The sequence below is a fragment of the Cryptomeria japonica genome, chromosome 10 (assembly GCF_030272615.1).
Source record: "Cryptomeria japonica chromosome 10, Sugi_1.0, whole genome shotgun sequence".
In the NCBI taxonomy this organism is placed as follows: Eukaryota; Viridiplantae; Streptophyta; class Pinopsida; order Cupressales; family Cupressaceae; genus Cryptomeria; species Cryptomeria japonica.
The window spans coordinates 585,263,645-585,335,733 of NC_081414.1; the positions used below are offsets into that span (position 1 = coordinate 585,263,645).

Consider the following 72,089-nt stretch of genomic DNA (forward strand, 5'->3'; position numbering starts at 1 on the left):
ATGTAAATTGTTATCTTGCACCTTCTTATATGATTTCATCACATTGTGGGATCACGTGGATTCATTCTCTTGGTAGTAAGACCAATTGAGTATGCCTTGTATAAGATTGATATGTCGTTGTGTAAAGAGATAAATGACATAATTTTAGGATATGAAAAAGTGAACCATTGTATTATATTTTATTTTTATTCCTCTTTCTATTGAATGGGATGAGCCTAGGACTAGGTACTGAAGTAGGTTTAGGGAGTGGCTCCCAATCATGTCCCTATCCCATAAGTGGTATGCTTGGAAATTCAATTGGGGAGTTTTGTAATTCAGTGATAACATAATAATAAACTTGGGATTGGATAAAACATTAATTAAGATAATCAGTTCCCCAAGAATGCCTTGAATGATAGTATGAGGCTAAGAATAACTTGGGAAGGCATGCCCACACATGGAGTGATTGGGACCTGTCTGAAGAGACATGACCGCACATGGAGCAATAAGACTTGCATGATTATCATTCTCATTTGTATGAGAGAATGCTCGGTCCCGTGTGGTGCATCCCCACAAGCACACACAATGACACTCCCTTCACTAGCACTCTAGTATATAGATCTTATTAGTTGAGTAAGACCTTATAGATTTATTTTTTCTTGATCTTTGCTTATCTCCTTGTGATATATTCCATATAGAAAATTGGTGTTTCTCTTGTGGGTGCCTCTTTGTCCTTATTATTGCCAAATGAGGATGCTTCCTCATTCTTTGGTTATTTAATTACAATTTCTTACTTGATTGTTTCTCCTTGATGTGAGTGATTGAATGTTGGCATTATCATCTTGATGTGGCCTTATTTCTCTTGTTGGGTGATATGTTTATGTTGAGGATTTGCTCCATGTTTGGCTCTTGTATGACTATTTGGGCCGTGTGACTATCTTCACGAGCACAATAGGGTGGACTTGAGGGTACCACATGTTCAAGTGGCATTTCCAACCATTGTTAGGGATCATAGGAGTTTGATTTGTGATTGGCTCGATGAATTTTACCTCCTTCCTTTGCACTAGATTCTTCTCATCCTCTTCTATTTCTTGAATGATGTAGTCATTTGTATATTGAGGCATGTATTGTATCATTGATAATATATGTATTAAAATAATTTAATTGGAGGTGGATGTAATAATTGTTTTTAGATATGTTTTGGTATTTATTTATGTGCACTAGTGTTGAAATCATGCAAGAAGTATGATCTCTTATGCTTCTCTATTCTTGATGTAGTATGACGATATGATAGGAGCATTTCTATTGGTGTTTTAAAATGACATAGATATGTTTGTTTGCATATTGGATGATGATGTGTTGCTAAGTTAGAAACATTAGGGAACCCTTAGAGGCGACTTGAGTTATCTCGAATGGAGTTCCAAGTGTTAGACTTTTGCATGTGCATAGTTGGTTAACTATAGTTGACCTTATATTGAGGTTGAGCGTTATAATTGTATATGTAATGCAGATTGACACTTAATTACTTCAAAACAAATATTTCCATGCATTTCTTGTATAGTTTTCTCTTATCCTCTAGGGTTTCTTGGTAGTGCGTTGCAATGAGGAAGTTATATTCTTGGAAATTGAAATATTCTCCCCTCTTGGTCATGATTTTTTTATGCATGTTATTTAGAGGATTTTGGTATCAATTCCTTATTCATTGACTTGGTATATTCTCATTGTTTGGCCTTGTGTAGATTGGTATCAATTTCATTAGTTTTATTCAATAGTTTGTAAGGGTTTGATTGTGGGTTTGTGTGAGTTGTCTGAGTTTACATTTCTAGATTTTGATGCAGATTTAATAACAAAAATAGAGTCATTTTTTGTTGTTATTTGATGTTAAAATTAGACATTATATGCTCTAGATCTTGGGTTATGAGTTAGGTGGGGTTTTCCAAGCATTTTTATTGCTGGATAACTCTAGGATTGAGAGTATTCGTGTGTTTTGTATTTTTGAGTGTGAGCAGACCCCTGACATCCTTGAGTCTATGGGTTCTACTATTATTAGAGTGTTTTTTCATGATTTTTTCTGTCAAGAATATAAATGAAGAGTTTTGGGATTTTATCCATAAGTTGTTGTGGTTTCACTATGTGTTTGAGCTTCAGATTTTGGGTTCTATTTGATGGGTTTTGCATAAGAAGTATATTATTGATATATTATGTATTTAGCAGAACATATGTTATAAAATCAATATCCAAATCAGTAATATTAATTATACATTGGATGTATTAAGTTTCAGATCGATTTGGTTGTGCTTTGATGAACATTTTGGTATACTCAATTTCACTATTTTTTTTATTCTTTGTAAATCTGTAATAGAAGTTTCAAGAAAGTTCTCCAATCTGATGTAATATTTTAGCAAGGGTTATTGCACTAGGAGTCATAAGATTTTGGGGTTTTTAGGTTATTAAAGTTACCATGTGATAAGTGAGCGATTCAGATAAGCAACTTATCCATATCATGAAATTCTTGACCAATATAGAACAAGGCCCCATCATGTGTGCTAAAAATTTGACAAGATCCAATGTGTGTGTTGATTGATTCATGATTAATGATTAGGGTTGAAATGATTATACTTTAAATACATTCAATCATCTTTTGTTGTTCTGCTAAGGTACATAGGAGTAGGCACTTTAAATAATTCTACTTATGCTACCATTTTATCATTTTCTTTATTTTTTTTAAAATATTGATTGTCATTCTTCAATATTATTTAATTAGATGTTTTTTAGTAACTAATTAAAGTAAATTAACTTCCCGTAATTATTTAATTAAATAAAAATGAATCATTAAACACAAATACTTAAATTAGAATCCCAAAATTATGATCCATAACTACAATAATTAAAGCCTCAAATTCCACCTCATTTAGTTAACTAATCAATCAAAATTAGTTCACTCATTTATCTAATCATTCAAATAATCAATCAAATCACTTAATTCATTTATACACTCAACTCATTTATCAAATTAATTGAATCTGTAATGCCCCGCCAGGAAACCCCGAAGGGATAAGCCAAAAGGCACGAAAGGAGTGCAATAATTTTTTTTTAAAACTACACCACATAAGATACAACAAGATAACAAAGATTCAGATTACATAGCGGAAGACATCAACTAACACCTAAAGAGTTTCCCAACGAGATTACTTAAATTTCACAATCCACTCAACTCACACAATTAATCCAATAAGCTGATTACCTTAATAATGAGATAATTCTAATTAGGATAATTTCTTTCAAAAGATGGAAATATAAATCACAAGCAAAGATTCATCCATTAAGATCTATTCATAATCTTCATTCAAGCTTTTCATTTAAAATTACAAGCCATACATCTAATATTCTAACACACTAGAATTTCATCATAAACATATGAGATCTTTCAAGCATACTAAATTTCCTTAACAACAACTGATTATATATTCCATTACTCTAAGTTACCTTTTTTCATATTCCAATTTATTGCATTTAAAAGACGATTGCATACATGCATCTACGATAAATCTCATCTAAACCACTTAGGCATTCGATCAAAATGGCATTCAAGAAAGGACTACATAAAAGCATTTAAAGTTAATTCCATTTATCCACTTAACCATTCTAACATAATCTAATCATACATGATAAAGCTGAATAAGGGAAACATAAGAGAATACATCACATAACACCATAATGATCTCGGAGTTCACCCCTAAAGGGCTACATCTCCGGGTCTGCTCAACTGCAAGACCCCTCTAATAAATTAATAAAGTTAAGAATACAAGAGGTTACACTATTACAATCCAGCCATCAAGGCGAAGTACAAACAATATACAAGCGACCACACCGGTCAATAATACATAATCGATCCCTGAAAAGGAAGGGATCCAGCTGAACATAATCAAAGCTAATACAAAGGTCCAGGAGAGCATCCATAAAACTGAGCCATCGCCACCCAAGGTCTAACATGAAACCAAAACTCACCAGGGCATAAACAAAAGGACGACCCACAAAGGTACTCTTAACAGGACAAAACGATAACACACTAGCGAACGTAGGGACAAGTGTCATCACACATCCTGGTATGGTTACCATGGCAGGTCTTCATAGGTCCCGACCCCATACACTGGGTTACCCTGGCAACCTAATCCGAGCCTCCGGCCCATCCAAGCCTCATGTGGACCCACACATCCTCTCGTGAAGACAAGGATGATGGTTTGCCATTTCAGGCCTTCTCACAGCATGTCGAGTCTATGATAGCACTCGTCCCATGTGTGAGGCACAATTATCTTACTTAGAGATTACATTCTAATCTACTTAAAAGTTATCACTTATTAGACTCACTTTCGACGGGTTACCCAGCAGCCACTTTGGGTGCGGCCCCCAATCGAAAGCCACTTTCCCATACGACACTAGACTAAACTCAGACAAACTCAAAACCAAGGAATAGACATGGTCAGACGAACGAAGTTCAAGAAGGGAGAAACAACCATTTGGTCAAACATGACTCAAAGATGAACACTTATAGACGGTACTCTAACTAGAGTCCTGACAAACTAAGGTCAACCACGAATCATCATTCGACTCACACAAAGAGGATATGACCAACTATGAAAACATCACAAGCAACAGTCAACTCGGGACCGAGGACTGATACAGGTACCCCAAATCATTCCATACGACAGGGTCCTATCAAAACAAGCACGACTTGCCGATTCATAATTAAGAGCGAATACAGAAATTAAACTCGCAAAGGCAATAAACAGAAAGGACAATCTTTCCGAATTGATCTAAACATTAACAGTCGATCAGGTTTTCTACATGATCTATATCAGATTACAGTTATCTACCTCATCTAGGAATAGTTTGATTCTTGGTTTTCTAACTCTCTAGGGTTCACAGCATCGAACAGACATATAAGCCATAATGAGTTCTTAAACCAAATTCATATTAATAAAACTCAGATAACCATTAATCATTTAAATAAGATATTTAAATCTCCAATTAAAACATCACTGACATACTGGTTCGATATCAACCTCTACAGTTTCATATTTTTCAATCCCAGATGCACTATACGGATCACGAAAAATATAAATATAAAAAGGGCATCCAAATGAAGATAATCATTTCCAAAATCCAAATCTTACTTCCCTACGCACGTATAGCAGAATCCAAAATTAACTGTTAGTTAAAGAGTATATTTATCAATCCATGATAAAAATATACACAAGTAATAACTAAAAGAGCACAATCACCCAGCTGATTATTAGTTAATATATAATTATTAATCTTTATTAATAAAATATATATTACCAATAATTAATGCATTGCACCATTTTCCATTTAAATATCGATTAGTTTATATATATACATATTAATTTCCATTAATTAATATATATAAAATAATTAATAATTAATTGAAAACTTTATTTAAAAAAAAAATACTTTTAATTTAACAAACTTATTTATTTATTTATTTAAAAAAAAAAAAATAATAAAAAAAAAACAAACATGAAAAACTTTGTTTCAAAACTTCGAGGGCAAACCACGTGGGGGCCACGTGGGCTTCTCCCACGCGGGTTTCCCTTTCCCCGCAGAAGGGCTGGGGAGACCATGACGTGGTCTCCACCCAGCCTAGGCTGCGTGGAGAGCACGACATGGCCTCCCACAGGCCTCTCCCCAAGCTTAGGGAAGCCTTGGCTCTCCCCAAACATGGGTCGAGGGCCTTGGCAAAGCCGTCCCTTCCAAAACCGCCATAACCAATCTCCACGCAGGGTTTAGATTTCAATTAAAATAATATATATATATTTTTTGATTTGCTGTTAAAAAATTTCATACACAGCAAGGAAAAAACACAGTCTCACAGAGACTTAGATAAATAAATTTATTTTTTTTGGTTTTGATTCTTTCATAAGCAATTGTAAAAATACCCAGATCAGAAAAGGGGAAGATTTCTCCAAATCCAACAGCATATTGGCCAAATAAGATTGATCTTCACAAATTTAACATCTAATCTGCCAAACCCCCAAATAAATTCCAATTTTATTTATTTTAAATCATTCTTAGCAAACTAGAAATTGATTGAAAACAAAGAATGAGATCAAGGAGGGATAATTTAAGATCTTATTTCCATTCTACTCTATTAATCAATCAAACTGATTTTTCAATAACAAATTCATTTCTTTCAACCAGAACAGTAAATTCTTTTGGCAACAAGAAAACAATTCAGAATCCTACCTTCATACGCAATCTTGGAATAGCTGAAGGAGAGCCCACCTGTCAGATCCAGCTGAACTTTCTTCCTCCCCAAAACCCCCAATTTTATCCAAAATTATTTTCCAACCAAAAATTCTCCAAAAAAAATGTCCATCCCCCAAAATTTTTCCAAAAATTAGGTTATATGGAAGAGTTGACCAAAATTTCCATTTTTGGGAATTAAAAATTTTATTTAAAAATAATTCTCAAATTTAATTCTTTTCTAGCTATAGCAACAAATTAACTTGCTTTTCAATCAAAAATCGATTTCCTCATTTACTACAATTTAACCTTTCTAATTTCAGAAGCCAACAGAATACAATTAAATCTATCGCAATTAAATACAGAACTTTCTTTTCAACAGCATATTCAAAATGCATTTAATATTCAAAATCAGTCATTTAATCGAACTTACTCCCAATTTAAAACGAGCAATCCAATATCAACGAAAATCGCATAACGAAATCCCGATTAATTTAGTCCATTAATCTCTAATGCACAAATACATATTTAATCAAGACAATTACTAAGGACTAATCAATCAATTTAACCAAACACACCAAGCACGCAAATCGAGAAAGTCAACCAAACAGACGACTCGCAAACCCAAACAAAAAGGATTACCGACGACGACTGACGATGCTCACCTGAGCACGACTAAGGTCAACTAGGGTCTTACGACCACCTAATCCAACTCTAAGGATTAAAAAGGTACACTCAAACCTATACATCCAGGTGAAGACGAACCTCGCACTCATGCGGCGTAGTACCTGAAATCTCCTGCAACCAAGAGTCATACATGCATACATATATAAAATTTAATGAAAGCGTTAGCTCGATATTAATACCACGAAATAGGTACACTAAACAACTTGCATACAACTAGTGTGAAAACCACATCAATAGCTATGCGTTAATTCAAACATCTGACTATAATCACAATATTAAGATAAACTGAACAAGATTAAACTGAGATTAGAGATTGGTTAGGGCAGGGGTATTACAGAATCATTCATGCAAATAGTTGACTCTTCCATGCACTTAGTTAACTATTTTAGGCAAATAATCAACTTATCCTTAGTCACCAATCAATCAAATTAAACAAACCAATCAACTCAATCAATTCAAAATTCTAAAATTAAATAAATTAGAAACTCTCCTATGACTACCACCTCTCCTTATCACATCTATAAATCATGGATCAAACTCATGATCTAAGATTATATTTTCACCATCCATTCTTCTTTCTAAAATTCTATAAATTCATCATCAAATTCATTATTTATCAACATTCTTTGATGTAAAATCATTTTGTCAAATCCATAATCCAAAGAAAGCTAATATTCACTCAAACAAAGGTTTATGTTTATTGAAAAGATGTGTTTTAAATGTTATTTTTATTCTATCTTTTATTCTAATTTTCATGCTTAAAATATGATTCAAAAATATTGTATGCGGGAAAAGTGGTTCGATGAAATGAATATTACGAATTTAAGACTAGCCCACACACCAATGGGACTCTTGGTGCAAGTTATGGAGCTGTATGGAATAGCTCAACTTCCCAAGGGATGTTCCATTGTTCTCTATCTCACAAGACCCCTTAAGTCAATGCCTTTGCTCTCAGATCACTGAGCAAAGTGACTTAGGGATGACAATCATGAGAATGAGGGATGTTTGATTGGTCTAACATGAATACAATCCTAAGGTGCATGATATTAACAAAAAGATGAACTAAAATAGCATGTATATGATAATAAGATGAAAGGATTAGTAACAAAACTATCCTAGCATGATATACTAGTTTGAGATGATTATTATGTGATAATACAAATGCCTATTTAAGATGCTATGAAGATTATCAAAGAGAGGCTAAATGCCCGATTAAAATGATTTAGATTAGATACTTAGTAAAATGTCTATAAGTTTGATGCTAAAGACTTGGATGATAAATGGAGGAATGAGAGATCTATTTATAGGAAAAATAGGGCAATGAAGGGTCAAGATTGGATGATCCTATCAAGGGTCAGGATTGAAAGTTATTAATCCATGTTTATAATTCTCACCAATGAAATGGTGGCAATTGTCAACATAAGACTGCTTGAGAGGAGATGCAAGAAGCATTAAATGCTTGAGAAGACCTCATGGTTACCTTAGAAGGTAAGGGTTAAGGTTAGGTTAAGATTACCCATTGGATAAAGCTTTTACCCAAAGGATAAACTCTTGTGCAAGGGTTAAAGGGATAACCATGGTCAAAGCAATGAATGCTTGATGAGACCCTAGGGTTAGATGAGGGTTGAGTTAGGCAAAAAGTATCCAACCATGTAAGAAGGTTGAGTTAACCATTAATGGTTATGTAAGAGCCTTAAATGGTTAAGTTGTTGAGAACATAAAGCCTTTAATGATTATTGAAAACTTTAAGGGTTTGAGAAGTGACTTCCCTTTGTTTAGGATTGTGACAGTATTTAGTAGATGGGTTAGGCTAATTTAGAAGGGATTAGAAGAATTTAGAAGGGGTTTAGAGAGGCAAGTGGGAGATGTAGGAGAATGCAAGTGGATGGAGAGTAATTTTAATTAAAATAAATTGCTTTATTTCAACAAAATAGATGCAAGTGGGGGATTTAAATAAATTAGATTTATTTATTTGAAGTGAACAATTTAATTAAATGTAAATTTAATTAAAAAGAGTAGAAGGGGGATTTCATTAAATAAAGTGATTTATTCAATTAAATGATATGAAAGGCCTAGGTGAATTTAATTAAATAAATTGAATAACTTATTTAATCAAATAGATGAATGTGGATGATTTAATTAAATTGAGGAATGAGAATAAAATGAACATTATATTCATTTAGGAAAGTGGTCATTTTTATACATCTACATTTTGCCCCTCTTTGAAGTGACGTGTGTGCACATGTTAATTCAAAGAAAATTGATGGTTCGCCAAAATTTGATTGATGTGATGTCGTGCCCAAGATTTGATAAATGGTATTGATAATGCCCCCTCAAGAGATGAATCAAAAAAATTGAAAATTTGATTGATTTGATAATTGTTGTAGATTTGATCGCATTTTAAAAATTTCGTCTATGTTTAATGCGCGTCAATTGATTCATCTCCCAAAAAATGATGTTTTCTAGGGTTAAAAGCGGGAGAATGAGCAAAATACATGCCCCACCTACAAACCCTAATTTACTTGTACGCTATAAAATGGTGAAAAGTGATTTCATTTGTATCATTTGTGCCTTTTGACTGTTGGTGAGAGTGACATTTGGAGAGTGACAAAATGTCGGTTCCCTATGCTTCGCATCGATTCGAGCGTGTTTGTCGATACCAGAGGCCCGCCACATATGGTCCACCTGTAAGTCATCTAAATTTTGCCCCTTTTACTTTTTGTTTTGTTGATTTTGATCACGTTTTTGATTTTGTGTCGGATTCTCACGATTTAGCGCATCGGGTCGTTTGCGTATCGCATACGATAAAATAGTTAGCGTGTAGGGTTAGTGAACTAGGGTAGCGTCTAGGTGTTGTCAGATAACGTGTCACAGGTGTAGGGTAGCGCATAGGGTAGGATAACACATAGGGCTAACATGGTAGCACATAGGGTAACCTAGCGCATAGGGTAAAGGTTTTAGCACGTAGCTGAGTTTAGCTAGTGCATAGGTGGAAGCTTAACGCGTGGGGGAGATTTCTTAGCGTGTGGCCAGAAAATGTAGCTAGAAAAGAAAGGAAAGGTGATGCTGCGGGGGAAAAATAGATGAAGGAAGATGGGTTGGGGTGGGAGGTGTCTGCCAAGTGTTCCTGGATGGGTGTTTTAGCCAATTTTGTGCCTGCTGTGCTGATTTGTGATTTATTTGATAGATTTTTGAAATTGATTTTGCTGTTGAATTTCCAAGATGATTGATTGAATGATGATCCTGATATTCTATTGATTTGGATCTTTGATGTTTGCTATTAACGTGATGTCCGATATAGGTTCCGTTTATTGATTTCCGATATGGTTCCTGATATGAGTTGTGTGATATGGATTTTTGAGTTGTTTATCGGTATGGATTTGATATTCAATATGAAACTTGATTTGATATGGATTTGTTTCAAGTTGATATTGAATTTTGATTTCAATATGGGTTTGATTTTTGATATGAAACTTGATTTGATATGGATTTGTTTCAAGTTGATATGGAATTGTGATTTTGATATGGATTTGATTTTTGATATGAAACTTGATTTGATTTTCGTTGTTTCAAGTTGATATGGAATTGTGATTTTGATATGGATTTGATTGTCGATATGAAACTTTATTTGATATGGATTTGTTTCAAGTTGATATGGAATTGTGATTTTGATATGGATTTGTTTCAAGTTGATATGGAATTGTGATTTTGATATGGGTTTGATTGTCAATATGAAACTTGATTTGATATGGATTTGTTTCAAGTTGATATTGATGTTCTGATTTTGATATGTGATGTGATTTTTGATATGAAACTTGATTTGATATGGATTTGTTTCAAGTTGATATGGAATTTTGATTGGATATATCGGATAGATGTGGGAATTGATATTTGGACATGTTTTGCTTGTTACATGAACGACTTGGTGTTCTTCAGTTGCAAGAGCGATTTTCAAGGCCATGGTCTCTGATTCTGCGATTGACACAGGCAGATAGAGATATCATTGAGAGATGTGGGTTGTCCTCTTTGTTGGACATGCCTCAGTATATCATTAATTGGGGTTTACTGACAACATTGGCAAAGAGGTGGCACAGTGACACCAACACCTTTCACTTGGCTACGGGCAAGATTACAGTCACTCCAGAGGATAGTTATTGGATTCTACGGGTCCCTGTGGTAGGGGTACTATTTCCTTATGAGTAGATCGAGGAGGATGGGACAAAGGCGCTTCGCTGAATTTTTCATGATGAGCATATTTGCGGATATGAGATCCCTTGGCAGGAGTTCATATATTTCGATTATGCCCCACTACCATCGATACTGGTAGGTTTTGTAGGTGGCTTTCCGTGTCCCGACCGTAGGTCGAAGGGACTGGCAGTGGGATGTGGATTGGTTCTTGAGGCTATGGTGACACAGGGTCGCAAGTTTGCTTGGGGGTCTTGCATGTTGGCCCATCTGTACAGAGATTTGCATAAGGTGGTGTACTTAGGATACAATAGTTTATTAGTTGGGGTCACATTATTACAGGTGTGGGCTTGGGAGCACATTCTCGCAGCGAGGCCACTTGTAGACAGGGATAGGCCAGTTGGTCGGGCTTATGTATATGGATACACAGGGATAGTTGTCCAACGTAAGCTGGGCAAGCTAGAGCATTGGAGGAGGGTGCTGGATGACATTGATATGGTTATCTGGAGACCGTATATGGAGTGTGGGGTGTGGGCTGAGGATGGGCTAGAGATTCCCTATGTATATATGTCATGATACTTGATAGGGGGAACATATTTTGTCATTGAGAGGTTCTTGCACAGCTAAGTTCAGCGATAGTATGGTCGACAACAAGGTATACGACAAGGAGCATGCTTATATGCTCATCAAAGGAAGGATGTTCTAGAGTGGGGTCCGACTATTGATAGTGCAATGATGGTGGAGGAGTACATGCATTTGGCCAGACAAATATGGGACTACGGGTTCGGGGTGGTAGATGCAGGGATGACAGAGGAGTTTGCAGCGCTCTTCATGGCCCATGCTGTAGCATGGATATCAGATCCAGCGGAGATGATTCCCACTTTTGATGATGATGAGGAAGAGCAACCCAAGAGGCTAGGGAGACAGAGAGATGAGGGAGAAGAGCTAGAGGAGGGATATGGGGATGGTGGAGGAGATGATGGGGGAGATGGGAGGGGAGGTGGTAGAGGGATACAAGGAGATAGAGGAGGGGATGGAGGAGATATAGGGAGGAGAGGAGGTGGAGATGGAGGGAGGATTGGAGTAGTCAAGCGAACAGTTGGTGAGGGAGGGAGGGGAGATTTGGTGGTCAGAGTTGGTGGAGCTGGTCGGGCGGGCGAGGTTATAGCAGCTGTGGGTGGGATGGATGAGTTTAGGCAATCGACATAGAGGAGGAGATTAGATGTATTACCTCCACCGACGCCTAGGACAGGGACAGGGATAGGGGGTACCACGACACAGGTACCCATTTAGATGCGGGTACCCACCCACCCACCCACCGAGAGGATGCGCAGATTAGGTCCCTATAGTTGTTAGTGCAGTAGCTACAGGCACATGTACTGGCTCAACAATGTCAGATTACGCAGATTACCGCAGAGCGGGATACAGTGAGAGAGCATCGGGGTCGAGCAGATGAGCTTGCAGAGAGACTGTAGTGAGCGATAGCAGGTGCCCCGATGTAGGACACATTGAGGGAGATACGATACACTACCATGGCGGTCGAGTACTATAGGTGGTTGTATGAGGACCTAGTCCCCAGAGAGCAGAGGGCTCCAAGTTTTAATGCTAGTCAGTCAGCTCGGAGTCAGTCAGGGATAGAGAGCAGAGGTGTTACAGGGCCTTCTTGACGTGATCCACCTGGAGATCCAGGAGCTGAGACATCTACTGGGAGACCACCAGCTTCAGGAGATAGTCATACTTGAGAGACTTGTCTCCATTGCATTTTGATCATTTTGTTGTATTTGGACAGACATGACATCTTTTGCATATTTTGACCATTTTTGAGATATATATATATATATATATATATATATATATATATATATATATATATATATATATATATATATATATATATATATGACACCGATTTTTCCAATTCACATGTGATGTGTTTTTATGGATGATGATTTATGCATTGATGTGATGGTTCTATGATGATGATGCAATGCTTAGATAAATGCGTTTGATTTGATATTGATTGATATGATTGTATGATTCAGGATGCAATGATGTGATTTGTGAGATTTATCTTGAAAATGAGATGTATGATAATGATATGCTGTGAGTTGTATCTTGAAAATGAGATGTATGATAATGATATGCTGGGAGATGTATCTTGAAAATGAGATGTATGATAATTATATACTGTGAGATGTATCTTGAAAATGAGATGTATGATAATGATATGCTGTGACTAAATACACATTTATATGATATGCAACTAATTTGTAAAATGATATGCAACTAATTGTAAAATGATATGCAACTAATTGTAAAATGATATGCAACTAATTGGTCATCCTCATTTTGTCGTTTGTCATTCCTGTATAGTCACATGTTTTTGCTTTCTTTGGGTTGATCATCATTGAGTGGTTGATATGTTGAAAATTTATACAAGCATAATGGTATAATTGAACCATAATGACCTGAGAAAAATTTACATGAATTTTGATATTGCAAGATGGCACAAGCGTCGAGGTATAATTGACCAAGATGACCTGAGTGTTGCTTGCATATAAACAGACAAGATTAAATCATTTGTATGCGCAAAGTGGAACAATGTCTTTAGTGATATGTTTTGAATCACTTCTCGAGACAAGTCTTTGCCTAGTACAAGTGATCGCCTCACAGACAGAAAACTAAAAAAATATTGGAGTCTCCAACCACTTTCTCTAGCTCGATGCATTGTTGAGAAAATTTAGGGGATCCAATAATTCAAAAAAAGTTCAAGCGCAAAAAAAAAGTCAAAACTTCATGCAAGATGTAAACAAATTATACTTCAGAAAATCATCCATCATGTGTTTGGAAGTTGTTAATTGGATCAGTGTTTTGTTTTCTTGGCTGCTAGAGTTTTGCTTGACATGATTCTCTTGGCATGCTGGATTCTTGTTTGTTTGTTTGCTGTAATGCTTGAAGTCAGAGGAATGCTGCCCCTAGTTATAGATACTGATCGATGTGGATATGTACAATGATTACCAAGCCATGGTGGGATAATGCTATTTTGATAAAGTGCTGGGCGAGGGCCAGTGGTTTTTGAGTTTGGATATATGAGAAAAGATAGATAGAGGAGTTGCTCCCTCACAAGTAGCACTTGTTGCCAGGTTTTCACCATTTGTTTTATTGCATTTTTTTTGTTGTTTTGATTTTTTTTTTTTTGATTTTTTGATTTTTATTTTGTATTTTTCACTTTTTCCGTGCATTAGACCACTCAAGTATAGTATTTCTTTAGATGGATGTTGTTGGTTGGTTCATTGAGCACATCTCCTTCTGAAGTTGTTAACTGATAGGCGTCTGATCCATAGGCTGAGATGATGACATAGGGGCCCAACCAGTTAGGTTCAAACTTCCCCTTCTTTTCTCGATCCTATTGATTTATGGGATTTTCTTTGAGTACGAGATCATCAAATTTAAAATGTCGAGGGATGACTTTGTGGTTGTAGCTTCTGCACATGCACTACTGGTATGCTATGAGGTGATTATAGGCATGTTGTCATTTTTCATCCAGAAGCTCTAGTTCTTGCAATCTATTTACTCGATACTCCTCATCTGGAATGAGGCCTTTCAAAGATACTCTGAGTGATGGGATTTATACATCAAGAGGTAAAATTGCTTCTGATCCATATACCAATGAATATGGCATAGCTCCTGTAGGTGTCTGGATGCTAGTCCTGTATGCCCAAAGTGCCAGATTGAGTTGCACATGCTAATCCTTTCCTGCATCATTTACTGTTTTCTTTAGGATTTTCAATATTGTTTTATTTGATGCCTCTGCTTGACCATTCCCCTGTGGGTAGTAAGGTGTAGAGAAACGATGTTGGATTTTGAATCATTCACATAGTTCTCACACATCCTAGTTTTTGAAGGGACATCCATTATCTGTGATGATAGAACTGGGAATGCCGTATCTGCAGATCAGATAATTGACAATAAAAGAGGCAATTTGTTTTCCAGTTACTGTGGTCATTGGGACTGCTTCAATCCATTTTGTAAAATACTCTATTGCAGTGATAATGAACTTGTGTCCATTTAAAGATGAAGGGTGTATTTTGCCTACCAAGTCAAGTCCCCACTAACAGAAAGGACAAGATGTTGTAAATGGCTGCAATTCCTGTGTTGGTGCATGTATAAGATTGCCATGGATTTGGCACTTAGGACATTTCTTTGCAAATTGATAAGTCTTTTTCCATCGTCGACTAGTAATATCCCATTCTCAGAAGTTTTTTAGCAAGAGTAGGACCACTTGAATGTGTGCCATAGATACCTTCGTGAAGCTCGTGTAAAGCAGAGTTAGATTCATTACGATCAAGGCAACAAAGAAGAGTACCATCTAGACCTCGATGGTAAAGAGTATCAATAGCTAGGGTATAACGGGCGACTTGCCGGATAAAGTTGTGTTTTTGGTTCTGAGATAGGTCAATGGGTAGGGTATTGGTTTTAAGATACTCATATATTGTTCCATATAAAGGAGAGTCTGAACTGGTTAAGGCATAGATAACATGGGATGCAGAATTGTCATAGGCTGGGGAAAATAGTTGCTCTACCAGAAACTCATAATGACTTTGTTGCTCTGGAATTTGTAGTAGTGAAGCTATAGTAGCCATTGCATCGGCTACTCTGTTGTCCAACCTTGGTATTTGATCGAAGGTGATGTGTACAAAATATTGTTTGAAGTCATCCACCATTCGTTTGTATGGCAACAACTTGTCATCTTTTGTTTGATAGTCATTGTTGATCTGATTTATGACTAGTTGGGAATCTCCATAGACTTTTAGTTCCGTGATTCTCCATTCCACGACCATTTTGATTCTTGTGACTAGTGCCTCATACTCAACAATGTTATTTGTGCATGGAAACATGAGTCTATATGATCTTGGTATGGTGTGTCCTTCAAGAGTGATGAATAAGATGCCGACACTTGAGCCATGTTGAGTGTAGCAACCATCAAAGTAAAAGGTGCATTTCTTGGTGGTAACAGTAAGGACATCCCTATCTAGAAATTCGACCTCCATTGGTTTCTTATCCGGTAGTGGTGCTTCAGCTAATTGATATGCAATTACTTGTCCTTTGATAGCCCGATGCTCTGTGTAGTGGATATCAAATTCGCTGAGAATCATGACCCATTTAGCTAGTCTTCCTATGAGAGCCGCTTTGCTGAGTAAATACTTGAGAGGATCAATTTTGCTACTAGCTTGATTGTGTGAGCTAGCATGTAATGTCAAAACTTTTGAGAGGCGAATACCACCGCTAAACAAGCCTTCTCAATGAATGTATAATTCAACTCATATCCATTTAAAGTTCTGCTGATGTAATAGATAACTCGTTCCTTGCCTTGTTGATCTTCTTGAGATAATAGTGCCCCCAATGATATGTTTGTTGTTGATATGTAGAGAATAAGCGACTTTCCTGTTATTGGTGGTACCAGAACTGGTGGTTCCTGAGATATTGCTTGATTTGATAGAACGATTCTGCACATTTGGCTTCCCATATGAATGGTACATTCTTATGTAGCAAATGATTGGATGGTAGACTTTTATCTACTAATTGGGCGATGAATCGCTTGATTGACTGGAGCCATCCTTGTAGAGATCCAAGTTGGCTAATGTTCTTGGGAGGTGGCATCTCGATGATGGCCTATACCTTTGCTGGATCTACTTCAATGCCTTTTGCTGACACGATGTAGCCTAATAATTTGCCCGATGTTACCCTGAAGACACACTTCTTAGGGTTGAGCTTGACTTAGAATTTCTCCAATCTTTCAAATATTTTATCTAATATGCCCAGATGTTCTGCCTGGGTAAATGTCTTAGCTAGTAAATCATCCACATAGTCCTCCATGAAGGTATGCATCATATCATGAAATATCGTCATTTCTCTTTGATAAGTTGCCCCAACATTCTTTAAGCCAAAAGGCATGACATTCCAATAATACGTTCCCCAAGGACAAGTGAACACTATTTTATCTTGATCCTCTGGAGCTATCTTGATTTGATTATAGCTAGAAAAACCATCCATTAATGATAGCATTGCATGGCCTGCTGTGAGGTCTACAATTATGTCAATGCTGGGCAAAGAAAAGTCATCCTTTGGATAGACTTTGTTATCATCCCTAAAATCTCTGTATATCTTGATGCTGCCATCTGGTTTGGAAACTGGCACAATGTTTGAAATCCATTCAGCATAGTCTATAGGTAGAATAAATCCGACATCTAATAGTTTTTTTAGTTCATCTTTGACCATTAGTGCTACATGCAGATTCATCTTTCTCAATTTTTGCTTGACTGGCTTAGCTCCTGGAGCAATAGATAAGTGATGCATGATTAAGTGTGAATCAATCCCGAGCATATCTGCATAGGACCAAGCAAAATTGATTTGCGTTTCTTTGAAGAATTTGATAAACTCTGGTTTTTCTTCATCTGTCAGAGATTCTGTGAGTTGTATGTTTTTGGCTGCTTCTTTTGTACCGATGTTGATTGATTGAGTGGGCTCACTCAATATGGGTGATCGCTCCTGATAGAGTTTAGGAACAGTGTCAAGTCTCCCATCCTTAGGTGCCTTAAAAAAGGTTTTCACCCTCAGATGCGTCCTTTATTTTTACTTTTTTATGATCTAGTGTTGCCATTGACTGGTTTTCAGTAGTAGATCCTTTATTTCTTTCATTTTTGTGATTGAGAGACTTGGCACTCTCCTGATTGTAGATGTCGTTACTTTGTTCGCTGGTAGAGTTTGTTTCTGGGTTGACAGTACATAGGTAATAGATAATGGAGTCATCATCTGGGAAAATAGGTATGTCATGGTTTTTAGGTTCATCCCAGTCTATGAGATCAGGAAAAACGAGCGGTAAAGAGTCATTTGGGTCGAGTTCGGCTGCGGTAAGTGTCATGATAGAGGTATCATTAAGGTTGGCCGGGATATTGAAAAATTTAATGATATTGTCAAGGTCTTCGATGGTATCATCTTCTGTGTAGACTTGCTCATAATGTTGCTGCTCATTTTCTTTGGCTTCATAGATATGTTGTGGACCAAATTCAAATAGTCTAGACTCTCTGCCTTGTTCTTCTTGAGAAAGGGGTGTATGAATAGTACTCTTAGGAATATCTTGAGTAACATTTGAACAACAACCCCATTCATATTCATTAGAATCAGTCTTAGAAGTGTTGTCCCAGAGTCTTTCAATGCTATTGATAGGTATGTTGTAAGGTGAAAAGAGGTCCCTGATGATTGATACCAGTCTGATAGTTATCTCTGATTCTGTATTAGATCCCTCTTGTACTCTTTGCATCTGTTCATATACTGTCTCTCCTTGGGGAGTAGTGATTTCCTCAGGGGGTGATTCTACCTTGTTTGGAATAGGTTCCTGAATGAGATGTACTTCTGCATAAGATGATTCTTCTCTTTGAATGACCAACTCCTCTTATTGTTTCTCTTTTTCCTGGTGTTCTCGTTCCTTCCTTATTGTTTCTGCTGATTCATGTAGTGCCTCCTGCCATGAGTCCTCCTTATATTTCTTCTTTGCTTTCCACTGAGGTTTTTGATATTTATTTGGTTTCTTCTTTGGGGGTAGAGTGTGTCCATAGCCCAATCTTGTTTTGTCTCTAGAAAACTATTGAGTATCCAATGGCTCTGTGATGCCTTCTTGACACGTGGCTATAGGTCCTTTGCCATTGTACCCCATCCATTGCATGATCAGGTATCCCTTCCCATACTATTGTGTTGGTATAGCTACTTCCATAGTAGCAACTCTGACTTCTTCTTCATCCTTGTATAGCCAACCAAGGATGTCCTTTCTTCTGATTCATGTCCTAGTGTGCCCAATTGGATAAATTTGCCATCAAACTTGGTGATGGGCTGTGTTGCTTGATGTCTTGATGTAGAAGGTTGCCCATGAGATTTTGGCAATGCTGGTAAGTTGGTTAGACACATGGGTTCAAAAGAGTATTCTCCCATGCCTTGCTCTTTGATTTTCATTTTTTTGTTTGAAATCCATGGATAAAGATTTGAGCTTTTCTTGATGATGATCTGGCATTGAGGAAGTTTGTTTTTCCTTGTTATGTGGAACCAAGTTGTCTTGGGCTGCCCCCATAGCATTGCAATGTTGAAAGGGGTTATTATCTGCTGATATAGAAATCTCTTGCCCATTATATGGGAATTTAACACACTGGTGGTAAGTTGAGGGCACCACTTGCATTTCATGTATCCAAGGACGACCCAATAAAATATTATATGTGAGGTCTATGTCTAAGACCTAGCACATAGTGCCTCTTCGTATCGGTCCTACCTGAATAGGTAATATAACTATTCCCTTGGATGATCTTTCTTCATCATCATATGCTTTGATGGTGATCTTTTTGTGATCTTTTTGTGTGGCTTCGAGACTGCTCAGAGAAGCCTAATTTACAGATAAGTTTTAAGGTACATATATTGAGCCCAACTCCTCCATCTATTAATACTCTTTTAATTCGATGTTTGTAGACCAAGACTTCAATGTGAAGGGGAGTATTATGTGGATGGCTCAACGAGATTTTATTATGCTCAGAAAAGGTAAGATTATGAGGCCCTATCATGTGAGCCACCATGGCTTGAAATTTATCAATATACAGATCTTGAGGTACATTTGTTTCGAATAGTGCTTGTTCTAGGATGTCTTTATGCTTTGGTGAAAGTTTTAATAACTCAAGTATGGATATTTGAGCAGGAGTTCTTCGCAGTTGACTTACCAAATCATATTGAGTCTCTGGGATAGCTGTTGTTGTTGATGTATCCCCTTTCAAGACATATTTTTGAGCTCTGGTGGTTACATTGATCGATTTATGTTCGCGTTTATCTTTGATTTTAATGACATTTACTTGATTGTCATCTGTCGATATATGATTGATGGTGTTATTGTATATGTGATTGATGTGAGCTCCTCATGTATTGTTTGATGATGAAGCTCCATCTTTGTTGTAATTTGGAAGAGGATTTTTAAAGGTGCCATGATCACCATTTGTCTTGAGACCATCGACCGTTAAATCACCTCTATCAATCATGTCTTGAACAATGCTTTTAAGCCTCATGCAATCATTTGTTTGATGTCCTTTGTTTCGATGAAAATCACATAAGTGTGAGTCATTCCACCAAGGTGGTTTGACCTGGGTTTCAAAGTTGTTTATAGAGGGTAATGTGATAATCTTGTTTGCCAGGAGTTCTCAGAATGCTGATTCTAATGATTTCCCCAATGGTGTGTAAATGTGTTTATTTGGAAAGTTGTTGGTGTTACCCCTTGAATTCAGATTAGGTCCTCGATTTGTGTTGTTGTTTTGGGTATTGTTGGTGTTGTTTGTATTTGAAGGTTCTGGATTGGTATTCGGTGCATAAGTGTTAGTGCCTTGGTTAGCACCCTTTTGATTCTTGGTAGCCTGAGGATTACCTAATAAAGCCAATACTGGTTGTTTGGACTTTACATCATTAGCATCGTTTCCTCCCTCATTTCCAGTATTTTTGTTTCTGGTCCAGAACCTGGATTTGTCTAAGTTGTTGTTTTTGTTCTGGTTATTGAAATGAGAGTTGGATGAATTAGTTCCTTCTTTGAAGAACTTCAATGTTCCTTTCTTGATACATGCCTCCTCTACTTGGATTCCATTTTCGATCAAATTGGCAAAAGATGGTATGCATTGGAGCTTGAGTATGTAACTCATCTCACTATTCAGATTGTCGATGAAAATTTCCATCTTTTCCTTTTCAGGCATATCTCAAGGATATCTCGAAGCCATCCGTTTCCAACATTGAAGAAACACCATGAATGTTTCATTGTTTTTCTGTTTGGTATTGCAGAAATCTAGCATGGTGATTGCATGTTGAATATTGTAGGAGTATTGAGTGATAAATTTGTTGACTAAATCATCAAAGGATCTGGCAGGAGGTGTGAGTTTGGATAACCACTCCATTGTTTTCCCTCCCAAGATTCTTGGGAATAGCCTCATCAAATAGGTGTCTTCATGGGCAAATTCAAGGCTCATGGTACAAAACTCCTAAAAATGATCGCGAGGATCGCTCTTACCATCATATTTGTCAAATTTGGGAATATCTGAATTTGGGGGAAAAGGTATGTTGGTGTTGGAAATAAGCCACACCCAGACCGACAATGGACTAGTCCAAGAGGGGCCAGTAGCTCAGTGGTAGAGCACTCCAACAGCGCATGGAAGGTCCTAGGTTCAAGTCGTAGCTGGTCCATGTCTCAACATGGTATCAGAGCAAGGTCTAGGATAGGAGCCCCAAGAACACGAGAAGTGTGGCTTAAGGGGGGTGTTGGTGTTGGAAATAAGCCACACCTGGACCAACGATGGACTGGTCCAAGAGGGGCCAGTAGCTCAGTGGTAGAGCACTCCAGCAGTGTATGGAAGGTCCTAGGTTCGAGTCCTAGCTGGTCCATGTCTCAACAAGGTATCATGTTTAACCTTCTGTCAAAAGGGTAAGGACAAATTTCATTTAAGGAATACCGTACTGTTGTCCCCTGTTTCATGTCTTGCATTTATCTTTGCACCATTTGCATTTGTTGTGTGAGAGCAACCAAGGGTGCATTTGTTTGCTGAGGGAAGAGTTCTTCCCTTTCGTTATCCCTAGTTCGGGTATGTTTGGCTCAGGTATGTTTTGTTCAAGGTCACGTGCTTCCTCTTCTCTTTGTTGTTCTTGATAAGTATAATTTTGAGACTTTGTCCTAACTATTCAGTATCAAAGCCTTCAGGGATCCTAACTCCTTTACTTGTTAGCATGAGCAAGTATTTTTCTTTGTTGGCCTCTATGAGTTTTTCCACAAGTTTTTGAAATGAGGCGCTTTCTTGACATTCTTGGAGGAGCTCCTTAGAAATATCTATGTCTTCTAGATTTGGATACTTGAAAGGATTTGATAATCTTCGACCCATACTAGACTCTGGTTGTGGTTCGCTTTGCTTGTTTCATTGAGAGCGAGTGACAATGGGCATCTAGTAGAAACTTTATGTGACAAAGGGGATGAATTCCTCTTTTGCGTGTTGTTCGGGAGTTGGTGGTTCAAATCGAGGTATGTTATAAGTGATGCAAATTTCTAGGAAGAAAGTTAGATTGATCTTTCCTCCACGATTTAAGCATTGGCTGAATGCTGATTTTTGACAAAAAACTCTACTTCTCAATGGCTCTTCATCAAATTCGTTTGACTTGTCTTGAAGATATAAGCGCATATGACGGAGAAATGTGCGATGAGATTTGAAGAGTTGGCGATTGATGTAGAGAAATCTATTCCATTTAACAAGTTTCTGGGAACTAGGTTGTCGTTTCTTCAACTTAGTGTTGTGATGAAGACTTTTTCTTCTCAAAATATGAGGAGTGGTCATACATAGGTGATCAATGGTTTCCTTTGATTTGTTTGGATTACGATACTTTGTTTGAAAACTTAAGCCTACTTTTATCAAATGAAGGTTTAGATTCCCCCTCACGACAAAGTGCATCAAATGATATGGAATAAGAGCCTTCCCGATATGGAAACTCGATTTGACAACTTAGGTTTAAACTAGGTATGTTTTGATGATGGAATCTATTTTAATTGGCGGACCTTTTGATCAGTGTGATGATGTTACCCGATTTTCATAGGAGAAAGTGTTATCCTTAGCTAGTTTTGGATTTTGACAACTGTTGTTCTAAGAATGACTTGTTTGATTGTTTGATCGTTTGGAATAGTTATGATGTTCTGACTCAAGTTTTACCTGATGAAGTTGACTGAAGATCCACAAGGGTATTTGAAACTGATGTTTAAAATTTTTCAAGAAGGTTCAGTTTTGTTCTCTGTTTTCATAGTTTTATCTATGCACTAAGACAGAGACTGGATGCACTAAAGTTTGACTCAAACGCGCTGTTTAAAACTACTAATGCGCTAAGCTGTCTGTGTTATGTGCTAAACCAATGTTTTGACTTCTGCTATTTCAGGAATGGTTATTTGCTAATCTATCCTAAGTATGTGCTAAAGTTTAGACTCAAAGCACTACAATTTGCCCCAACGCACTAGGCTGATGCTTCAACGCGCTAATATGTCCTTAAGAAGCACTAATGTTTAGTTGCCAAATGTTCAGACTGTTATGCACTATTTTTGAGAATGAATGTGCTAAGTTTCAACTTCTACGCGTTAAAGTTTTCTCCAGATGCGCTAGTATGTTGTTCCTACACGCTAAACTGTCTTGTTTCATTTTGCTTGTGGGTTTTTCTGGAAATTTTAACGCTTTCTTAACTTTGATAGATGATTTTCTGAAGTATAAAATGCAAACACAACACAAAAAAGACAACCATTTTTGCTTATTCTAAACAAAGAGTGTATGTTCTGCGAGGATGTGTTCAAATCCCCAATGTTTTCATAGGTTTGGATACAAATAATACAATTCAGGCATACTCTTTATTCAAGGGTCATCAACAATATCATAGCCCACTAGTCTCGATACTCTGTCAGCTCAAACAACCGTGTCACCCCCTAGGGGGCGCCCGTTGTTTTGCCTTTTACCAGAAATTAACCCAAAGTGAATTGCTTCACAATTGAGTAGCTATCTTGGGAGATATATGGTGAGTAATCTTGGGGGTAGATTCTTCCCCACCCTTGCACTATGATATTGAAGATGTATGGATACTGACTCAGCTCAAGGTTTCTATTTCTAAGGTTCGCAATCAAGCTTCTTATTCGGCCGTAAGTGATAAACTCCATTGGGAGGCTTCCCAACCTTTAGAACAAAGGCTTTACGTATCGTAAAAATACTGGGGGAAGGCTAATCGCTGCACGAAACCGTTGAAAGGGACTTTCATCACCCTCCAGTTTTGATTATAGTGGGATGGAACACTTGGCGATAAAGCCTTTTCCCACTTAGGTCGTTCCCCTCTCACTGACCATTTAAATGGCGCTCTAAGAGCAACTCGGGAGGGTAGGCCTGCTAAAGGTTGTAAATGCTTGAAATATTGAAAGTGTAAGAGTGGTTTGGCTTTTTGGTCACCTAGTTAAGGGGAGAGCATATACCTTCCACTTTTGAGACAAGACACAAAATGATTCATTTTAATCCCACAATTCAGTTATTTGCTAATTCTAGTGGGAGATGTTGCTCCAAAAAGGCATGGTGTTCTTTTTAACTCCCAAATCAATGATTTTTTAAGCTAAGTAATAAATCCGGGTCAACAAAGCAAATTTTTGAGATGGTCAACAAAAAATGAATTCGATAGGGGAAAGATTTCCCTCTTTTGCTTTATCTAGAACTTGAAAATGAGGTTCTTTAACTTTATGCAAGAAATAAAATGGATCCTTTTAAACACCAAAGGATGGTGAGGTTCATTTTTAAACTTTGCACAAATAAAAGTTGTTTTGTTCTTTTTAAAACCCAAAAACGAAGTGTTTTCTCTTCCTATGAAAGCAAAGTAAGGTTTTGTTTGTTGTTCTTTTTAAGTACTCCAAAAGAAAATGAGTTTAATTTTACTAATGAGGAAATGAAGAAAACTTTTAAATAACTAACTTAACCAAGTTAGAAATAAAAAATTTTAATCACAAGCCTAACTTAGTACAAGGAAAATCTCCCGATCCTACAAACAAACGTTAGTTACCTGCAACAAAAACCAGTTAGAAAACAACAATTTTAAGTTGGACTTTTACAAGTCTAACTTTTCTGTCTTTGTTACAATTCCGTTTTTCTTTCTGTGTATGTCACGCGCTAATCTACAGACCAGATGCGCTACATGATGGAACTTATGCACTAACAAAGGGTCTAGATGCGCTACACTATTGTCTAAATGTGCCACACTGATGGTTTAAAGTGTCGAGACCTACATGAAATAGAAAAAATGATATGTGCTAAGGTATGGTATCAATGCGCTAAACAGTCAACAATATGCGCCAAAGTAAAGACCAGATGCGCTACTAAATGGTATCCATGCGCCGATTCAAGTTTTTCGCGTACCTGCAAAGTTAGTCCTGCATCAAAAACGATTTGATAAATGGGGTTATGCCCCACGGTGGGCACCAAAAATGTATGCGGGAAAAGTGGTTCGATGAAATGAATATTACAAATTCAAGACTAGTCCACACACCAATGGGACTCTTGGTGCAAGTTATGGAGCTGTATGGAATAGCTCAACTTCCCAAGGGATGTTCCATTGTTCTCTATCTCACAAGACCCCTTAAGCCAATGCCTTTTCTCTTAGATCGCTAAGCAAAGTGACTTAGGGATGACAATCATGAGAATGAGGGATGTTCGATCAATCTAACATGAATGCAATCCTGAGGTGCATGATATTAACAAAAGATGAACTAAACTAGCATGCATATGATGATAATGTTAGGTCCCGGAGACAACTGAGAGGGGGGGGGGGGTGAATCAGTTGTCCAATAAATTCAACCAAAATTAACTTAACCAAAGCTTAATGCTTAATACCGATAAACCAAACTTTATGCCGGTAGACAGTTTTATCAGTTAATTGTAGTACCGGTAAATATTAATGCATGAAACAAAAAGACAACATCCACAACACATAACACAAATATTTGTACGTGGAAATCCTGTAAGGGGAAAAACCACGGTGGGAAGCCTTACCCACAATCAAATGATACTACTACAGATAGTATGTGTGTACAATATGGATTCTGTACATGCAGAAAGGCCAGCTGCCTAGAGCTCACTGCTCAATCACAAAATGAGAGTCACACTGACTACAATGGTTAAATCCAATGATAATGTACTGCATAAAATAGCATCTTCATATGCCGGATTCAGTACTGGTTTAGTTTTGATTGCCTTCACAAAACCTTCCTTCAACCTTCAAATGATGTCTGCATGTATAGCTTTGCTTATTTTCGCATATACTTTATTACAATTCTTTTCCGCAATCACATATCAATCTCACAAATGAGATCTTACATTTATACCATAACCTAAGACCAATTGAATAGGTCGGCTCACTAAAAGATATTACAATAAAATCAATTACAAATAAATCAATATCCGATGCATGATGTCGGCTCAATGCATTTACAATAATAATAAATCATCTCCATAATGTGTCGTGCTGATCTAGAATAAATATGCTTGTTGGTGCTTATCCTGGACCTATTTGCCGGTAACAACAAATATGCAAACCCAAATAAACAAATAACCAAATCGCCAAAACCAAGTGATCGAATAATGTCTTCGACATAACCAAGTAGTCTCCAAGTCATTCCAAGTGCCGGTGAACAATATAATCTATCGGTGAACCAAATACCGGTGCCTGTGCATAAGTCTCTGACTTTCTAGTGAACATAACCAAAGATCTCCAAGTGCTGATAAGTGTTGACAAGTGATGACAGGTGTTGACATCAATGACAAAACCATATCAACATATCCAAAATGCCAACAGATGAGATGAAAGGATTAGTAACAAAACTATCCTAGCATGCTTTACTAGTTTGAGATGATTATTATGTGATAATACAAATACCTATTTAAGATGCTATGAAGACTATCAAAGAGAGGCTAAATGCTTGATTAAAATGATTTAGATTAGATGCTTAGCAAAATGTCTATAAGTTTGATGCTAAAGACTTGGATGATAAATGGAGGAATGAGAGCTCTATTTATAGGAAAAACAGGGCAATGAAGGGTCAAGATTGGATGATCCTATCAAGGGTCAGGATTGAAAGTTATCAATCCATGTTTACAATTCTCACCAATGAAATGGTGACAATTGTCAACATAAGACTGCTTGAGAGGAGATGCAAGAAGCATTAAATGCTTGAGAAGACCTCATGGCTACCTTAGAAGGTAAGGGTTAAGGTTAGGTTAAGATTACCCATTGGATAAAGCTTTTACCCAAAGGATAAACTCTTGTGCAAGGGTTAAAGGGATAACCATGGTCAAAGCAATGAATGCTTGATGAGACCCTAGGGTTAGATGAGGGTTGAGCTAGGCAAAAAGTCTCCAACCATGTAAGAAGGTTGAGTTAACCATTAATGGTTATGTAAGAGCCTTAAATGGTTAAGTTGTTGAGAACATAAAGCCTTTAATGGTTATTGAAGACTTTAAGGGTTTGAGAAGTGACTTCCCTTTGTTTAGGATTGTGGCAATATTTAGTAGATGGGTTAGGCTAATTTAGAAGGGATTAGAAGAATTTAGAAGGGGTTTAGAGAGGCAAGTGGGAGATGTAGGAGAATGCAAGTGGATGGAGAGTAATTTTAATTAAAATAAATTGCTTTATTTCAACAAAATAGATGGAAGTGGGGAATTTAAATAAATTAGATTTATTTATTTGAAGTGAACAATTTAATTAAATGTAAATTTAATTAAAAAGAGTAGAAGGGGGATTTAATTAAATAAAGTGATTTATTCAATTAAATGATATAAAAGGCCTAGGTGAATTTAATTAAATAAATTGAATAACTTATTTAATCAAATAGATGAATGTGGATGATTTAATCAAATTAGATTTAATTAAATAGAGGAATGCGAATAAAATGAACATTAAATATTCATTTAGGAAAGTGGTCATTTTTATACTTCTACACATATAATTGGAGATCAATAGTTCTCAAGCTTTTAGGTTAATTTTTCATTTGCTTAGTTTGAACTAGTAAGCTTGAGACATGTGACATCATATTGATCCATAATCACCTCCACAATCTTCCACTTGCTTTAATAGAACAAATTAGAGACTACCGTGTAATAAAATTGAGAGCATGCAAGAAAAAGCTAAAATGATATTAACCTATTATACCCAAAATATAAATAACACTTAGATTAAGCATAAGAGTTGATATTTTGATTAAAAAGAAAAGTCCAAGTTACCAAAACCAACCATTTTTGCATCATGGTGAGGTGATTATGCTCATGGATGGTTGGATGTGAGTGCTCTTGCTAGTAGCATAAGATTGCATTTGAAGATGTTCTTAAATGGCAAGAGGTGGTCTCCAATTTACATATTTTTGGAGAGGCCAATGAATGACTAGGATTAAAAGACAAGATCAATGGCTCATAATGGTTGAGAGCCATGTGAAGATGAGAAGAGGACAAGCATCCTCATTTAGTTAGAGGAGATGGAGGGAGAGGGACCGAGGAGAAAATCAAGGGTGAATATTGTCCGTGGGAAGATTAGATGGATAATATGGAAGGGATACTTTGCGGTACTCGTGAGGAATGGGCAAGTCTTTGGGATCATGTGACAAGGTACCAAGACCATGTCACATGTACACAAGTCCATGCCCTATTTATAGAGGTCATACCTATATACACTTTAGAGGAATGCACATGATTTGAGGAGGATTGAGTAATATTTTCCACGTTTAAATAAAGGATTAAAGGGCTAATTTATTTTAGCCCACTTAATAAAAAATGTAGAAAATAGGCAATCGAACATAAGACATTTATTTAGTTTTGCGGGTGAGGATGGGATAGATTATTGGATTTATTTATCTACTATAAGAGAGGAATGGTATAAATTGTTTTGGCTAGAAATATGTGTGACTGAATAGTGATTTTATTAATTAAATAATAAAGGGATGAAAATTAAATAATTAATTGAATAATTAGAGTATGCTAAGTCAATTATAGAGAAAATAGTTAAGTGATGATGATGGTCAATTTTAGGTATCTACAACTACCACCTATCTTATCTTTAAAATAACTCTACACAAGATACCAATTATATTGATGACTTAGAATGTTCACAAGAAAAGTGAACATACATGCAACTTTACATGACCAATGTAAAAAAAACATTTGACAATATGTCAATTTTTTATAAAGGTATCCCCACTCAATTGATACATTGCAATTGATAACAAGTCACCTTCAAAAGATAATAAAATTTAGGGTTGGAGGCAAAAACATTTGTCATTCACAAAGAACCTTTGAACTAGATTACCATGGATGTTCATTATGGAACTTGACCAAGACAACACATAAGAGGCTAAAACAATGAAGAAAACAATAAATTGTAGGAATATAAAGGCTCATTTAAAATATATTGGATCAATTATCCATAAGAATGAGAATGAGAAATATAGATAACTTAAAAAAGAGGCATTCTCAAATTGGGTGTCAACACTACAAAGAAAGTTTTATAATGTTAATGGGTTTGAATGATTAAGTTGATTCAAATGAATGCATTGAATGTATTTAAATACAAGCACATAACGACATATCATACAAAGTTTTGTACATTCAATTGGTCCTAGTGGGGAGTTGACCAAAATCGAATTTAAATATTTAAATTTGGGAAGGACATGTCCACAACTACAAGGATGTACCCATGACTATGAACTTGTCCTAGAACATTGAAGGGACTAAATCTTAGTGTAATGTGTGTATGGAAATTTGTGCACAAATAGGTGTAATAAATAAAAAGATAAGGAAAGTGTAAACATATAGATGGGGTAAATGATAAGTGTAGAAATATGTGAGATGGATACAATATATCATACAATATTATACACTATATCCATGTATGAAGACACAATATCATATGGGTCCAGTTTTGCACATTATCATACAATATACCAATGTATGAAAATATTCTACTCAAAATACACCCACAACTAAACCAAAAATGACATGATTATATAAGTTGCACTATTACAATAGTAATGATCTAATAAAGGTTCAAATTAAATTTCAATAGTCTCTTTTTAAATAGAGAAAAAAAACACCTCAAACACATAAAAACACTATAAATTATAACTTGCAATATAGAAGTTCAACAATGATTTATTTAAAATCTATTAAATTAAAACATAAGATAAAGAAACAATGATCATACAAGTTATTTTATAAATTAAAAATCTTTGAAAATTAACTTTTGTATTCATGTTCATCATCTATAATAAATTTTATTTTATTTTATTAAATTGTTGATGATAGTAATTTAAAATATAAATTCGAATATATTTGAAAAATCTTTGAAAAGTATCATTTCTATTCATATCTTTCATCCATAATAAATTTAATTTAATTTTATTAAATTGTTGATGGTAGTAATTTAAAAAGAAAAAATATTAACATGAGAATGTTTTTATTTGTCTGTAAAAATTTTCATTAATATTTGAGATCAAATTCCATGATCTATTATTAGATAATAGAAAAAGTAATCTTTTACCCGTTAAGATTACATTCGCTTAAACAATATTGAATTTTTTTGAAAGAAACCATGAAAATCAAATTATGAACATAATATTTTCAGTACACAGAAATGAAACAAAACAAACAACACAGTTGTCATTACTACATGGTATTGCACTCATACACTAGATTAGCATGGTATGAAAGAGCTATAATCTTTCATTAGTCTACAAAGTTTTTAAGCAAGAAAAAAAAATTGCATACATAAATAAGTCTTCTATATCAAACCTTGTGCTTCATTCCCCTTACTGCCAAAAACATCAGAGTCTAGAATGTTCATGATGCTTTACATTCACAAATTAGCCAAGGAAGGCCAGAACTCAGCATTTTTCACCTTTGAAATGCTTTCCAACACTCCCATGGGTGAAACATTGCCAACCACTGTTACCTTCCTCTCCTCCAACTCTATGGCAAATGATGTCACACCTGTATATTTTAAATTGGTATCAGATAACTCTAACTTTCTGCTACTTAAATATAATATTTTGATGATGTAGGAAGCCTTATAACTGTTAATGCAAATCAATAAAAAAATATTGCTTTTCATAATTAATTACTAATGACAGAACAAACAGTAGTGAAAATCCCTTACCTTCCATCTTAGAAATATGTTTCTTCAATTTCCCTGCACATCCCTTACAGTGCAGAGATACCCTCATTACCACCACCTGTTAAAACAAATGCATTGTAGTTCTCAGTAAATTGTTTTTGGAATCAATTGTGTATGTTTTTGTATTATCATTTCAGATTACATTCAATGATCTATCACCAGAAGAAAATGAGGGTCGACACAGAAACATAGACAGTTGATTTCAAAAACCATCTTTTGAATACTACATAAATTGTGAAAAATTCATATCAACTAACAGTAGAGACCTCTCTTACAAAGCTATAAGAGAGCTATGATTTTCAACCTTTCATAAACTGTAAAAACAGTCAATGAAAATGGAAAATATAATCAATTAATAAAATGAAAAATATACTTAGATACAGTAAAATATAGAGATAAGTAGTTGTAAAAACCTACAATACCAAAAAACTGTATACATATATGACTCATGTGAAAAAGGTTTGACAATGTTCAATAAAGATTTTATCAGTTGGGTATTAAATCTTTGTAACTAATTGGCCTAAACTAACAGTATAGTTTTCCGTACCTCTGTTGATGCAGATGCTTTTGGATGATTCTCTTGATGATGAGATAGAATAGATAAGTTCTGAGGTGTAGACAGGTTCTTTTCAACTTTACCAACTGTAGACATGTTCTTGGTAGCTGACAAACTGTGAGTGCTGTGGCGCCTAGCTCTTTGATACCTCCCATCACTACTCTGTTCTCCATTTCTGCTGTAGTGAAATTCATCAGTTCTAGCATGATGGATCTCTGAAACCCTGCTTCTTTGCCTCTCCAAGAGCTGTGTTTGCTCCAAAGCTCTACTGCCTGGCCTCACCACAGATCTCTGCTCTATGCTCATGCACACAGCAGTTGAAGCAGGGGATGCACAGATGAATTTGGTGTCCTTCATCTTCATAATGCTAAGATCAAAACACAAGCCAGAACCTGTGCTCAGATCAGGATTCGGGATGAATAAGTATATGCATTATATTCATTCAGTCCTGATCATAGGGTGGGCAATCAATCTACTGCTTCTTCGTAGCAATGTTTTCATTATCTGCAAGAAGTGAAGTTGGGGTCAGTAAAAGGAAGCCAAATACCTTCTGAAACCCATGAAAAGCAATGATATTTCAATCAAATGCCTATCTAGCACTCATTATAGTGAGCTTCCACACAAAATCTCACATGTTGACTAAGACAAATTCCACATCATTGGCCTCAGACCAACATGGTCTAAAACTAGCTAGGATTCCTACAAATTGGCATATGATAGGATTCCAACAGAATATAAAAATATAGACTCGACCAAGAGCTTCAGTAAAAGGAAGCCAAGAACCTTCTGAAACCCATGAAAACAGTGATATTTCAATCAAATGCCTATCTAGCACACTCATTATAGTGAACCTCCAGATAAATTCCACATCATTGGCCCACATGGTCTAAAACTAGCTAGGATTCCTACAAATTGGCATATGATGGGATTCCAACTGAATATCATAATATAGACTAAGAACCTGTGCTTAGATCAGGATTCAGGATGAATAAGCATATGCATTATAATCATTCAGTACTGATCATAGGGTGGCAATCAATGTACTGCTTCTTCTTAGCTATGTTATCATTATCTGCAAGAAGTGAAGTTGGCGTCAGTAAAAGGAACCCAAGCACCTTCTGAACCCATGAAAAACAATGATATTTCAATCAAATGCCTATCTAGCACTGTCATCATAGTGAGACTCCACACAAAACCTCACATGTTGACTAAGACAAATTCCACATCATTGGCCAACATGGTCTAAAACTAGCTAGGATTCCTACAAATTGGCATATGATAGGATTCCAACAGAATATCAAAATATAGACTCAACCAAGAGCTTCAGTAAAAGGAAGCCAGGCACCTCCTGAAACCCATGAAAAACAATGACATTTCAAAATGCCTATCTAGCACATTCATTATAGTGAACTTCTTCACAAAATCTCACATGTTGACTAAGAAAAATTCAACATCATTGGCCAACATGGTTTAAAACTAGCTAGGAATCCTACAAATTGGCATATGAGACTCAACCAAGAGCTTCAGGAAGCTAAGCATCTTCTGAAACCCATAAAAAACAATGATATTTCAATCAAATGCCTATCTAGCACACTCATTATAGTGAGCCTCTTCACAAAATCTTACATGTTGACCAAGACAAATTCCACATCATTAGCCAACATGGTCTAAAACCTAGTTAGGATTCAGGATGAATAAGCATATGCATTATATTCATTCAGTACAGATCAATCTACTGCTTCTTAGCAATGTTGTCATTATCTGCAAGAATTGAAGTTGGGGTCAGTAAAAGGAAGTCAAATACCTTCTGAGAATCTGAAACCCATGAAAAACAATGATATTTGAATCAAAATGCCTATCTAGCACACTCATTATAGTGAGCTTCTTCACAAAATCTCACATGTTGACTAAGACAAATTCTACATCATTGCCCAACATGGTCTAAAACCTAGCTAAGATTCCTACAAATCGGCATATGATAAGATTCTGACTGAATATCAGAATGTAGAACTCAACCAAGCCACCCCCAAACTAGTTCTTAGCCAACCTTTTGAATTCCACAAGTTTGGCACCCAACGAGCTTTTATCATGCATGAATTCTACCAGTGCCCTTAAAAGACTCAGGACTTTTGGCTTAGTTTTTCTTTCATTTAATATCTGTACAATCTGTTAAGTTAGCGGATTCAATCATTCTCAACATTTTATGTTAAGATGACCCAAACTTTTGAATTGGGTCCGACTTAAAACTCAAGAAAAGTTAAAACAAATCTTGTGACCTACTCAACGGTCCGTGACTAGTCCTACTCACCATTCAACCAAGGATAAATCAACCTTATCCTTCTGTATATAAGAAAACTATAAGCCTGTCAGCATAATAATAACTTTACTCTTTTGAATGGCAATCAATGAACTTTTTTACCAGTTTTCATCTAAGAGTTGAATTTTTGCATTAAAGGGAGTGTAAATGTTATGAACAGAATGTTGGTGGCAATTAAGTGATTGAAACTTTGCAACCAATGTGGGACTAAAGTAGCCAAGAATCCCAAGGTTCAAAAGCTGCTCTGAGGAATTTGTTTTGGAGGTTGTGTGAGATGAAATGTCACGACAAGGTTGCATGTTTTTCAACTACCCCACACACCAGTCCTGAAATCATCACCTCCTTTCACATGCCTCTCATACCATCCTGGACAAGAGCTTTTGTCCTTAAAAAAACAAAATACTCTTCTGTTTTATTTTCCTATGTTTGTGATACGTCCTAAAAACTATTAAGAGAAATCAGTTCACTTTGAGTGAAACAATATTACCCAATTCTGTACACTTTTTAATTTTTGTCTATTCCCAAAGGACAAGGCACATGTAAGGACATTATGCCATGGGATCTCAATATATGAAGGTTATTTTTTAATCTAATGGTAGTCACATCTAAGATCAAAAAAGATATTTGAGGTTGCTAATGGTAGATATCAATTAGTATCATAATCTACTATCCATTAGGTAGTTAATGGTGGACATCTTTTTTAATTCAATGGTGAAAAGTTGAATAATGATAGTCATATCTAAGAAATGACAAATTAGGTGGCTAATGATGGGTATCTATTATATACGTAGTTTTAAAAATTAGTATTGTAATTCATTAGTGAAAATTGAATACTATCTACTTTTCCCATCATTTAATGTAATGATAGTCATACCTAAGATCAGAAAGGACACATTAGGTGGCTAATGGTGGATATCTCTTTCATACGTAGTTTTGAAAATTGTTTTTGTAATTCAATGGTGAAATTTGAATACTATCCACTTTTCCACTCGTACTCAATCTAATGATAGTCATATCTAAGATCAAAAAGGACACATTAGGTGCCTAATGGTGGATATTTGTTGCATACACAATTTTAAAAAATGAGTACAATTTCGCAACGGTAAAAAATGAGCATCTTCCAATTTTACCCTTGTATTTAATCTAAAGATAGTCATAGCTAAGATAAAAAAGGACATGTTAGGTGGCTAATGAAGAAGCCTCTTGCATACATGATTTTGAAAATTAGTATGATAGCGCAATGATGAAAATTCAGTACCTTCCACATTTTTCCTAGTTTTGTCTTTGTTTTTAGTTAAGCATCTTAGGTACGTGCAAGTGTTTTGGACCAAGGGATGTGTGTGTGAGGATATGCTTGCACAAATCTTGTGTGATACTTGCATCATATCCATTTAATGTAATTATTTTGCTAATTTGTGTTTAGTGTAGGTAATGATTGCGATGTGCTATTGGTCTTTATTTGGTAGCAAGATCTTCAAATAAATTGATGTTAATTGGGTTTTATTGTGCTTTTTTTTTGGAAAGAATACAATCTCTCCAATTAGCTTAAAGAAAGCCTATGCTTGATGGGAAACTTCCTTCATGCAAGATGGAAATGATTTTCTCTACAAAGATTATTGACCTTTGAATGGTGAATGTTTTTAATAATGCAAGGAAAGAGATTTGAAAGACTGGTCATTTTGGCAATGATTTTGTGGTTGGGTTGTCAGGTTTTGATCATGTAAATTCGGATAGGCAATACCGTTTATTTATTTTTGGCTACAATTGTTTATTAAAGATGCATCTATGGTTCGAAAATTGGCAGTTATCCACTTGGGAGCAAAAATATATTTGGGGGCTTTGATGAATCTTCTAGACTACGGAGTTTAGGGTACAAAATTTTTACATGATGGTTATATGATTGCTTAGGTAGATTTCATTCTTTTTCATCATTTGTTTTGCCTTGGCTAAGGAGATGTAGTGTATTAAAAAAAAATAATGGAAAGTGGTAAGGAAAAGTTTGAAGAGAAGTTGAGTTTTATAATTTTGAGAGTGTCTTCATTGAGGTTGTCAAATAACTATTTGAAATGTTGATATGGTATTAGTGTGCCTATAAAAATTAAGGTTGGGGTTACTAGGATGGAGTCTATTTTTGTTCTATTGATTCATAAAATGGACGCAAATATCTTGAACGTGGTTCCCGAGGCTTCATTTTTTGAGGTGGATGTTAAAGGTCCTTCATCTAGTAGACTAGGGATTGATGTGGTGATTGTGGAGACATCTTCCCTTGCGATGACAAGAGTTTGGTGGTTTGATGAATGCTTGTAAAGTCATGCTCACTTTGAGTTTGGTCTTTGATACATAAATATTTAAGTTTTTAACTAGTTTTAATTTTGGTTGTTTGTGTTGATTATGTAGTTTTAATCATTATAGTAATATTCAAAATTTTTTCTTGTGGATCTTCTTGTTGATATTTTGAGGTCTATAGTTTTTAAATTATTTATTGGTGAGTTATTTTATTTGAAGAAATTTTTAATCAAAAAATTAATTTTAGGCATCTTTGCTTTTGTAAATATTCTATTTCATTAATATAATGGGCATGACTTCCTATTGATCACATTCATCAATTTAAAAATGATTTATATGTAGTCAACTTGTAGCTAGCATAACCCTTAACCCACATTAAATTAATTATCACCTACACTAAATAAAGATGAGCAAAATATTTCCATCACTCATGTTATGTTTGCTAAACTTGTGTGATACTTGCATCATCTTCATTTAATGTAATTATAACCTAATTAAGGGTTATGATACCTACAATTTGAATTAGGAAGATAATATAGTTCCATTACCAACAAGCTCATGTTTTGTTTGCAATCGGGTGAGAGGGAGACAAAGGTAGAGATAGAATAGAAAGAGAGAGAGATGGAGGGGTAGAACAAGATAGAGGGGTGAAGGGATATAGATAGAGAAGAAGATAGAGATGGAGATGGAGATGAAGATGGAGAAAGAGGAGAGGAAGATGGAGAAAAGGGAAGTGATATGGAGAGATAAATAGAGAGAGAGAGAGAGAGGAGATAGAATTAGATATATGTGGAAGCTCAAAAAATATATAGAAAGAGAGAGAGGGAGAGGGAGAGATAGAAAGATAAAGATAGAGATAGGAAGTTAAATATAGAGAAATGGAGAGATATAGTGGTAGATAGAGATAGAGAGATAAACAAATAGAGGTAGATATAGAAAGGAAAAGAGATATGAATATAGAGGTCTAATAGGAGGGATAGGGGGAGAGAGAGAGAGATAGAGAGAGAGGGAGAAAGGTGGATAGATATAGGGAGACATATATAGAGATAGAGGTAGAAAGGAAGATAGAGTGAGAGAGGAAGAGGGGGAAAATAGATAGAGAGATAGAGATGTAGAGGGAGAGATAAAGATATAAAGACAGGGGGATAGAGAGTGAGAAAAATATGGAGAGATAGAGGAAGAGATATAGGCATATATTGGAAGAGGAGAGGGAGATAGAGATATACAAGGAGAGAAAGGGGGAGAAATGTAGAAATAAAGAGATATTTATGGGATAGAGAGGGAATGGGGGAGGGAAATAGAGAGAAAAGGATAGATATAGATAAAGGGAAATATAGAGAGATGGAGAGTGATAGGGAGAGAGATAGAAAGTTAAGGAGATAAAGGTAGATAAAGATATGAATAGAAAGGGATAGAGAGAGGAGATGGAAATCAATAGATAGAGAGATGAAGAGGGATTGATATAAATAAAGTAAAATATAGATAGACAAAGATGACCAGGGAGAGGGAGAGGGAGAGGGAGAGAGAGAGAGAGAGAGAGAGAGAGAGAGAGAGAGAGAGAGAGAGAGAGAGAGAGAGAGAGAGAGAGAGAGAGAGAGAGAGAGAGAGAGAGAGAGAGAGAGAGAGAGGGAGAGATATAGAGAAATAGGGATAGAAAGAGGTAGAGATAGGAATATAAAGGAGATACACATAGGGAGAAACAAGGAATGTGTGTGTGTGTGTGTGTGTGTGAGAGAGAGAGAGAGAGAGAGAGAGAGAGAGAGAGAGAGAGAGAGAGAGAGAGAGAGAGAGAGAGAGAGAGAGAGAGAGAGAGAGAGAGAGAGAGAGAGAGAGAGAGAGAGGGTTATTAGGAGAGACATAGAGATGAGGATACAAAGGAGAGATACAGAGAAATAAGGATAGAAAGAGGTAGAGATAGGAATACAAAGGAGAGAAAAAGGATATAACTTATGAAATATAGAGGGGGTGAGAGAGAGGGAGATATGGAAGGAGAGAGAAATAGGGAGAGGGAGAAATATAGATAGAAAGAGGGAGACAATGAGCAAGAGGAAGATGAAGCTAAAGATATAGGTAGTGATATATAGAGAGGGTAGGGGAGATGAATGGAGAGAAGTGTATAAGAGAGATAGAGATAGAGATAGAGATAGAGATAGAGATAGAGATAGGGAGGGAGAAACAGGGAGCCTATGTTTTTGTGAGTGAGAGAGAAATAGAGATAGAGATAGAGATATAGAAATAGAGATAGGGATAAATAGGGAGCCTATTTTTTTTGTGAGTGAGAGAGAAATAGAGATAGAGACAGGGAGAGAGAAACACATAATGTGTGTGATAGTAAGAGATATATGGAGATAGACATAGATAGGAATAAATATATATAAATAGATAGATAGGGCGAGAGAGGTGGAGAAATAAAGAGAGTCTAGAGGAGAAGTAGATATATATATAAATATGGATCCATAGGAGAGAGGGACATTGAGAGAGAGAAAGAGGTAGATATAGAAATAGATATAGTGGGAATGATAGAGGGGGGAGAGAGAGATGCAAGGAGAGGTAAGGAGATATAAATAGGGGAGAGAAATAGAGGTGGAGATAATATTCAAATGACAGGTTACCCTAAGCATAACTCCCCAAGGACACATGATATCCTTAAATTATTGGCATGAAATGAGTAATCAAAAGTTAGTTTCTCTCTCTTGATCTCTCGCTCTGAACTTTTAATTTTGGTTTTAAGATGAAATATATTTTATTATATAAATTTAAATAATTCTTTTTTTATATTAAATATCATGGAAGCACAGTACAAAAAGGAATACCAAGAGTTCAAATAATCATGTACATAATATATCCACCTGCCTACCCTAGTTGTAACTAATAGTTAACTGATCTCCTAATCCCCAACTCAAAAATAGTGCTACAGTATATATTTCTTACATATAGTCTACTGAAAATAGCAGAACATATAAGCAAAATACAAAAATTCTTCCATCCCAAATACAATAGATGGCTCAAGTAAACTGGAAAACCCCTTCAATGGGGGTTAGTGCACCACTGATCTCTACCCAAGAAGTCCAACCTGTCGGCCCTTCCACCCAAATCATCTCTTCTCCATTTTGGATATGCTCGAGGTATGGGTGTTCAAAGCATTTTGCCATTGGGATAAACTCTACCTATCGCACTGTATCTTTCTTCTTGATATCATTCAACTCCTTCATGAAATTATGTAGGGAAGATTCAAATGGGGCTTTGTCTTCCTCTTTTTTGGCCCAAGAAAATCCATGGGAGACTTCCCATTTGAAGACTCTGTTTACCCCATCAGTCATGAGGTTTTCAAATTTCTTCTTGGACATCTTCATAACCACTATGACCTACAAACAAACATCATGCCATATGAATCTCCTCAAAGACTCTGTAAGAGTTCTTGAACAACCATTAAAAACACTGTTATTTCTAACTTTCCAAATGACCCAAATAATGTTAACAAAAAGGATAGACCAGAAAACATTAAGATCTTTCTTAAGCTTGACAACATGACTACAAAGAATATCAATAATCTCAATATTACTCTTAACCACAAGTCAAAACATGTACCAAATCTCTCTGGCAATCAAAAATTAAAAGAAAATGTGACTGGAAGAATCGAGGAACTCTATTGAAATTGCACACATTCATCATTCAGTTTAGAATCTTAATAGGGAGCCAACTCAAAATCAGTCTCCACCCAAAAAAAATCATTTTAGGCTCAATAGGAGAATGCCAGATCCGAGAACATGTTTTTTGCCAGACTGATGGTGGAAGGTTGGGGATCCAGTAGCAACTCAATAAGTAAAAGATTTCCTCATTATCAACTAAAGCAGAGTAAATAGGCTTAGCTTTGACAACATGTAAGGTTGAGCCATCAAACCAAGAAAAGGAGACAAGGGGATTGCAACCATTGCAACACAAAAGGCGCTGGGCAAGGGAGGAACATGCAATATGAAGCACATAATAGGTTTTAAACTAGGATTGCGGGATGCCAAATTTATCCATGATTTCTTTCCAAGACAACAACTTCCCTTTGTGCAGAATATCATCAAAGATCCTGATTTCTTTCTTGGCCCAAGCTTTCGCCAAGCAACCTTGAAGAAGAGCCAATGGTTTGTCCTTGTGCAAAAGATTCCTCGAGATAGACCTTTGTCCCTATATCCTTTTCTCCTTATTAACAATTCCATTCCCTTTAATAAATTGTCTGACCTACTCCCAAGCTTTCCACAGAGATTTAAACACAACTGAACCTGCTGGGGATATTGGAAAATGCCCCGCAACTAGATCACAAAAAGGTAAGCCTTTCTAAGCAAAGGCTTTCTTAGGATCAAATCAGGTTATATTATTCCTTACTAGGACCTTCCATGGTTCTTCCCCTTGTAAGGCTTTGAAAATCCACTTGGCTGCTAAAGCAATACCCTGCATCCTCAAGTCCTTGAGTCCTAATCCTCCCTTCTGCTTGCTCAAAGTGCACCATTTCTACTTAATAGCTTGTCTCTTCCTTCCCCCTTTCCCATCTGACCATAAAAACTCTTTGACAAGCTTTTGGATAAATGAGAACTGATAGTTGTGAAACAACCAAGCCGAATAATAGTATATATTATAGGAGGAAAGAATTTTCTTGCAAACTTGAAACCTCCCAGCCAAAGAAAGATACTGGTGATTCCACTTTCTATGCTTCTTATCAATCTTGAGTTTAACCCATTCTCACATATCTTTCAATTTGGGATTTACTGCAAATGGTACACCCAAGTATTTGACTTGATACTCTGGACCTCCCCACTAGATAGAGTATTTATAGAACCATCCAGGTGGATGCTGATTCCACCCCAACATTATAGATTTCAAGAGAGACAGTTTACTCCCAGATGCTCTGCAAAACATATTAATCTTAGTCATTAAAGCCCCCATATTGTCCTTCTCTAAGGCCATAAGGATAACAGTATCATCTGCAAATTGGATAATTAGGATTTCATCCCCATTGGGTAGATCAATTCCTTTAACTTTATCATAAAGAGAACTATCTCTAAGTAAGTAGTATAATGCATCAACAACAAGTACAAATAGGGCTGGAGCAAATAGACAACCTTGTCTGATGGATTTGGTGATATTGAAATACTCTGATCTTTCTTTGTACCTCCACATAGGCCCTGACATCCTCCATGAGGGTCTTAATCATCTGACAAAAGAGTCTAGGAAATCCCATACTATCCAGTACCATAAACACAAAATTCCATTCAATCCTATCATATGCCTTCTCAAAATCTAGAAGCATCATAGGCCCATTTTGATTAGTTTCATTAGCCTAGTGCATAGATTCTCAACAAGTAAGCAAATTCTTCAAAATATCTCCCTTTGACAAAACCGGTCTGAGTACTATTAATCACTTTGGGTAACACCTTCTCAAGCCTTTTGGCAAGAATCTTTGCCAGGATTTAATAAGAAACGTTTAAGGGAGTGATGGGCCTCCAGTTCTTGATTAGAGTTTTGTCTCCATCCTTCAGGATGAGCTTAATCACACCACAAATGATATTACTACCCAACGAAACCTTCTCAAAAGCCTCTCTGTATAGTTGGAGCAGATCCTCATAGATCCAATCAATATTTCTTTTGTAGAACTTGATTGGAATCCCATCAGGACCAGGGGCCTTATCATTCTTAAGAGCCTAAATAGCCACCCGAATATCATCTACAATCAATGGTCTCTCAAGAGCCAAGACATCCTCCTTATAAACATTTTTGGAATGATAGTGCTAATTTTGTGCCTATCTGCATCTACATTAGGGCCAAGATCTTCTGAAGAAAACAAGTTCTGGTAAAAATGAGCAAAGGCTCTTAGGATACCTTCCTAGTATGAGATGTTAACACCCTCCTCATAGATTCCATCAATTCTTTCCCTGGCTTCCTTGCACTTGAGAATCTCAAAAAATAACTTTGAACCCTTGTCACCGTGATGTATCCAGTTGACTCTAGCTCTTACCTTACCACCTTGGATTTTGTGGTTTTGGAGTTTCCTCAATTTATCTTTAGCTACTTTAAGATTAATAGTAGCTTCAACACTACCAGGCTGCACTTGAAGTATGTCCTCTGCAACAATCAAGGCCTCATGTAATTCTGCTTCAGGCCTTCTATTGTCTAAAGCCTTCTTTTTTCCTACAGTCTGAAAAAAGAATTTTCTAGCTCTCTACACTATGATTCCATCTGTCAATGGCACTGGTGAGATTGGGTTGCCAACAACTGTATTGTCTAATAATATATGAGGCAAAGACCACATCTTCATCTTTCAGTAGACTACTGTTCAAGGAGAATGCATCCCTCATCTTCTGGGAGGGACAAGGGGAAGACTTAAAGCAAAAAGTGGCAGAAATGGGGTGGTGATCCGACAATGTATAAGGTATCACCTTGACACAACTCCTGTTCTCATTATGGACAATACTGAAATTATCTTTGTTAAAGTAAAATCTATCTATCCTGCAAAAGATTCTTTTCTTGCCCTGTTGAAAATTGCACCATGTGTACCAAATCTCACTATTATCCTTCTTCTTCCCAGCCAAAGGATCCCCAACTCTCAGCTTATTGACCATTCTCATCCAAAATAATCTCTCATTGGGTTTCCATTCAAATTTGTTCCCTCCAACCTTATCCTACGAATTCTCTATCATATTGAAATCCCCACCTAGGATCCAGGGGATTTCCTCAAGCCTACCAATCCATTTCCAAATATCAATTCACTCCATGTGATCATTAGGAGCATAAATAGAGGCAAACCCAAAATTTTGACCCTTATATTCCAAGATGATCCATACAATCCTATTGCAAGGGGAACAACCTTAGTCCTTTACAAATATGAACCATCTTTTTCTGACGAAAAGTGTAGCACCTCCTTTCCCTTTATAGTGATAAGTAACATAATACAAGGCATCTCTCTAAATGCATTTCATATTAATGTCTAGGGAAAACTAAACTACTTTTATCTCTTGCAATAGTAGGAAATCTACATTTTTTTTCATTTTCAAAAATCTTTTTATGACATATTTCCTATTTGAGGACTCTAACCCTCTAACATTCCATGAGACACAGTTGAATTCCATCAATAATATTAAGGTGTGGTATCTATGGGGGCCCTAAATGACTTGTAGCATTTAGGAAAATTCGGTTTAGGGCCTAGAATGTCATGTTTCTTATTAGTGGAACCATTAGATCTTCCCCTTCTCTTTTTGAATGCATGGTCTTGTTCAGCCCCCAAGGAAGGAGTAAGGGCATGCTTTCCATCTTTAGAATGTTTCTTTCTAATAGTGTTGGTGTAATTATTTATTCATGTTGGATATAATTACACTTTACTTAAGTTTACTTAGGTACATGCACCATATTATAGTTTGTATATGAGACACTTAGGGAGATGTGCATACATTGGGAGTGTGTATGTGAGAGAATTTCCACCTTTTATGGTGTGACATTGTTATTACTTTATCATATCCACTTATTGTGGAGTGATAATTCCACCTTCAGTGGGTGATCTCCCTCATGTAGAATATTTTACTATTTCTCCTACCTACCCTTGCATCTCATTGAGCCACATGTCATGATTGTGTGCTCACTTGTCTCTTAGCCTTGCCTTTATAAGTAGGCTCATCTACATTGCATGTAATTTCTTGATGATCCATTTGATCAATATTTTGCTCTTGATTAGAAAACAGTTTATTCTTATCAAACTATTTTGTCTCTCTATTGTGCTATTCAATGTGCTCTAGATCTTGGCTATTTTCAACAAATTCTCACAAATAGATATAGCCTTTCTATATCCAATATACTTCATAACTTCATCCACCATTTCTTTAGAAGTAGGACATTTGTATGGCACAATGGCCCATTTTTCCCATGCCTCATATTCTTCCATCTTCAAGGTCTTTGGTCTAATGGAAATAGTATCATCTCCCATCAAGTCATTATTATCACTACTAGGGGTGTGAGAAATTTATTGATTATCAAGAATTATAGCACTAATAGTTTTCAGGGGGAACCTAAAAGGGGGGTGTTGGAAGGTTCAGAAGCAATGATCAAATCAATAAGTGGCACCTCTGGGCTATAAGATCTCTTAGTACCAAACATATTCTCATCCAAGTCACTACAAGAAGGAGTAGTGCAGGGAGCTTCTGAGTCCTTTCCCAGGGAAACTCCCTTTATAGGCTCCCTCTCAACACTCTTAGTGGTGGACTCCTTGAACCTCAAAGCACCACTCACATCCTTGGTAGAGGAACAAACATGAGATTCATCACTGAGTTTATTAATATCCTTGTCATTATAGATAATTTTATCAATTATTTTCCTTACTGCCTCAATGTTCCTGAGCTTCATCAAAGCAAGTTGTTAGGCATTAGGGGGCTAGGCCACATAACCAACTGGAGCATCAGGACAGGCTGAAGGAGGAGGAGAGTCAAGCAACAAAGGGGAGAGAGGTGACCTAGGGGGTAGCCTGAGCAACACAAGGCAAACTAGGAGAACTAGCAACCTCAACTGAATCAGATCGAGGGGAAGAAATGGATACAACATCGATCGGAGCAGAAGAAGAGCTCGATAAAGGCAAAGTAGAAGGGTTAGGTTTAGTAGAGGAAGGGGGAGATTTCTTCTTACCCAGTAAGGGACAATTCTTTCTAACATGGCCTTCCATACAACACAGGAAACAAGCATTTATGCCACCTAAATATTTCATGAGGGACAAAACGGAGTCGTCACCCATGTCCACAACAAGTTCATTAGGGAGGTATTTACCAGGAGAAATATCAACAAGAACCCTAGCATCAAGATTTGGGAGAAGAGCAGGGGAGTTGTCCATTCTGAGAACATCTCCCAAATTTTTCAAAGCCTTAGGCATAAAGTGCCAAAAATAAGGAGGGACATTATGCACAAAGATCCATCTAGGGTAAGAAATAGCCAAAACCTCATCCTTATTTGCCTCTGAAGACCAAATCATCACCTAAAAGAAACATCTCCCAACATTCCAAAATTGTTTTCTAATAACTTCATCTCGATGTTTAGAGTTTTTAAAGAAAATTATGAATAATCCCTTCTGCACCATTCTACAGAATGAAACCAAAAACCCTAACTTTTTAACCTATATGTTTTGAATCCAGTTATAGATATAGTTTCGAGATGGTAGCATATTAATATCAAGAGCAACAAGAAAAATGGCATATTTTTTAAGCCTATCCTTCTTACTAACAATCACTTGAGTCATGGGTTCATTATGAAGAATAGTAAGTTTAATGGGTTCAAACCCTTACCTCCTCCATCTCCATCTCTACTGCTCGGGTCGACCACCTTCAGAATGAATGTTGCTCCTCCCAGCAGAATGGTCCGATTGACAAGCGCTTCCTTGAATGATTTTTCTCCCAAGGCCGATTGCTCTAGACCTAGCGAAACATGGGCCATACAGGTGACGTGGGTACTAGCGAACGAGGAGGCCAGAAGGCCAGATCGAGGCCTGAGCCAAGCAGACGCTCACTCAAACGAGGCTAGCCTTCACACGCGCGAAGGATGGAATTCATAAAAACAAATTTAAAGATAATTATTCTACAATAAATTAAAATTTAATAAGACAAGAAAAATAAAATTAAATAAATTCTATTATCTTTTAATTATTATTGTATCTTCATAAAAAGACAAATATAATTAAAATAAAATTTTAACTTAATGAAAATTAAACCTTAAAAGAAGAAGAAGATGATTAAAATAAATTAATATAAAACAAGATAAAATATCCTATTAAAAAAGATAAAATTAAAAAATATTATTATCAAAAAAAGATAGAAATAAAAGATAAATTTTTAATTTGAAATATTATACAATAATTAAAATATTAATAAGAAAATAACTAATAAATTAAATTAATTCTAAGAAATCTTATTTACTAATACTAATTTCATAAAAAATATAAATAATTAAAATAAATTTTAAACATAATGAAAAAATAATCCTTAGAAAAGAAGAAAGTCGCTAATTCTTTCTTTTTTAATATTTTTTATTTTTTAAATTAATATAAATGTAAACATGTGGTTGAAAACAATTTAATCATCTTACATCGTTGTCATCAACTTAGAACCATTGACTTCAAAAAGTAAGTTGCACATTTCATATAGGAATGCCTTTGGCATAATAATTTTTATTATTTAATTAATCTTTTTTTGCGCAAGTAATTAAATAGTTCTAATTATTTAATTAAACCTATCTCTATTTCTATCTCATAATTAATTAATTATTTTAATTATTTAATTAGCTAACTAAGTCTTCTATTATTAAATAAATTTTTTAATTTATTTAATTATTCATTTTTTGAAAATTAAATTCCTATAAAATAAATAAATAGATTATTTTATTTATTTAATTCTATCATGCACATGTTCAAATATTTTTATTATTTAAATAGTTAATTAATTCCTCTTCTTAACTGCCACTCACTTTGAGTTCCACTCACAATCAATTCTCTTAACAAATTCATCAATTCTCTGAACAACCCAATCAATTTAATCAACTCCAATCACAAAGTTTGTTAACTCCTAATCAATTCTCTCAACAAATCTCAACCCTTGATCTTCCAACTTTCTCATTAGATTTGAACCATTGATCAAAATACCATAAAATTATAGATGCAACCTTGATTTTCATTTGAAAACAACTACAATCTTTGAGCTTTTGTGCAAACACACTGTCAAATGAAGTGATACAATTATAAGAGCCAATCCATAAAACACAAAAATGAGAAGGACAATAGAGGCCTCATGCAAGGATGCATCTATGGTTTGCTTTTTATGTTAATTTTGTTTAATGCACTCATTTGTATTCCTTCATGGACGTGATTAAGATTGTTTGTGATTGATTTGAGTTTTTGTGGTTGCTCTTATAATCCTTTATAAATTGGTAATCTATGGTTGTACATTTTGGTGAACCTAAATTGAATTTACGAGTTTGTGGACTATAAGCTACAAATTTTCCATGACGCAATCATGAGATCTCTACCGCAATCACCTATATTCCCATTGCAATTTCCTCTATTCATAACACATTCCTAAAATCTGTGACACATTAACTAATTTCTAGCACATTTGTTTTGGACATTTAAATCATTGTGCAAATTTTATAGGTTAATCATGACACAATTCTAGAAACTGTGACACAATCGTCAGTATTCATGTTGTAGTCGTCACTATTTGTAACACATCCATCAAATTTATATCGCAATCATATGGTAAGAAATGGAAGGTAAAATTAAGGGTTTTTACAAATTCAAAGTTTATGTTTTCTATTTTATGATTCATTGGAGCAAAGATTTTTGTGTTACTAATCATTTGTGTAGCATAATGGCAGATAAGTGAAAATAATTTCTAGAAAAACTTCCTAACATATTTGTTGCAAGGAAAAACCAAAGATAAATTATCATAATTTGCGTGTTTGTTATTTTTAGCTTAAGAAATATTTATATTTCTTAAGAGAATGAACATTTTCTTGACTGTCTGGTGCACTTGCACATCTATTTTTTGTTACCCAGGGGTGTTGTGATGTATCCTCTCCCCTCACCTTCGTGGAACTTGGGTGTAAGAGAAATCACAACATTCTTTTTATTTTTCAATAGGAGGTCTACCTACGGATTTCATCACCTCAAGGTTTGACCTCAAGCAAATTTCTCCAGCAAGCTATATAAAGGAGTGAGAGCGAAAGCTATAGCTGAATCCAAGCATGGCGTGCCAGACATTTCCTTTGTTCCTTAGTGATGCAAGACACAAAGGAGAGATGAACCGAGCTTGATCACATTTCCTTGATCACCTTAGGTCTCATATTATATGTACATGTTAGTGTTCCTAGGAGTACCTCCACTAGACACCTTTTGTTAATTAACAAGTTATCCTTCAACATTATTTGACAGGTGCAAGAGATGCAAATCATACCCTGAAGATAATCAAAATTTAACCCCCTCAGTAAGATAGAAATCCCTTGACTAATAAGGTTTTTGGACCTTTGGGGTAAGAGGAAAGGTGAGCCAATTGTCATTATTCCTGTACCACTAGACCTCTATCCATCTACTTTGGAAGGGCGTTTTATTGCTTGGGCTTGGTCAAATAACAACTCACTTGAGTATTAGGTTGTACATGCTTATGATTGTCTTTGAATGTGATATACCAGTGCAATATTCAAAACTTTGGGCTAATTTAGGCCCCTGGACATACTCTAAATTTCAAAGTCAAACAACCATACTATCTATTGTGGTTTTTGATTGTCTGCAAATTCAAAATTGAAACAAAACTCTAGGTTCTAAAAAATCAGACAAACCATACAATCAAACATAACCCTGATGCAATTGACATTATATGTCATGCCATCGACTGCAACATGACACACTTGAAATAATCTATAATGCAATCAACTGTAACCATGATGTAATTGAGATTATCTATAATGCCTTCATTGGTAGTCATAATGCATTTAATTGATAAAATTAGATTTTTTAAGATTTCAAACAAATCCCTTCTATTGAGATCCAAATCAAATTACTAAGACAATCAAGAATATCAAGATCATTGATACCTATCTTTGCATTTCATTTACACTTTGCCTTAGGAACTTGGATTTGCACCTTTTAGCATTATCTTAGTCAAAATTAGCCTTCAAAATTTAGTCTTAAAACTACATTTAATTCAAATTGCATTCTCAATACTCAATCCTTAGCATAGATTATTGTTTTCCATAGCTTAGATCTCATCACTTAGCTTACATTATTCAAATCGACATTTTAGTTCTTAGTTCAAAGCTTTCATTTTGATTTTTCCATCTTATTCTTTGCATCTTAGAGTAAGTCTTAGTATCACATCCATTTAGTCATCTTGCAAACTAGTCTTAAACAATTTTGGTATCCTAGAAAACAAATCTTGGATCATACCTTAGTTATTGCTAGGGTATCTTGACCTTATCACTCTCTTTCGTCTTTTAAATCAACAAGTCAAGCCTATAGCTTATAAGTATAGTGAAAGGTAAGAATTTTTCAAATCCATCTTTATCATTTTGATCTTTGAGGTCTAGATTCTCCTTTCAATAACCTAGGTTGGCATTCATTGGTTTGCATTCAAACCTTTCAAAACCAAAAATCCCAAAAAGACAGAGTCCATTGTCATTGCATTTTTCATCCTAAACTCCAAAAATCCCAAAAAATTATAGTTTCATTATCATTGCATTTTTCATCCTTAAACTACAAAAATCCCAAAAGTAGAGAATTACATTGTCATTTTCATTAGTTACAACTTTCATCCTTAAACTCTAAAAATCCAAAAAAAAATAGAGTTGTTATTTCATACCCAAAAATCTAAAATATAAAAAATATAGCATAGCTTACTTATTATAGGTTCATAGTATTCTAGAATAGTTCAATATTCACGTCATCTTTTGCATCCATTAGCATAATACTAGGCTGATCTCTAAGTATTGTATGGTTGACACACATTTGAAAACCAAAAAAAGAAAAAGAAATGGACCCTACATTTGATCCCAATTACAATCCTACCATCACTTTGAATTTTGGGTCAACTTTAAAATAATGTGAAACAACACGAAGGGGAGCCTTATTGTCACCCTCTACTGATGAGTTTTCTTTGCCAAATATTGAGAAAGGTATAACTTAGGAATAAATTGATGATGTATTCCAAGATCCCCATGTTCTTATAATCATGAATGCACTTTTGTCAATTGATTTAATTAGATATTTCTTACAACTCGCACAAAATGGAGGAAAACTTCCTATCAACTTTGATGTGTCCATGGTGAAAGGACCTAAAGTTAACACCATGTCACAAAACCTAAGATATTCACATGTACAACCCTTGTCTGAAAATTTTGTTTCACAACAGTTGACTATAAGTGTGTCATTGGTTGACACTTCTCATGATATAACTCATGTTAACATACATCTGCCACCCATGTATTACTTACAATTCAACAACACACTCTTTAATGCACCACCCTTAGATCAAATTAACACCATCCCAACTCAAAACAACATGGTCCTAAACAACAAAAACAACCAAAACCTAGTTTATAACCAGCCAAACCAAAATCCACAAACTAACAATCCAACTCCCACATCATAGGTAAACAACACCAACACCTACCAATCCACAAAAATTACCATGCCCTAAACAAACACGTCACTCCCATTAGGTACTTCAATGAACAATCAACATCTTGCCTCCCATAATGCACTACTAAATCAAAACCTTAACTTGCAAAACATTCCCCCACCATGACAACAAAATACAAATCCTTCAAACACACACAACCAATCCCAAAACCAACATCATACTTAATTCTCTCAACAAAATGCATCCACATATGTATTGCCACCTAACCCAACATCTTCATCAAATTTCATCCATACCACCCAACCTATGACATGCTACAATACATTCCACCATAACCTACAAAACCAACACACATTCAACCAACCACCATAGTATCAAAATACGAACCCTTTTGTGGATCCAAATAAAAAATTTATTTCCAATATTACACACAACACTCATACCCCATTGTTTAGTATAGAGATCCGAGCACAACAAGTCAAAAGTATACAATAACAAATGATGGACATACAAGCTAGTGGATTTAAGAAAATGTATACAATGGAGGACTTGTGTCCTTACCCATTCAAAAAAATGCTACACAAGCCACCCTTTCCAACCAACTTTGAGGTGAATAAATTTGATAAGTACAAGGGAAGGGGAGATCCTAGAGAACACATTAGGGATTTTTTTCACTACTTTCCTTGAGGTTGCATACAACAAAAAATATCTTATCTGCCTCTTTCTCCAAACTCTTGGAGGTCAGTCATGGAATGGTTCTCACATTTTCAAGACAGTATACAAACTTGGAGCAAGTTAGATAAATATTTTGTTTCACATTTGTATATTTGAGAGATAAGTTAGGGGTGATTGCCCCTCCTACTGTGAACTAGATGCATTGAGTTGCATCGATCCTATGGACTTCATAGTCTTATTCTATTATCTGGATCGATGAGTATGTGTTGTTGCTCTGAGGGAGTAGTCAGTGTGTGATTTAGTTGATCAGATTGGTGAGTTTATCCAAGGGAGAGAGATTGTATTTTTGTAGGGGGAGAGATGCATGTGAAAATAATGATTTGTATGTGTCTTTGGCATTGCTGTCAAAGGGGAATAGATGCATGTGAAAAACCCTGAAATATTTTTAGAAGTTGCTTGCCAAAGGGGGAGCTGATCTTTGTGATTTTGAGGGAGATTGTTGGTTGTTGATTTCTTTCTTTGCATTGATTTTTTTTCACATTCATATATTGCCATCAATGCCAAAGGGGGAGATTGTTGAATGTTAGAGTTGTTAGAATGTGTTGTTGTCATTGATGTCAACAGATTCTTGTATTGCAGAGAATTGGTTTGTTGTAGAGAGTCATTTTGGGTGATCTATTATAGATGTGATGATGCGGATTAATGGGTTTTGAGATACCTATCTCTAGTTGATTCAATATGAGTTTCATGATGCTATGCAGTGATTTGATCGAGTTATGTGATCCGGTGTGATGGTTGGTTTTTCTGTTGATTCTGTGTTGCAGAGTTGTGGTATTTGATCCATATTGCTCTAGAATGATTATATATTAAGTTGAATATTTTGGAGAGTGTTTGGGACGTTAATGCATGTCCTTAGATCAGATGGTTCATTATTTGGAACTTCATAAGCATATCTTTCAGTTTGTCAATTGGTGTTCTTGAGCTCCAGTGATGGAATCATGATGATTCTTCTTTTCTAAGTTGTTGCGGTGGAATTCATGTTGCTTGTCGATGTTCTCTAATCGTGTGCTATGCATTTTGGTGGTCCGTGTTGATTATGGCATGTGTTATTGAATATTTTATTGGTTCGTTGGTATTCTTCGTGTTATGTGACATATTCGGTGGTGTAGCATGTTACAGATGATCTTGGTGAATTATTTGGTGGTGTTGCATATTCAAGGGTTTTATTTGGGTCCATGCTATGTCCTTGCTGATATTGTATTGGTCTGGTTATGGATTTATGTATCGTGTGATGTAATTTTTTAATTAGGTATTATGTGTTGAGTCGACCTTAAGGTTAAGGTTGATGATTTGTATAAATAAGTGTTGTAATCATGTAAGATGTGTTTCTGCGAGTGTCTGTGGTTGGATCTATGATTTGTGAGAGTATTGTATGTCCAAGCAAGCAGATTTATCTTTTGGTAGTAGAGAAGAGAAGAGAAGTATTATTGTGTAGACAATGTGCTTAACCTAACCAAAACTGTAATCAGGCATTTGGAGATTCTATTCTTTCAGTTCATGTAATCTGAATTGTTGTTCGATCTTTGTAAGGTGGTGAGCCTTCCTCAGGGTTGTAGCCCTCTTGTTTTTGAGTAGTGAGCTCTAGGAAGTGTGCCTGAATGCATGTGCATTCTCCATTGTAATATTTAAACCCACTAGTGCAGAGTATCATCATATTGTGGGTAGGTTCCCATAATGTTTTTTTCCTTAGCCGGGTTTTCCACATAAAAAATTCATGTGTTATGTGTGTTGTTGATGTGGTGTTTATCTTTACTATTGCTGTTCTTAACTAGATCTAAAGTTGAGGTTAATTTGTTTGAGTTTAGTGAAAACTGATTCACCCCCCTCTCAATTTTCCAGCATTGTTGTTGTCTTGCTGCCAATAAAAATAACCATGGTGGACCTTTGCAATACAAACCAGAAGAATTGGGAATTTTTCTGCTCCTTAAAAATATGGAGAAGTCTTGTAAGTAAATGCCCGTGTCCAATGCCAGAAAAGGAACTAGTCCCAAACTTTATTGTGAATCTAAATCAAGAAATGATGTTCCAACTACAAGTCCAGTTTGTAAACTTATTTGAAGAGGTCGTTGAAAAGGGATCAAAATTGAGAAATATCTAACTACAAAGGGTCTTATGAAAATTTTCAAGGAAAGCAGCAACACAAACAACCCTAACACATTTAATGAGAAAACAAAATTATGGTCAAGAAACAAGAATATAAAAAAATTATGGTCAATAGGGCTCAACCCATCATTAGCCTTCAAGGTTCGTCTAATGAAAATGCACCAAATCACAACAATAATAAATCATGAAACAATGACCATTTAGCTAATGCAACCCAAAATAATCAACAATGTGGTCCTATATCCAACACCAACAATCCAATATGAACATATACACCCCTAAGGGAGCCAATTGAATCATATTTAAAGAAGCTTGTACAATCCCATGTCATTACACTACTAGAGATAAAAAAATATGATCTAGGGCATTTTAAACTAGCCTAGTGGAATGACAACGCTTTATGTGAGTACGATGCAACCAAAGGACACACAACCTTGAATCACTACAAACTTAAAAAACATAATCGAAGATCTCATTGAGAAAGGAGAGGTAGCAATTGAAAATTCCTCTAGATCTTTGAACATAGACTACCCCATATTGAGAGATCCTTCACAAAATCACGAGAAAGGAAAAGCCTATAGTTTAGAGAACAACAAGAATAAAGCCAATTATTCCAATGTTGCCCACAAATATACATTCAACCATATCCAACAAGTCGATGATAGGGTCTTCACCATAACAATAAATAATAAAAATTCCAATTATGCAGTTGTCACATGCTGATCCAAAGTGACCCCACAAAGGGCTACTTCAAAAGCGTAACCCATGAGTCAATACAACCTTTTGTACCACTTAAAAAAGGCACTTGCATAGATATCAATCTTTGAAATTTAGCATATATCTTCAAATCACAAGGAAGTCCTAGATAAGGCATTACATGATTCTTCTGTCCCCAATGACATAAATATTATTGAATTTTAGGCTATGGTCGGACACCTTTCCACCACCCATCACATTACATTTATCGAACATGATTTAATCACACATAAACCTTTCCACAATTAGTCTCTCCACCTAGAAGTTTATGTAAACAAACATAACATCTGACAACTTTTTGTAGATGGTAAAGCTGGCCTAAACACTTGCACTCTAAAATTGGTTCAAACTTTGGGATTCTTTGAGGGTTGTATAGATACATAAAAGAATATAATTATCAAAGCATATGATGATGTAGAATTCCCTTCCAAAGGGGTAATTACTCTTCCCATCAGAATCAACCTAGCAGTGCAGGATACCCTATTCCAAGTTTTGGATCTTTATCTTAGATGCAACATGCTTCTCGGTCGACCATGAATTCATGCCATGAAATCTATTTCCTCCACATACCACTAATTCCTAAAATTTCCCTATAATGGAGCTGAAATCACTATACCAGGCGATTAGGAACCTTTTCAATATTGCAACAACCTAAAAGACACTTCTATAAATCAAATACTCATCAATCAAGAAGCCTCATCATCCACCACTTCAACTTGCATCGACCCATTATCATTATACAAATCCTCCATTCCATCCACTTCCCTACCCAAGATCAATATTCATGTTTAAAAAAAAGGGTGGGGTATTTGCATGATCATGAGGGGCCAAAAAGTGGCGATATGAAAAAAATGCCTTTTCCATTTGCCCAAAAAATGCGAAAATTCCATGTTGACATTTTGGTTGGCTTGGATGTCAGTACATGTAGCCATGTCAAAAGCCACAACATAATGAATATTAGAAAATATCCAATATTTGATATTATCGAATACTTGATACTATCAAATATCCGATATTATTAATCATATATTATATAATATGTGATATATATTATATAATATATAATGTATAATATATTATAATATTTATATATAATATATAAATAATATACAATAATATATAATAAGATGAAAACCTAAAAAAGGTATTGGATATCCAATACCAGATATCTGATACCTAGGGTATTTTAAACCTGAACTATTCCCGTTGTGGGTCATTTTCACCCACAATGAACATGGGTTAAGAGTTTTCTAGCAATCTGATATTCGAAATAATCAGATATCCAATTGCTACAACAAATTTTCATCAATTACCAGTATCGGGTGTGAATTTTTTTCATTCTTTTTTTATCATTCATTTGCATTTTTTAATTATTTTTTTTCATTTTTAAGCTATAAATCAGGGTTTTTATTTGAAATACACTCTGTTGTTAAAATTTTGTTAATTATATAAATTTTCAACTTCAATTAGGTAATATGGCTGACAACAATGAAAACTCACAACCACCACAACTATAACAATTGCCAAACACCCTACCACCAAACCCCCCCTCAATTCATGATTTAATTGGTCAAAATTTAGATCCATTGAGGAGCATTTTTGAGGTGTATAGTAGGAATCCTCATTTATCCTCTATAATAGCCACATTACAATCAGTAATCTCTAATGTATAAACCCTCACCATCGAGGACAATGTCATTCTTTTGTGGCGAGATGTCATGAGGGAACAATATGCAAATGGGTTGTAATATGACTAGGTGAAGAATCTCACAATATCAAAAGCTGAAATAGCTGCCCTATTTATTAATCCCTGCACTGGACAACCTATTTATGTGAATAAACCAAAAAATTTTATAAAATGGTGTGTTAATGATGATATCCGAAATAACTTTTGGGATCGTTGGTGGATGATTTTTAATAGGCCATCCAAAAATAATCTTGATGTGCCATTTTATTTCATTAAGAAATTATATGTTGAGTTTGTGTTGGTAAGAATCTCAACTACTTTGACATGAAACATTTCCAGGGCATGGGTGGAGGTATGCCCCATGATAGACCTAGGGAAGTTTGAGTATTATAGGGCCCATATGTTCCCCCTCCTTGCATTGCTCACCCACCTCTAGTAGAACCTCCATATATTATTCCAGATGAAGCATCACAGACTATATCAGTTATTCACTCTTTGAGTGGCCTTTTGGTTTCTTAAACCACAACACTAGCTCAACCACATGACCTTGATGTTGGCGGTGGATCAAGTGGTGCTGACAAATCCTACCCAAGTCCACATATTTTTGTGCTGCATACTTGCATTATGTGCAAGGACATATGCTTAGGTCCTCTTAGACAACTTGTCGATCATCCCATTGATACATTTGATTACGAGGTCCATGATATGGCCAATGCACTAGACGAGATGATAGGGACTAGAGCATTACTTGGGGAGTCCTCACATGCTAGAGATGAGGAGGTTCATGGATTGTACACTTACAATATAGTGGTAAGACTTAACTTGTAATTTCATAGTGTATTTTATTTTAAATGAATATTTAAAAGAAGATAGTATTAAGTACTAATGTTTATATACATGGTCTATTTTATAGTTGATGTCTGAGGAGGACATGACATAGGTCCAAGACGCCAACCTCTCAGCTATTTCATTTGGCCTTCACATCTACATGGTATATATTTTTGCACTTAGTCATTTATATTTTTTATTGTATGCATGCTTGTCTTAAATTGTGATTAATTAAATTATATATTAACTTACATGTTTATCTTATTTTACTCTTGTAGGACACACCTAGAGTGAGTGAGGTGCAGTGCTATCTAGACTCTGGAAGTACAATACAGACAAGCGAAAGGTAATTGAACACAAATTTGATTGAATTAAGAGTTAAAAGAACTTATAATGATTATACATGTCTACATAGATTTATAGTTTCACATACTTGTAGTTTTTTATGTATAGGGAATTGTTGGTTCCACATCCTTGTTAACTGCTTCCACAATACCTAAAGAAGCAGCATAAGAGATGCCTCAAATATGCGTTTATTTTATTTTGTGTTTAGTAAATATTTTATTATCACCAACAATTATATGCTAACTTGTATCATTTTTATGTTTGTGAACATATATAGGTTGTCTTCTAAAATGTCAGTGAGATTCCTTCCACAGACATATACTAGGAATCTCGACCATCCTAGGAGAAGACGTAGACTTGAGGTAATCAAGAATTCAATTTTAGAGTTCAATTATAGTTAAATGTATATTTATTTTGATGTTAATTTTTTGATTGTAAATTATAGAATATAACTAATCTCAATTGTGGTTTGAATTTTTCTTGTGTAGGAACCTTCAGAGCCAAAGAGTGCTTTGAAGAGGATCAATTTTGATGATCCATTAGTAGTTTAGGATGTTATAGAGAAAATTTTGGATTCATAAATGGTTGTTTGGCATGTATATATTGTATATATTTTGGGATGGCATATGCCACATTATGTAAAACTTTGTTTGAGTTGGCATTTATGTCATTTTTGTATATGGACATACACACTTATTCGATAATTTGATATATAGAAGTTGAGATTCGATGTAATTTGTTCCTCATGTGCATGTCTTCATTCTTTGAAAATTTAATATTAAATGTAATAATTAACAATGGTTAAATAATGAATAATAGCATACATTATATTATATAATCTTGAGATTCGATATAATTTGTTCCATCTAAATCTTAAGTGTTAAATTTGGTTGCCTTGGGCAACTTGACCAAATTTTATGACCATATTGGTATTGTTATTAATCATAACATGGATGCTTAATAATAAAAAATAACAATTAAAAAAAATTGGATTTGATTTCAAGTTCTACCTCCTATGCACTTTGACATATTTGAGTGAAAAAATTCATTGTTTATGTGGATGTAATAAGTAGAGTTAATTACACTTAGTAATGATGAAGGACAAGTCATTGCAATATTTTAAAAATCATCATGGGTGTGAACCATTGGTTCCAACACATCTGGTAGGTGGTTTTACCCTAAGGATACTCTTGTTTTGCCTCTTAACTCGCCTGAACGCTCAATGCCATACCCTAGTAGCGTTGTCCCTTAAGTGCCCTAAGTGCAAAAATATGTCTAGCTTTGATAGTTATTTATTTAAAAGTATGGCACTTGAGAATGATCCATTTGAACCTACAGGTTCACATGAGGCCCCTCTACAATAACCTGTCTTAGATTTTCAAGATTTGGATTGGTTTTCCTAAGGAAGTAATTTTTCTACTGACACAAAAATTGTTCAAAGGCATTCAATGAAGAGTTACAATAGAGCCCAATTCTCATTTTATTCATCGTGGTAAAATTGTTGGTGTGAAAATGTCCAGTTAGGCGGTTTTACCGTAGGGATACTTCTGTTTTGCTTCCTAACTTGCTTGAACGCTCAATACCATACCCTAGCAACACTGTCCCTTAAGTGCCCCAAGTGCAAAAAAATGTCAAAATTTGATAGGTAGTTTCTTGGAATTCATGGCACTTGTGAATGATTTGAACCTACAGGGTCACATGAAGCCCTTCTACAATAACCTATCTCGTATTTTCAATATTTAGAGTTGTTTTTCTAGGGCAACGATTTTTCTGTAGACAAAAAAATCATCAAAGACATTTAATGAAAAGTTGCAATAAAGCCTAATTCTCATTATGTTTGTCATGGGTGTGAATTATCAATACCAACACATCTAGTTAGGTGGTTTTACTCTAGGATTACTCCTTTTTTTCTTCCCAACTCACCCAAACACTCAATGCCATACCCTAGGAGCATTGTCCCTTAAGTGCCCTAATTACAAAAAAGTGTCAAACTTTGATAGGTTGTTTCTCAGAATCTATGGCACTTGCGAGTGATCCATCTAAACCTAAAAGGTCATGTGAGGCCCCTCTACAATAAATTATCTCAGATTTTCAATATTTAGAGCAGTTTTCCTAGGGCAACGATTCTTTTGTTGACACAAAAAATATCAAAGACATTCAATTAAAAGTTGCAATAGAGCCTAATTCTCATTTTTTCATCATGGGCATGAATCACTAGTTCCAACATATCTGGTTAGGTAGTTTTACCCTGGGGAAACTCTTGTTTTACCTCCCAACTTACCTGATCGCTCAATGTCATACCCTAGCAGAGTTGTCCCTTAAGTGTCCTACGTGCAAAAAAAATATCAAACTTGATAGGTTGTTTCTTGGAAAACATGGCACTTGCGAATGATCCATCTGAACCTATAGTGTCACATGAGGCCCCTCTAAAATAACTTGTCTTGAATTTTCAAGATTCAAAGCGGTTTTCCCAAGGCAAAAATTTTCCTGTTGACACAAAAATCGTCATGCATTCAATAAAAATTGTAGTAGAACCTAATTATCATTTTGTTTGTCGTGGCCATGAACCATCGATCCCAACATGTCTAGTTAGTTATGTTTGTAGTCTAACATGTCTATATTATCTATAACTACAACTATATTATGTCTAACATAATCATAATCATCATTGCACATAGAGTTGACCATCACGAACACGCATGATCATACATCTATTTTCACAAAAAAATCATCACAAAATTTCATTTACATGTAAATTTTTTTTCCTCTAAATAGGCACAAACCAACTCATGTTGTTATGCTTACCCATGTCCTCATGTACAAATACATCGTATATCATCAATACAACTACATCAATGCCATCATGTAAAAATATATCAATGTTATCAACAATCTAACCACATCAATGCCATCATGTACAAATACATAAATGCTATCAAGAAATCATAGATACACAATTAATAAATTTGATTATGATATCCATGCTCCCTAACACATTACTCCAACCAATGGTACTCTCAAAAATACCTACATTGCAATATTATACAAAATATCAGTATTAAAGAAAGAATACTGGGTAAAAGTAATTTAATAATGAAAGTAACATAAACTCCAGTGTTGGATGCATTGCCATTGTATACAATTCACTTCTTTGATTTGGTAGTTGAATCATGTATATCCATCATTTTCATAATCCCTACATTCAGTTGACCCGCATTGATCCTAGTCACATCGAATACAACTCTAACAAAAATAAGAGAATTCTTGTGTTCAAATAATCCATGTACTTGCATTTGAGCTTCAAATGAATGCATTTTTGAACAATCTTTGATTGTTTGACAATGCAATATGTGTCCTACTGTGCCCTTCTTAACCAACCAAAAGAATATGTGCATTGTTGAATCAAGTGTCCCTCCCTATGACATTTCCGAACTACACCGATCAATAATAGAATGTACATCATAGAATTTAGCATTTGAAATCCTCAATTTCTCCTTAACTAGAGCTCTCTTCAAACATGCACTTGCTCCATCATGCTCTCCTTTCTCATGCCTAGCTTAAAAAAAACTCCAAATATGAGGTACACCCCTCCCTGCATGCATTCTACCCAACCAATAAAATATATGAGCATTCTTGAATTAACCTGTGCAATTATCTAACCAAATGAGATGTCGGTCCATTGCAATATATTTTTTCTACAAGAGCTCAAAAAATTTCTCGAAACGTTGCACATACTCAAAGGAGTGAGATCTATCATCACTCATATAAAAATGGTACTCCCTAATTATCTTCCTATCCTCTTATGTACTATTAGGGGTATGCCTATATGTTATGTGGACAAAAATAACAATCTTAATGGAATTGTAATATTGAGATTGTATGTCATTTTGTGGTTGCAATGTGCATTTTTTTGCAAAATTCACCATTGATATAATAGTGCTAATCCGGAAAGAGTTCTTACACATCATGAATTTTTTATCCAACCATTGAGACCTATGGGTATGCCTTGCATACTTGTAGAAAATATTTTCCTTAAAATATAAAATAAAAGCAACAACATTGACTTCTCTAGAGACCAACTTGCATCTAGAACATTCACCACCACTCTTTGAAGTATATTTGACCATCTCATATCTCTTTTTTTTTTATAATATTCTTTTCAAATTCATGTTTGTTTCCCTCATAAAAACACAAAACAACCCTTGACAAGCCACCACATTTTAAGCACTTCTCATTTAAAAAATCATTTCTATAGAAAAAGTAGTCATCTTCTCTAGGACATAAAAATAGATCTATCAAGTCCCTCGATGATTTCAAAAGTTGCATTGCACCACACTACTACAAAATTTAATTACTAAGTAAAGCATAATGAATATAGCATAATAGCTCATGGTACATTGAAAAATCCACATAGTATTTGCAACAACAAGTATTACGAATCTTAAGAGGTAAACAATAAAATGGCTTCAAAGATTCAAACACCCTTTGCGAGATTTGCAAAGTTGGATATGTTTCACAAATTTTTTTGAACAACATTATTTGGCTTGATTCCAAGAAATGTTTAGGACACAGTGTGGGGTCTTGATTGCCAATTCTTAAGTTTGAAACATTCTTTACATTGGGTGATACTCTAGAGTTAGAATGCCAAAATTACTGAATTTCCTCCATTACATTATTGGTTAGCTTCATATCAACAGGTGGAAGCCTCCCACCAAAATCCCATGTATCATTTTGAAGAGGATCAACGAGTCTTTCTCTTTTCTGAAAGTGCTCTATCCAAAGTTTTATGATTTGTGTTAAAATCAACATAATTTTGTCTCATAAAATGAGTCTTTCTCAAATGATGGTTTACTAATGAGGTTGTAATCACTATGGGCAACTCTCTTATCTTTTTCCTTGTTATTATTTTCAATAGAATTGAGAGCATTTAAAATATTTTTGACAATTATAAAAATTTTCTCCATCTTCTTCTTCACATGAATCTTCAATTTAGCTAGCAAAGGTCTCATCTTTTGCATAATTGGCATTACTCGGTCAATGTCTTATTGCTAAAATGATGGTTGAAAAGTTGTGTAGCCCACAATCGAACGGTTCGTGTTGACCTCTTGCCTTCAATATTGTCTATAATATTCTCATCAATTTCAAGTAACCATTTTGGGGTTCTTGAAGGTCTTGAATTTGGAATTTTTCTTTTTTCCATACAAGGGTTTTCATTTCTCATGTAATTTGGTGATACATAATGTTCACTTGGTTTGACATTTTCACCTTCAATGTCAATTCCTACATTTTCACCTTCAATATTAATTCGAACATTTTCACTTTCATGTTCATCATTTTGAGTATCAATTCCCATATTTTAATTTCCAAATTCAATATCATGTTGAAAATTTTGATATCAATTTCAAAATTTTCATTTCCAATTTGAATATCACGTTCAACATTTTTTAATCTCTACATTTTCATTTTCATTTTCAATATCACACTCAACATTTGCATATTCAATTTCCTCTTCACTTGAAATAACACTTATGGGTGGAGTAAAGGCCTCACCTTCACCAATATTTGACATACCTTTGTTGGAAAGAGACACTATATAGGTCATTCGGTATTGTTATTGATGGTAACCGAAGTCAGACATTCCATCTGCAGTGCATGATTTGATCCTACCGGAAGTCAGAATGACGAGTTGGTTAAGTCTGGCGAGTTAGAATAGGACATCCGATAGAGTACAATATTTTTGTTGGAATTTCATTTCGGTTGAATATTTTGTGTTATAGAGCTAAAGGATGATATTTAGATGTCTAGAGTACCTTATTCTAGAATCTTAGCCTCCGGTGATGATTCTCGTGTAAGTTGGAAGATTTGGTGTACATGTTTTCAAGATGAACAGTGTGATATGGCCGACATGTGTGAGAAATCATTGTTCAGATCATGTGGATTGATTTTGGTGATCATTTCTATATTTTAAGATGTTTAGCCAACATATGGGTAGCGTGTGAACAATTCTTTTTGGTCCAAATATGCATTGGAGTTCAAATTGAGCCGACTTTGTATGCATGTTTCATCATTTGCATAGTATTCTTGTAGCTGACATGTAGAAGATCAAATTTTATGTTGTAGATATAAAAGACCGATGTATATGATCATTTTGTGTATCAGTGGATGTGTGGAAAGTGTTATTGATCGATTGTGCATAGTTTCAGGTGCACAAGTGAAGGATTTCTACTCCAGAATATTGAAGAATAGTAGAACAGAGCCACATGAGATCAAGAGTTTTGTGCTTAACCAAAATTGTACCTTGGCATTAGTAGATGCTAATTTTCAGTTCAGATATTCCAATTATCATTTGTAAAATATTTTGTAAGGCAGTGAGCCTTCCAGGGTTGTTGCCCTTCTTTCTTTTGAGTATTGAGCTCTATGTAGTGTGCTTGAATGCATGTGCATTCCCCATTGTAATATTTTTATACTTCTAACAGAGTATATTTATATTGTGGGTCTCACTCCCACCGTGGGTTTTCCCTTAACTTGGTTTTCCATGTATAAATCTTGGTGTTATAGTGTTGTTGCTTATTTCTTTGTGTTTCTACATCTCAATTTTATTCATTTGCATTAAGTGGTTGAAAATTTGCAGAACACTGATTCACCCCCTCTCTCAGTGTTCCTTCATTCCAGCAATTGGTATCAGAGCCTAGTCTCTCGGAAGAAGCCTAACAACTTGAGGAGGATCCATTAAGGTGAATCAATGGATTTCGGTAGTCTTCAACATCAACTTATTGTGGCACATGAGGATCTTGATCAATCCCAAGCCAAGGTTCGACAGATGAAAGCGAATATCCAGGATGCTGATAACTTCATGCAGTCATTGAAAGATTAGTTGAACAAGTCAAGATAGAATAGAAAGGAACTTGTTGATAAGCTAAAGGAGAAAGAAAGCCAAAGCATTGATGACCAAGCCTTGAAAGAGAAGACATAAGAAAGTGAGAAACTTGCTAGAGATAATGTAGTTCAGAAGAATGAGATGGAATCTATTGTGATGAAATTGAAAAAGGAGATTGAGGAAAGGAATAAGAATGAGGATAATCTTGCTCAGTTATTGAAATACAAATATGATGAATGTTGCAGGCTTGATTGTGAGAATGGCCAATTGAAGCTTGACCTGCAAGAATCCAAACAACATGAGGAAGAGCTTGGAAAGAAAACACTTCTTCTTGGGTATTATATTGAAGCTACAAATGAGTACAAGGAAACGTTCAGGATTAGCTTAGCCAAACTTAATAGATGCTTGAAAGTTAGAAGAGTGAAGATGACAAGCAAGGACTTGAATTTGAGAAAGGTGAAAGCTCTGGATCTGGTCAAAGCAATCCTAATTCTCAATATCAGAAGAACAAAGATAAAAGGTCTCTGGTAAGGTAACCTAATGCTCATAAGTTCAATGGAAACTATTTTGTTTGTAATAAATTCGGTCATATGGCTAGTCAATGTAGAAATAGAATGAATCAGAATGGTCCATCCTTCTCTGGTCAATGTTTCAAATGCAATAAGTATGGACATAAATCAAATGAATGCAATAGTATGATGAATAAATTTCCAAATAGAAGGAATGTCATAATTTATGTTGTGGTAGATTTGGAAATGTTGATAACTATTGCAGATCAAGAGGAAATCAAGGGAATTTTAGGACTAGACAAGGAAATGTTGTATGCTACAATTGCAACAAATCTGGTCACATTGCAAGATTTCGCAGAAGCAAAAATATGAATAGAAATGGTTCAGTAGACAAGAATAAGAATGTGCAGGAAGATGAAAAAGGGAAAGCTAAAGTGGAGGAGATCATAGACTAGATGAAGAAGACATGGGTGAAGAAGAGTGATTCAGATACTGGAAATGGGTTCGCACTTGATTCTAGTGTTGCAAATTCCGCTGGGAATTATATTGAGGCCTTTCACCTAAGAGGAGTCTTCATATAGATCTTTTGTCCCTTGCCAAATGTTAGTGCTAGAAGATCGATAGGTTTTCAAAAGATATATTATGGTGGTGCTGATATTTTTGAAGGATTTTCAAAAGAGTATGAGCATATTTGAAGATCCGTAGAAGATTTCTTGAAGAACTGTCTATGTATGTAGGGTATCTAGAAGTATTAGGGAAAAGTGCATTTATTACACCTAAAAGTTAGGTATGCAGAAGATAAAAAGAGACTTAATCACTTCATTTCTCACTTTGCATTCGAGAGTAGAAGAAGAGAGCGCTTTGCGAGAAGATCATCCAAGAGACTGAAGCATGAAAGTGATTTCTCAAGAGAAAACCTAATCTGGTGGTCAAGGTATTTTTTGGTGAAACCTTTTAAGTTTGAAGTTTTAAATTTATGAAATGGCTACTTTTGGTACAATAAATCCTCTAGTCATAGACATTACTAAAAAAGCTTAGTCGGACTTTAAGAAACATCCATTTATTTTCATGGAAGATGATCTGAAGAGTGCATTTTCATCGGTTCCACATAGTATTTTGCATATAGAGAATATTAGGGTTTATACCCATTCCAATATTGAGGATCTTAGAAGCACACAGATATTGATTATACACCAAGAAGATGATAGATGAGGTTGATAGTCTGAAACCCGAAATAAAAGTTGTGGAGGAAAAGGGTTTTTCATAGTATGTCAAATTTTCGATGTTTGATGAACTTGAGTGGGTCTAGTACGTACTTAGTAGGATGCATGATGAATTTATGTGGTTGAACAAGTTGTTCAAGATCACAAAGAATGCTATTAGGGCTGTTATTGGTTTGTGCTCAACCAGTAACTTACCCACATTGAAGGTTGTAAAGAACCAAATGGCTACAGATGCAACCAGATCAAAATTTGACCAAAGAGCCATGACAATCAATGATATTTTGGAGTATGATGTTAATTTTTATTCTATGGTGATAGGGTATAAGATATACCACTCTAGCAGGGATAACTCTGTGTCTAGAATAACTATTTATGTTGCATATGAAATAATTAAGGAAACCAAGAAATATGACTTGTGTGAATTGCTCTGGAGTGAGGTAATAAAGAAATTGAATTAGATCAAATAGGACAAGAAGCACACATGCAAGTTTGGCACCTTGATCCTATGCATGTACTTTTACTTTATGAGAGAAGTTCCAGGAGTAGGTTAGGTCGGGCGTACAATAGACCCGTGGCAATGTAGATTAGAGAGTATTTGTATAACATTGGTGATGCCAAGGTTCGAAATGCTACTCTCTGGGTATATTTCAAAAAATTTCAGAGTGCAATGCATGATAGGGAGAGGATCCCTAAGGAAATAGTTGAGAAATACCAAGATATAATTTCCTTCCTGGTAGACATGGATCAATGCTTAATTGAAGTTTTGGAACCTAGAACTTCTTGGAGCATGCCCATGGGGTATGAAGTGGAGAAAGAAATTCTTGAGCTATATGCTCAACATTTTCTTAGCAAACCGGTGGACACTTTTGAAGAAATATTTGGAACTTATGCTAAGAAAAGCCTAAAACTGCACAAGAAATTCAAAAGGTCAGAAATCAAGAAGAAGGTAAGGAAGGAAGTGGAGGGATATGCAGAGAGCATAGGGATATCAAAAGAGGTGGTCTGGGAAGTGATAAAGAGAAATATTTTACCTATTGAGGATCTAGTCAAGAGTTTAAGGCTAAATTGAAAGTCTCTTCTCCAAAGCTAAGGCAGTCAAGGAGCTATGCACCCTCCTCTGGTCCTCAAAGATCTCCAAAACCCCAAGCCAAATCATCTAGTGGCAAAGGGAAGAGGAAGAAAGAAATGGGATCCAAAATATATGTTGTAGCTCCTGACGATGAGGAGACAAAATTTGATGATGCAGTTAAGAAGGTAAAGGCCAAAGCAGCTAAGGCCACTAAAATTTCCCAAGAGAAGTCATCTCATGGAGAGAAGCCAAGCAAGATTCACAGTTAAACCTCCTATGTCATTAGATCAAATTGTAGATGAGGTTGTTAAGCATGGAAATTTGAAGCCAATGTCTAAATGGTATGACAATTTTGATGATAATGGAAAAAGGAATTTAGAGGAAGCTACTTTTAAGTATTTGAATGACTACAATAGTTCTCTAATAGAATTAGTGTCAGAAATCCCTAAAAGTTTGTATGACATTTTAGAAATGAGAAGACAAACTGTAAATAAGGAAGATGAAAGATTAAGAGAATATGTGCTAGTCAATATATGCTCTGTGATATCTAAGGAAAAAATTAACAGAGTTCTTAAGGAAGCCAAGAATGAGTTTAGGAGAAAAACCAAAGTTAATAAGATAATGATTGGCAAAATAGGTGAAGTCATAAAAGACACCAAGACAATCTTGAGAAAAGTATTGCTTCAGAATTAGTATAAGGTTGTCCCTCAGAAAACTTAGGATGATGCTCCTAAATCTGGTCTAGAAACTTAGAGCATACCATCCCAAGGTGATCAGACAAAGGTTGATACTGCTTATATTTTGGAAGTATAGACAGTTGATCAGGTAGAGGTGAATGATCCAGAAGATGCTAGAGATGAGGATGTGGCGGACAAGGGTGAAGGAGAACCAGGAAAAGGAAATGAGGTTGAGGATACTCAGAATCCTCTGGTTGACACTATTGATTCTACTGAGATACCTGAAATGGATGCAATTTCGCCTAAGGCTGATGTAGAGAAGGAGAATATTGAGGTTAAAATTGAAGTTGATACTGAGGGCAAATGCATTGAAGTAAGAGACACTGAAGGAATAGTGAAAGGTAAGCTGATTATTGATGATCCAAAATTTATCCAAGGCCCAATCAAGCTTGCCACTTTGTTCCCTATTCAGAAGCTTTGATTAGTTTCATTTTCTTTGGCCAATGCAAGTGAGGATTTGCTAAGATCTCACACAAAAGATAGTGAGTTTCTTACCCTAGCATCTGGTGTTCTTAAAAAGTTAATGCCCACATTTCAGAAGAACACATCTGACACTCCATTTAGATAGCCAAAGAGTTTGATAAATTTGGCGGATACTCATTTTGAGTCTTTGGAAAAGTCTGTTGAGGTAAAGGTCTGTAATGAATTAAATGCCAAGAGGCTTAGGACATTGAAAAGGATGATTGTCGATGATAGAGATACACTAGATACTTGTATTAAGAGCATTCAAGATGGACTATCTGAAAGTGGCAACATTTACAAGTCATGTCTAACACTGTCAAAGTTCACTAAGGATATTGAGAAGAAGTCCAAAGATCATGAAGAGAAATTAGTTGGAATATCTCAGTCACTTGATCCTTTGTCAATTTCTATGAATAGTAAAGAAGATCAGGTAATATCTTTACTTGACAAGATCAAGATCCTAAGCCATGAAAATGAAAGAATAATTGGCAGAGTTGGTGAACTTCGGAGTCATATCACTCCTAAGTTAGACTCCATGCTTAGTGCTCTAAAAGATGCTTGGGATGCTCAGGCTGCCAGTGAACCCTCAGATCTTAAATTAGCAAAGATGCAAGCCTATCTATTCAGTGGCCTCATATCTATCTTAGAGAGTCTCAAGAAGGGCTACGATAGCCATTTGGGTTCACTGAAGAAATTTTTTGCAAATATATTCAAGTTTTTATAAGTTAGGTCTATGTGTATATATGCCTCTGTATAGAATTTTGTGCAAACTTTTTCATTTCCAGATCTCTACCGTTGGCATTGATGTCAAAGGGGGAGTGTAGAATAGTGAAAAATGTTGTATTCATCTTAGGGGGAGTTTGAAAATTTTGGAATGTTGGATTTTTGAAGTTTTGCAATATATATATATATATATATGTTGGTACTGATTCCAACACAGTCATTTTTCACTAAGTGTTGCCATCAATGCCAAAGGGTGAGATTGTTTGTGAAAAACACTATACTGACGCAGTCTTGATGGTACTCTCCTTCAATATTTGGAACAAGATGAGACAACAAAGGCCTTGGAAGAGGTACATGAAGGAATTTGTGGGAATCACTCAAGCGGTCCTTCACTAGCCAAGAAAATCATGCGAGCAGGATACTATTGGCCATCCATGGAAAAAGACTCCTACTATTTTGTCAGAAAATGCAAGAAGTGCCAAGTTCATAGAGATTTGATACATGCACCAGCACAAGAATTGCAACCAATCACAACACCATGGCCCTTTTGTCAATGGGGACTTGTCCTTGTGGGTAAACTTCATCAATCTTCATCCAACGGCCATAAATTTATCATTACCGCCACCAAATACTTCACAAAGTGGATCAAAGCCTTTCCACTTACCCAAGTCACCGACAAGCAGATCGCCTCATTCATTCTTAATTACATCATCTGTCAGTATGGTGTACCCATATCTATCATCATAGATAACGAGCTTCCTTTCAAAAATCAGGATGTTCGTGAGCTCTATGAGAAGTTTCACATCCAACACCACTTTTCCACTCCCTATTACCCACAAGGCAATGGTCAGGCCGAAGCATCGAATAAAAACCTATTGAGAATCCTCAAGAAGACATTTAATAATGATGGTCAGGATTGGCACGTTCAATTAAATCCAGCACTATGGCCGCATCGAACTAGTATTCGAACCCCTACAGGCGCAACTTTCTCCTCACTAGTCTATGGAGAAGAAGCCATCCTTCCTATTGAGGTTGAGATACCATCTCTTTGGGTTTCCTTGCACAATTCGATAGATGATGAAGCATACCGAGTCTCCCATCTTCAAGACTTGGAACTACTTGATGAAAGGCGACAAGCTGCATACAACCACCTCAAGGGCTATCAGCAGCGCATGAGTAGAAGATATAATCAACGAGTCAAACCTCATACATTTGAGGTAGGTGATCTTGTTCTCAAGGAGAATCCTCATAACCAACCAAACAGAGAACATCAGGGGAAGTTAGAATCAAACTGGCTGGGTCCATATGTTATCACTGTTGTATTTAGGCTCGGGGCATATAAGTTGGCTACTTCAGAAGGAGAACTGCTAGCAGAACTGATCAACACCATGCACCTCAAATGGTTTTAAACATAAGATGTATAGAGCATCAGGCTCCAATACATACCCAAAAACACCAAAAACATTCAGAAAAATATCTTGAAGAAAATACAAAAATAAAATTAAAACAATCAGAAAATAGTAAAGAGAAAAATCATGCATCCAAACGGTGAACAACCACTCTGGTGGCACCTTGGGTAAGTGCGATGGTGAAAACCTGGCAAACATGCACCACTCATAAAGGCTATGGCTCCATTGTCTTTCATACTTGTTGTGATCACATTCATTGCATCCATTCATCCATCAGTCAAACCATGGCTTGTTTTTGATCTGTAATCAGGGATAGTACTTCATGTGTCTTCCATCCTGCTTTTTATAGTAATGTCTAAACTGGGGGCAATACTCTTAACCTATTGATGGAAGTGGGTTCTACTTTACTTGTGATTCATTGAGTTCTTCATTCAAAACTGTCTAGCTATAATACCAAAAATATTAAAAAACACTCACAAAATAAAAAATAAAATAAAAAAACACTCACAAAATCCAAAAACATGTCAAAAACATCAAAAAACCAATAAAAAATCTTGCAACACATAGAATACTTTGTACATACACATTGCAATAGACACCAAAAAAATATTTTGAACTACTCAGACGATGATCACTTATCAAATCAACCAAACAATCAAAACATCTACACACAATTGCCTTAACAAGGATGTGTCCTTCCTTACCAAAGAAAATACATTATAACATTTTCTTTGATAAGAAAATTATATTTAAGCTATAAAGTACTTGGTTGGTTTGTTAGTTATTTGTTTATTCATATCAAGTTCCTACGCTACTTTGGGATATCCACACATGATTAGAGTAGCCAGGATGGTTCCTAAGTATTGTTTTGTTGATTGTCTGCGAATTGTTCCAACAAAATTTTGGGGCATGTACTAATGGTGTCTATGTGGGAGGTTCACTAAGCTACATGATCATATGCAAAAATCTAGTCATGGATCACTATGGCTTACTGACTACATCGTATACCTCGATCATTTGCACATGACCTAGAATGGAGGGTCACTTTCTTTTACTTGTCTTAAATGCTTGCTTACAGGTGAAATGCTCCAAACTTGGTTCCTACAACCTCGGCCAAGAATGATACTACCATGCTCAATGATGAAAAATAAAGCACTATGGATCGTCATTTCCTCTCATCTGTATATATTGCATTCTGTTGCATCCCATCCATCCATACATCCATATAGTTGCATATCATTCATACATAGTAATGACAATGCATACTCTCCTTTTTCAATCTTCTTCCATAGGAATGGGTCCTAGTTCCTCCATACCTTCTATCTAACATTGAATCCCCCCCTCACCCTCCCCATCTCAGTCATCATCATAAATCACATACCCTACATCGGTTCTCATCAATCTAGTTACTCTGTCTACACAGACACATCAACTCACGCTATTGGAATTTTGAGTTTGTTGGCATTTTTCATAGAGATTGCATTAATGATATGTTGTCATTGATGTCAATTGAACTAGTAATGGTATTCATGTTATTGTTGATATTGTTGTTTTTGATATTGGCTAGTAACTGGTAAGAAGATCTTTGTGGAAGATGTTGTAAACCGGTATGTAAAGTTTGTAAGTTGAACCGGTAAACCAGTGTAAAGGGTTAAACCTTTCTATGCAATGTAACTGGTAAAAACTATCAGTTGTTAAACCCTAACCGATCAAGTTTATTGGTTTATTATCTGATGAGCGGTAATGATGGAGACACGTGTGATTATTATATGAGGATAAGTTCAAATTGTTTTGGTGCATTTGTTTTTGTCTAGGGATGGAGCAAAGTGGATTGCATCTAATGCACAACATGTGATGAGTTACAAAGTTCGATGAAGCGGTGATCATAGAGCGGTTGGAATTTTCTTTAAGAATGTGAAGAGATTGTCATGATTTCTAATGGTCAAGATTGTATTGACTTGTTTGTAATCTTGATGTTGAGAATTAGGTTTTTGTTGTGTTACCGACCTAATTTATTTGTATTTAAGGCCGATGAAGTTGTTTGTAAAGGTTGTTGGCAAAATTTATAGAAACCTATTGAGTGTGTAGATGCATAACTAGTGAATGGATCTGCACTTTGAGTGAAGGCATATTGAAGCTTAAAAGGATCTGATAAAGCAAATGTAGTGCTACTTAGACAGATCAAGAAAACCTGTTGTTTTCTAACAATTATAGCAAAAGTGAAATTGCTTAACCAGGTAAACTCTAACAAGCTTGGTTACTCATTAAATCCTCTAACAAGGTGGTCCATTAGCTTCGATTCTGAAATCCTCTAGCGAGGATACTCCTAATAGGGTATTGTGTTTTTCAACAAGGAATATTTGTAAATCCCTTAACCGGGTGATTCCTAACTAGAATTATTTCTTAACAGGACTTATTGTAAAGCTTTAATAGGCTTGGTT

At 35.6% G+C, this 72,089-nt stretch overlaps 1 protein-coding gene across 3 annotated transcripts; it reads right to left on the reverse strand.

Moving 5' to 3' along the window:
* Positions 1–30,346: 30,346 nt before the first annotated feature.
* LOC131071890 (protein SODIUM POTASSIUM ROOT DEFECTIVE 3) lies at positions 30,347–33,874 on the reverse strand. Of its 3 annotated transcripts, none has more exons than XM_058007857.2 (4): positions 33,750–33,874; positions 31,433–31,945; positions 30,868–30,943; positions 30,347–30,701 (listed from the first exon to the last, which is right to left on the reverse strand). In XM_058007857.2, exons 2-4 carry the CDS (start codon positions 31,802–31,804, stop codon positions 30,568–30,570), a joined length of 582 nt encoding a protein of 193 aa, XP_057863840.1. In that variant the 5' UTR covers positions 31,805–31,945; positions 33,750–33,874; the 3' UTR covers positions 30,347–30,567. The 3 variants fall into 3 exon arrangements, with proteins under 3 accessions (XP_057863840.1, XP_057863841.1, XP_057863839.1); XM_058007858.2 differs by lacking the exon at positions 33,750–33,874 and adding an exon at positions 33,246–33,710; XM_058007856.2 differs by lacking the exon at positions 33,750–33,874 and adding an exon at positions 33,489–33,704.
* Between the last annotated feature and the right edge of the window lie 38,215 nt (positions 33,875–72,089).

Coding starts and splice junctions, on each gene's coding strand:
- LOC131071890 (XM_058007857.2), bottom strand. CDS start 31,804: ATGAAGATGAAGGACACCAAATTCATCTGTGCATCCCCTGCTTCAACT. Junction 30,944..31,432: donor AAGCATCTGCATCAACAGAG/GTACGGAAAACT, acceptor TTGTTTTAACAG/GTGGTGGTAATGAGGGTATC. Junction 30,702..30,867: donor ACATATTTCTAAGATGGAAG/GTAAGGGATTTT, acceptor TAAAATATACAG/GTGTGACATCATTTGCCATA.